Below are 53,456 nucleotides of genomic sequence, written 5' to 3'. Positions count from 1 at the left end.
CTGCCTCTGCACCCCCCGATCCTGCACCCCCGGGATCTGCCCCCTGCATCCCCGGGATCTGCCCCCTGCACCCCCGGGATCTGCCCCCTGCACCCCCGGATCCTGCACCCCCGGGATCTGCCTCTGCACCCCCCGATCCTGCACCCCCGCGGTCTGCCCCTGCATCCTCGGATCCTGCACCCCCGGGGTCTGCCCCTGCACCCCCCGATCCTGCACCCCCGGGATCTGCCCCTGCATCCTCGGATCCTGCATCCCCGGGGTCTGCCCCCTACACCCCCGGATCCTGCACCCCCAGGGTCTGCCCCTGCATCCCCAGGGTCTGCCCCCTGCACCCCCAGGATCTGCCTCTGCACCCCCGGGATCTGCCCCTGCATCCTCGGATCCTGCACCCCCGGGGTCTGCCCCTGCACCCCCGGGACCTGCCCCCTGCATCCCCAGATCCTGCCTCTGCACCCCCAGACCCTGCTCTTTGCCCCCTGCATCTCCGGATCCTGCACCCTGCACCCCTGGCATCTGTCATTGCACCCCCATACCCTGCTCTTTGCCCCCTGCACCTCAGATCCTTCCCTCTGCACCCCCAGGATCTGCCCCTGCACCCCCCGATCGTGCTCCATGCACCCCTGCCCCCCTAGACCCTGCTCTCTGCCCCCCCGACCCTGCCACTTTGCAACCAGCAGACAACTAAAAAGAACCCACAACACGCACACACACGTGTATATTTTTAAAGCAGTGCTACACCATTGTTGGGATTCCTTCAAGGCCTTAAGTTAACGGCAAAATGTCTCTCTCTGCAATACGTGTTCAGAAGCTGCCCCCATCACTCTTTCCCCCGACCAGAAAACACAGCCCCCTCCCATCCCCAGGAGCCCAGAGGACCCATCCTGTGCCTCAGCACCCTCATCTGCAGTGGCTGTGGGACACGACCCGGAGCCAGCGGAGAGGTTCGAGCCAAGCCTTGGTGGCAGCTCCCCAGCCCCCGGCATTGGGGGGCTCTGTTTCGGGGCTCTGTTTCAGGGCTCTCCAACACCACCCCTGTTTGGGCGAGCAGCCGGGAGACACGGCCCTGCAGGAAAACAGCCCCCAACAGCAAACCCCGCCGCTGGGGAGGACGGGAGTCCTTCCGCAGCCACGAATTCCTGCAGATTCAGGGGCTGCTCAGCCCCAAAAACGCGCAGAAGCCTTTTGTCCCACATACCTTCAGCAGCAGTCAGAGGCGGCGCGGCCCCGGGGCAGGGCTTCTGTACACAAAGAGGGCTGAGGACAAACACCCTCGGTCCCCGCGGCCACCTCCATCCACCGGGGCACGGCCCGAGCCAGGCCCGTGACCTGCCATTTGTCCCCATCACCCTCTGCTTCCTGCACAGCAATTGATTTGATTTTCTTAACTCTCAGCCCACTGAGAACCAAAAGAGTTTTCAACGCAAGATAAAATAAGCTGCAAAACGCGAAGAAAGACCTTTAACATAGAGAGGCGTGTGAAGGAAAGACACCACAGTCCACATAAATAAATGTCATCTTTATTTAACCAAATATAATTTATCAGTTGACACCTGTCAATTCAGTTATAGCAACTATAAATAATTAAAGACAGTCTTTTTCCTTTGATAAAAAGAGTAAACCGGTATTTTTTTTTCATTTGCAGTCAGCTGGGGAGTTGGCATGCGTTCGAGTGCAACTGGTGGGAAAGGTTTCTGACCATCAATATTCTTCAATTTTAAATTAGATTCTTCCCTGCCCTGTTCCCCACACACGGCTCAGACCTCACGGGAAGGAACGGACGCCACCAGCCCAGCAGCTCCCAGTCACCTCTGGGTCTCCTTGTTTTACAGGAGACCACAAAATGGTAGATCCTTCCTTTGGGGGAATCATTTCTTGGGGAACTAAATAGCGATGTGACACTTAAAAGACCAGGCAAGTTTCTCATATATATATATATATATATAGGTATCTCTATCTCTATAAAAGATTAAGTGTTAATGGAAGGAAGTCTCGTATCTACTCCTCAACATTAGGCAGAGAAACGGGGTGAGCAGCAGAGAACGCTCAGAAGTCCCCGGGCTGAGACTTCAGCAGGCTCCGAGAGTTGGTTTCTTGGGTTTTGTTGGTTCTTTCTGAACAGAGCTTTGGCCGAAGGAGGTCTGGGACAAGTCCCGTCACCAGGGTGGAGGGGAGGAGATTCAGAGCTACCGCCGCAACGGACGCCTTGCGAAGGCGGGGAAGGGGAGAGCAAGCCTGGCGTTCCGTTAGCAAGGCAGAAAGGGGAAAACCGTCTCAAAAAAATCTATCACCTGCCCTTCTGAGGGTCTGGGAGCGCAGCCTGACGGGGCAAGGAGCCCATCTCTGCCTCCTGAGCACGGCAAACAGCTTCGGCAGTAGAAGGAGGAGAACTCAGTGTACGCCCCTGGAGCAGGAAAGGATTTTTCTACAGCTTCAGAGAGGTCCTTGAGCACCATTTGGTTCGGATACAGCTGCTCCTGTGCCTTCCCAGAGCTGGTTCCCCCTCACTCATCCCGACCTTCCTCGTCTCCAGAGCAAGGACCAGCTCTGCGAGGAGATCCCGGGGCTGGGACTGCCCCAGCCCAGACTAACTTTGGTCTTGACCTGGACCATAAGGGGTCATTTCAGCTCTTCCTGGGGGGAGGCAGGGACTGTCCCTAATGAACCCCTCCTTGCCTAACGAGCAAAACTGCCTGTGCCTCGGCAGGGCTTTGTGGAGCTCAGCTGGTTCTGGCCTTGTCCGGGGTAACAAACAGAGCTTCCAACCTGCCCTTATTTCAGAGGAAAATCAGCATTTCCCAGCACCGCATCGCACCATTTTCCAGCTGAAAAATTTTTAGCCACTGAAATCAGGCTCCATGGGATATTTTCCCCATCCTTGAGAGATGTTAAGAGCTTTCCCCCCCTCTCATGTGCACTCATACACTCGGTTTATATTCACGCATTCGAGCGCGTTTGATAGCGCTGTCGGCTCCAGCACATCCTTTAAACTTGGTGTAACTGGGTGAAGTTCCCGAGTCCATAAGACCTGCTTACGTGAAACTGCACTCAGTTTACTGAACTGATTTATATCCAAATGGGAAAACTAAAAAAGCCCGGAGTGCCGACAGCGTTCAGGAAGATCATTTACAAACACCTTAGTCACACAGCCAGAGCAGGTTTTACTCCCGTAGACCGCACGGGAGCCCTTCCAGCACGCACCGGCAGGGGAAGGGAAGGCGTCTCGGCCACCGCCGAGCTGAGCAGCAAAAAAAGCAGCGGGGAAAGGAACAGAGCAGGGAACGCTGCGCTCGGTCAGCGCTTGCAAAAGGGGCTGCGACCCCGGTGCCCAATTTTACACGACTCCTCAAGGGCTAGCGGGCTCCATCCCATCCAGAAAGCGGCACTAAGGACCAGGGCTGCAGGAATCTGCCTGTGCCCACTGACCTGTTTTCCAGCTGGCGCCTGCACACACAGAGAAACCCAGTGGCTGAACATGGATGTCCTTTTCTAACAGACACCAACAGCCTAACACTCCCAACTTCAAAATGCCTCAGGCTCGACCGGGAGAGGCACTGGGTGCCCCTCTTCCCAGTCGCAATGGGCCCGTCAACAGCACTCGGTGACTGAAAGAAAATCTAAACACACAAAATAGCATCTATTTTTTCCAGGAAAGTCAACTGAACTGAGCAGGCTGCTGTGAAAACAGCGCTGTGCCCCCACCAGCACGAAGGAGAGGCACAAGGCACCCGGGATGGCTCCAGCAGATCCTCCAGCAGAGCACTGGGAAGCAGAAGGGGAGAAGGACGGATGGGGAGAGCTCACAGCCTCGTCAGACGAAGTGCAGAGCAAATCCCTTTGCAGGCAGCAGTAACCGAACTCTGCTCCTGACGGGAGGCAGAGCAAGGGGTCTGCAGTCTGAGACGCTGCCGGATGGTTGGCAAAAGGGAGCCTAAACCTGCCCGCAGAGACCCGCCTGCTCACAGCCAGGTTCAGGGCTCTGCACTCCTCAAATCCAGGATCACTCACGTTCCTCGTGGGCACACAGGAACGGGTGTTTCGGCACAGAGGACCCTTCCTCGCCATCCTCGCTAATCCCTCTACCAGAGACCCTCGTGCTTTGGATGCTGGAACAGGAGGGGGATTCAGAAGCGAACATGAGAGGAAGGCGACGGGGCAGAGACGACAGGAGACACCCCATGCCCTCATCCATGAGGTTGTACTTTGCCAGAAGGTGCCTGTTCAGTAAAATAAACCTGAACCTCACCTTCAGTAATAAAAACGCTTATGAAGCGAAAAAAAGCAGCCCTTCACCTCTAGTGACTGGGACAGGGTGAGCTCCCTGCGTGATCCGACTGCTCAGTGTCTTCACTGTAACCTTGGTTCAGACATAACTACTATGAAATTGCACTTGGTGATTGTCTCGTTACACTTCTTTTGTCCTTCCTAAAACTAGATTTATTTTCTGTACAAACTTGGCTTGAAATATAAACCACATAAAATCCCCATTGAAAATAATGAGAATCCAGTATCAAAGATGAAGTCTCAAGAGAGACAGGGTGGGGGGAGGAAGCAAAGGAGAGCAAGGGGGGAGGAAAAGAAACAGCAACAACAGAATGAAAGGAGGAAGAGAGCTGTGAGAAGCGGGGGCGCAGCAGGGAGAGCTAGTCTCCCACGTCAGTGTCCCGGTCACCGATGAGCCAGAGGACGTGAAAGCTGAGAGCGAGGAGACCTGTTCCAATCAGGTCCCCCAGCGCTGTCAAGTATGGGATGGAGAAGTTGTCGGGGTCGAGGTCCCTGCCCCACATCCAGTGGACCATCCAGTCAGCGATGTACAGTAGAATGAGGACCTGGGAGGCGGGAAGAAAAGAGCCACATCAGCCACAAATCCTGACCGCTGCAGTCCCGGTCCCCACGGAGCATCAGTCGGGCCGGAGGGCACATCCTCAGTGCGAGGAACGGAGCGGTGGGAGCTCAGAACCACCCCAGGCATTTAACGCAGGCTGCGTCCCCAAAGCAACAAACATGGCACAAAGAGGAACTCGGCAAGTTTCAGGGGGCCCCTGGGCATCCAAAGCCCCTCTGTCCTTAACAGCCTCTGCCCTATCCTTCTTCAGCTTCACGTCCCCATCAGAGTTAGGCTTAGAAGGGAGAACACTGGCACCCAAACACCAAAAAGCCAGAACTTAGTATCTCGGTTTTCAGATCTAACCAGAACAACCTTGAAGAGATGCGGGGTAAGGAGGGGACCCAGGATCACGCAGGATGCTCAGGAAGGGACAGCAGCACGTGGCTTCCAGAAATAAAAGAGCAACTGCCCGGCAGCTGAAACTACCAGAGGGTGAGGTTCTCCCCCATCTGCTTCAGCGAGAGGCTCCTATCAATACCTTAAGGTAGAAGAAGTCCACATTGGATGCTCTCAAGCCTTACGCCGGCTGCTCACAGCGGGGGGTCTGCAGAGCACCCGCGAGCGGAAGCCCCCTCCGAGCACCCGGCAGGAGTTCACAACCTAAATTTAGCCTCCGGGATGACAGCTCTGCTCTCGCCTCTGGTGGATGCTCTGACTCATTTCCTCACCCTGGCCGGGGCTGTTGATTTTTAGGGGACACTGAAACCAGACACAGCTTCCACGAGCGGAGGGGTGGAACAAGGGGCAACATAATTGGGTTTAGTAGGGAACTCCCCAACCGGAGCATCTCCCACTGCTCTCCCACGCAGGCAGCCAGACTCCTGCAAGGGGCCACTGGATTTCTGCAGCACAAATACCCTGCTCTGTGCACATCCCTGGGAACAGCCATCGTCGTGGGCTCACACAGCTCCGGCCAGGAGACCGGGAGCCCCCTCACCACAGGTCTCTGCCCTGCAGGGGAGGCAGGGAAAGGGCAGAAGCCACACAAGGCACGGGGTCCCTGCAAATTCCACATCCTGTTTTCTTCACCAGCAGTTTTAAAATTGCTAAAATTATATGCCAGATTAACACACGAGAGGTAAACACTTCTGCTGTCAGAAGGACTTAAAAGAGACAAAAGACAGATTCAAAACTTGCCAAGAATGGTAGGAAGGAAAAATTGTGTGTATAGGTATCAGCAAAGGAGGAGTTACTCAGTTTGATACCGGCTCATTTGACAAACACAATCTGCTTGGCATCCCTCTCCCCAGCACAAAAATCTCTTACCCAGGGGTAGGGTGTATCGCTGTGCCTTCAGCGCTGTATCTACAACTTAACTGGGTGAACAGGTCCCCTCTGCAGTGCCCCTTATTCCAGCCTGAGGGGTTACGGCCCCCAGGGGGGCAGAGCTTACCTGGAGAAGCGCAGCCGTCATGTAGAAGACGATGAAAATCAGGGTGAGCGTCGTGTGTCCACCTTGCATGGAGCTGATGGTGTACAGGAAAACCAAGTGTCCGGGCACCACCAGAAGAAAGAGCACACGAGCAGAGCGGGAATTCACATCTGCAAGGAAACAAGATGGGCCTCAACACACAGCAACTCTGCAGCCTCCCTGGGCTCCAGGGGACAAGGCAGCACAACTGTGGGAAAATCAGGAGTAGGGACCAGCGCACTGGACCCTCATCCCCACACTGCAGTGCCCTGAACGATGACCCAACTGCCAGGACACCCAAGGACTCTTTGCAGCAAGCTCGGTAGGAGACCTTAATCCTGTCCCCAGAGCAAGAGCTGTTCTCACACCTCAGCTGCCAAAAGGACTCATGTCCCACCTCTGAGAGTGCTCAGTACAGAGCTCTCAAGATTTTACCGTGAGCACTGAATTTCCTCAGAGCTCTGTCCGTACCGTGTCTGGTGATCAGTTCTAACAGATCACCACCACGCGGGAGACCTCTCCCCACTCCTTGCTCTTCAGGGCCAGCCTTGGCCCAGAAGGCCAGGACCCAGGCTGCAGGCTATCGAGCCTCTCTAGGAAGTTTGAAGAGCAACAACCTCTGCCCACGCTCTGTGCTGGAAATGCAAGTTTGGGCTGTGCCCACACAACTGCCACAAACACCAGAGCTGCAAGGAAGCCTCCCTAAGCAAGAAGCTTTCTCTAGCTGCAGCTCTACAAGCCCAGCGGAGCTGCACCACTCCAGCAGCCTCAGGGCAGGTTTCAGTATCCTGGACACATCTGGAAAAAAATTTAGAGGGTGGAGGATTTACAGAATTAGACAGTCAGGGCATGGGACTTGTGCACCATGGTGTGTCCTCATCCAGCAGGGCGGCTTTGCTGAAGGTCTGACGGTCTCTAGAGGGCAGGAGAGGCCAGAGGAGCAGCCACAGCCCCACAGCCCTGAGCTGAGAGTCGCCTCTGAGCAGACTTCAGCCACCACCTCCCGTGTGACAGTGCTCCAGTGACTGCCACAAATTCAGCCAGCGAACTGCTGCAGCTCCTGCCGGCACGAATCAATAGATTCCAACACCCGAGGCGGATACCTGGGCTGAAGAAAGTGCTGCAAGGGCTGGGACACTTGCGAGGGGCTGTTTCGGGGCTATCTCCGGGCATCCCACTCATGTGCAGGTAAGTGGAGATGCGACTGGCCTGCACTGCCACCAGGTTGCCACCCACACCTGCAGGGAAGGAGAGAGCAGTGAGATGATGTCTCAAACACTTTAAAGAGCTATTTTCGACAGCCAGCAGGTCTGGAATTGCCAGGTGCTGGAATAATGTAGGACAGTCTATTTTTGCCCCAAATTCCACTTTTGCAGGATGTAAAGGGCTGAGACAAAGCACACTGTTCTACGGTTTCCCCTCAGGCCCCTTAGTAAAACAGATGCAATTCTCTTACTGCAGCTTTGAGTGGAAGAAATACATGAAACAAAACAAAAAAAAAGAGACGAGTCAGCCACCAAAACAGACACAGGAAGTTTAAAGCTACTATTTTGTGCATGAGGCATAATGACACCCGGGAACCCACCAGCACAAGATGCACTGGCTCAGAATTAACTCCATTTATTGTAAAAAAAAAAAAAAAAAAAAAAAAAAAAAGTAATAAACAAAGGAGTTTCCCTCATTCGTTAGGTGGAAAGAAGGTCAAAGCTTCACACCAGAAGCAATTAGATTTCCTGATTCTGAGTTGCAAATCCAAATCTTTATGTCACCAGGTGCCACAAGGCACATATTTCAGAAGACGAGGGTCTTCCATCGAATCGAATGCCAGAAGGAATCAGGAAATGAAGACAGTTTTTGTTGGGCCCCTGGAAAATATGTCTTTTAGGCGACAGCCTCCAGGGCCAGTCACCCTCTGGGGACAGGCTGACACCAGAGGGAGCCACGCTGCTGCGAAGCTTGGCTCTAACCACTGCGTACCACTGGCATTTAGAAGGGAATTAGTCTCCTTAATCTGCCTGAAATAAAGCACACGGGACAATTCCACTGTCTGCCAAGAGCCTCCAACAGCTACAACAACAGACTGGAAAGGAACTCACCATTAATAACTGGCGTGAAGACAGCCATTCCAGCAAAGTTTGGATCCGAGACTGTTCTGTCCAAAATTAAACCCCCGACACTGTGGACGGGAGATTGAAAAGGTCAGTGCTGAAAGCTCATTAGGAAATACTCACACAGAGCACTGGGGGCTCTCCCTGCTGCAGTGCGTGCACCCAAGGGTGATACATACACCTACTGACATGCACCTATAGCTCTGGTTGTTGGACGTGATTTTAAGCCTCAATATTCGATAAGAGAGGACCAGTTTTAGCAGGATCTTTTCTCATTGCTGCCAAAAGCCATTAAAGACTAAATCCCTTAATGTACAGTTTACTGCAACACAATAATCAAAAGCAGGAAAAATCCAAGGGCAGAGAGGGCTCTTGTGCAGAAGACTGTTAAATAGATCGGTGTTTACTCTGTGGCCATGCCAGGGTCTCCCTGTGCAGCAGCTGGGACATGGCTAAGGCCCTGGATTCCAGCAGTCGGGAGCTTGATCACTCCTGTGCCTCGGGACCTAGAACCCCGTGTCTTTGTCTAAAACACAAAATGACCCATGGTCCAGACTGCCGAGAAACTGGGAAAGCAGAAGAGGTTTGGTTCTCTCTGGATCTGGTAGCTACCAAGGCTGGAAAAAGGCTGGACTTTCCACCTTTTCCAAGGTGGAAAGGGCTGGAGGAAAGGGTGTGCTGTCTGTCTGTGTTTGGGGAGAAGAACTCTTCCACACCTTCCTACCTGCTAATGGCCATTGCGATAATGACTGGCTCCCAGCCAGAGTACAGCACCTCCCGAGTGGCTGCGTTCTTCTTGGCAATGATGATCCAGATGGGCAGCAGAGCTATGAAGAAGGCGCATACCAAAGGATTCACGTAGGCTTTGCTCTCTGAGAGGGAAATAAGCAGGGGCAACAGATCAAGGACACATCCCGCTGCAGTGAGGTGCTAATTCAGCTGAGCTCATCGAGCTGCTGTCACCCCTGGAGTCAGAAACTCCAGCAAGGGCAGGCAAACTAGACCAGGCTAGCCCCAGCTCTGCAGGACACAGTATTTCCTTCTCCTGGTGTACTCTCAAGGGCTTTAATCAACAGATCCGGGTGAGATACCTTCAATTTCAACTGCTCATTCCCACTTCCCGCTCCTGGGCAAGACCTCCTGGTGTTGCTTCACCTTTGGCTGAACCTGGCTGAGTCACATCCCCTGCATCCCAGCCGCTGGGGAAGGAAGGTGGAGGGGAGGGAGGAGGAAGTCTAGAACCCACAGCTGCAGCTCAGCACTGAGGATTCCCAGCTGGGCTGACAGTACTCACGATGAAATCCCAAGCTGCCTTTTCCCACTGTTTTAGCCAGTCGAGCCCCCGGCCCTTGGAAGGGGACAACCTCTCCCTTACCACTTTACTTGGTGAGAAGGAAGCTTGCAGGTCACTGCCAAAGCTGTCTGCAGCTACAAGGCAGTAAGAAGGTTCTTCTCCTCCCCTTATCAGTTCTGACTAGGTCTCACTAACTGAGGTGGCTTCCAGGCCAGGATCCCATGTACCCCGAGATCGGGAAGGGTAAAGGAAGAGGGTGCATCGTGAGGGAGATGCTGCGTGCGTTGGAAGGACCAGGGGGAGACAGAGGCCTTTTGTTGCTCCTCACCCAGCTCTTTGTACAAGCCCCAGCTGATTCCTGAAAGCAGAGCCAGGGTGATGAGATCCCCCAGGCTGGCAGCAATCGGTGTGGCGACGTTATCAGGATTGATCCCCATCTTCCTGGATCCAATGATGACCCCAATCATAATCATGCCTAGAGCCAAAAAGAGGGAGAAAACAGGATGAGGCCAAGGGGAGCCCAGCATTTGAGGAAAAGGTGCCTGGAGGGTGCGCAGGGTCTGTCTCTCACCCAGAACAAGGGAAGCAATGAAAGCAGTAGCCACGCTGCTGGCACAGAGCAGGACAGCATGGTCAATGCTGAAGTGCCCGTCTGGGATCCATCCAAATATCACGGCTGCGATCGAGGCCAGGAAGCCAACCACAGTAGCCTGAACCTGAAAAAGAAAACTAGACGGTCACCAAGGGGACTGGAGAGCAAAATGCTCCCAGGGTGAGGGAGGAGGGAAACACCACCCTGGGTATCATTCCAGGTGGATTAGCATCCAGCAGGGAAACACCAAGTCTAATCTACAGGGCAAACCCCTATGGTAAGATGACCGTGGGGCAAAAAGGTGCCATTTGCCTCCCCATTAGACATACAATAATGACAGTCAATAGCAAACCCCAGGCATTTAAACCTTCTGACACTTGTCATAGCTGGGCTTGCATCAACTACCAATATTCCCACTTTCTTTTTTCTTTTCCTTACCTGTATCAGAGCCATGTTCCCTGTTATCATCCTCCAGAGCTCTTTGGGTGTATCCATTTGGCCAATATTAGCCTGCAAGAGGACATCACAACATCATTAAAGACTGACAGCATCTTGCATTTGCTAACAGTCAAATTCTTGCCTTCCAGCTATGCGAGTCTGTGCCAGGAGCAGGAGAGAATAACGACCTCAAGTCCTTAGCTCTTAGGGGAGAGCAATCCAGTGGAAAAGGCGTGTGTGTGTCCGTGTGTGCGCGTTCGACCCGCTGCAGAGGGGGTTTGGAAGGGAGGGTAAAGGGAACCGACGTCAATGGGACGCCTGATGGAAATCTTGCAAAAGCAACAAGATATACTTTGTCCTCGTGCAGAGTCACGCACTGCGGCTTATTTACTCATTGAATTCACTCCGCTGGCGACCCAGCCCAGCCTGGCTCGGGTCCAGCTGGGTCGCGCTGCCCCTCAGGTCAGGCAGGAGGGGAATGGGGGTACACCGACCCCTGGGGTCAGCTGTGTGCCCCAGCTCCGACAGGGACCGAGGCCGGGGCAGCACCACGTGGGCAGAGGAAGCTGGCAGCGAGAACGACTGCTTCAGTTAAAAGCTGAGTAAACAAGGCTAATGCCACGTGGAGACCTACTGAGTAGCGGGAAGCAGCCATGGCACAGGGGTCATCTGGCACCGCTACAGCTGCGGGAGATGCTAATCAGACTAACCAGAAGAGATGGAAAGTTGCTTTAATTCCCTGGCATACGATCCAAAATAAGCCAGCAGAATCACTGCAGGTTGCTGGTTACCGCAGAGCAGAAGGGTTCTGCTCTTCCCTTGGCCTTTATATGGAGAGTTGGAAGAACGGATAAGCAGGTATAATCTTATATCCAATCTTGTATTATTAGAAGCTGATGGACATGAAGAGGAAACGAGGGAGAGGCTCAAACAACCTGAAGTGATAAATGCACGTTGGAGTTACTGGCTGACGGCGTTGAACTCCAACTTCTGCACAACACCACGGCAGAAATTTCTTCCTCTTGGGTTTCCTTGCTGGTCTCCGCAAAAAAAACCCTAAGAAGTCAGTGATCAGCTAATCCTTCTGCTCTCCTTACCGCATGCATTTGAGGGAACTGCCAGCTCTTTTCAACCAGCACTGAGATGCGCCCACCTCTGGAGTGAATTATTCTGGTCAGTTTAGTGGAGAGGAGGAAGGAACGGGGGAAAAACTAACAAAAAGTTGACTGGAGGAACACTGAGCACATCCAGCACAGGAATTTGAGCTCCATATGAAGCCTGACCTTAAAATTCCAGCCACATGGCAATTAGGTTGGGATTAACATAACCTAGCTGTAGTCACTGGCAACAGGATTTTAATCCTTTAACTAATGGGAGAGTTTTGCTTCTTAATTGTGAAAGGAATTTCTGAGGTGCCTTAATGCAGCACTAATTAGAAACCCACAGGCTGAGAAACCACTGCAGGCTGCTTTCCTGCGGGGAGGGCACGAGACCCACACCGTGACGCCCTGGGCAGAGGGGAGCTCCCTCCGCACGTGGATCCCCCATGCCGAGGGAAGAATGGGGCAAGAAGGGAAAAAAAAGGAAAACCCAAGAGATGGCCCTATCCCACCACACACAGATACAAGGAGGCAGAGTGCACGGCAAGGGGATTTGTGTAGAGGCAGCAGAGCCTTCTTTCCTGCCAGGGCAAAGGAAAGCAGAGGACAAAGGCTGGTGTTGGCCCATGAGGCTAATGCCACCCCACGGTCACCAGCTCGGGGACAGAAGGAGGCATCAGGGGACCGAACTGGTGCAAGGGCAGCAGCCGCTGTGCACGGGTGAGCTGGATGGGTGCTCTCTGTGCCAGTTTCGTGACCCTGCTGCAGCCACCGGAGCAGATAGGGGAAAGTTTTGCATTCCTGTGACTTTCTGCACAGTCTCGTTTCCCTGCCAAGCCTGCCCCAACGCTGCTCCATGCCAGCCCCATCAGGGAAGGGGACGGAGAAGTGCCGGGCTGCCTTTGTCCCAGGAGAGCCAGGCACTCGCCCCGGTAAGTCTGTGCTCAGAAAGTGCGAGCTGGCCAAGGCCAGGAGGGAGAACAGCCTGTGTCCGGGACAGCAAGGGCCCTGACATGATCCCAACAATAGAGAGTGAATAAAACAAAGGGATTTGTTTCCCAGAATGAAGGGGCAAACAAAGCTCAGCCTGGGACACAAGCCACGGCGCTCAGCCTCCGTCCCTGCCAGCCCCGGCACCGGGGCACAGCTGGGCCAGGGGCTGCACGAAGCCTCCCAGCAGCTTTGTCCTCCCCAGAAGTGCCTGGGGAGAGGAGACCAGCACCGAGGGGAAGCCACCACAGCCCAGCTTTTGCCAAGTATCGCTGGCACGGCCATCCCCCAGGCAGCTCAGCACTCTGCTCCTTCAGAGAACCACGAGCGAGGGCTGGATCTGAGGAGGAGGTGGTCCCCACCATCAGCAGGGGCTGGGGGGCAGAGGCCAAGCCAAGGGCTAGTCCAGGGAAATGCTGTTTGCCTCCCTGCTCTCCAGGGGCCACAGGGACCTCTGCAGAACCTCAGGCTCTATAGAAAACGATGCTCATGTGCCACTGGGTCCAGTGGACGAGAGCAGCTTCCCGTAGGGTACACACAGGGAGCTACTGCACAAGGGACAGGAGGGACTGCCGGTGACAAAGGCTGGATGAGCAGCTCAAAGCCACCCAGGAATGCACCATGAACCTTGGACCTCAGAGGCCAAGGAGAATCTACTGAGGAGCAAAGAGTCAGAGCCAGCATCACCCCATGACTCAAGGTGGAAGAATAAGAGAGGACCCAGGAAAGCAGACACACAGAGACCCTTTCAAGACTCTTCTGTGCTTTCTCCTGCAGGAATCAGTAAGGGGGAGGCTGAGAGGAAGGGAGCAGGCTAAGAAGCAGCTCTCTGCTTGCTCTGCTCGCTGCCACCGCCCAGGCAGGCACTTCTCCATCCCTACACCTCAGCCAGCACCTCCCCAGCAGCTCTCTCAGGCCAAGGTGGGTCAGCTCCTCTGCATGGTCCCAGCCAAGACCAGGCTGCTCGCTGCGAGGGCTCTCCTCCAGCAATCCCAGCACAGAGCCGGTGGCATTAAAAGCCTGGCCGCAGGCAGCTACCACCTTGCAGATGTAAGACTCAAAGCTATACATTCTCCCACCATGGAAACACAGAAACATCAGGCAGTCACTCGCTGTCATGCTCAAGCAGAAGATGCTTTGCAGAAGGAAGGAGTATTATTGTCCCCGTTAGGAGAGGATTTCAGTCTCTCTCCAGCACTGCTCAGCTACAGAGACAGACTGCTGAGTTATAGAATCGTTTAAACACAAAGCAATTCATTTACAGCTGGACTAACACAGTATTCGGAGGAGCTAACAGAGCCTGCCGCCATCTCTCACAGGGAGCTCACTGTTTCACAGGAATTGGAGTGAATTCTAGTGAGAGAAACACCCAGCCGTGCCTCTCTATCAGCTTCGAGAGGCTGTCAATCCACCTCCCAGCTCTCACTGCAAGGTCCCCTCCACCCCAGCCTTTGCCGTACAGTTCTCTCCGGGCTCTCTCACATCTCTAGCCCTCCTGAACCCGGCTTGTTTTAGCCTGCTTTGATGGCACGCCTGCACCCAGCTTCCGCGTGAAGAGAACTGGATCCAAGCACTCCAGACATTACGCTGCCGAAGCCAGCTCACACACCGTGCCCCCAGGCCCACCAGCAGCCACCACAAGGAAGCAAACTGTCAGCAAAGCTTAAGGACTATTAAACCTTCAAATCTCATCAGTCCAGTGGGATGAAGACACCTTCCCAGCCTGCTAAAATCCATGCTCTGGTTTTCGTGGGTGCTGACTGAAGAGATTTTTGTCTGCCCAGCCATGCATGTGCCTTCCTCCCCTCTTCCCATCCCGGGTATCCCGCTCCCTCCCTCAACTCCCTGGATACTCACAGCCGTCGACAGGCGAGACGCCAGAGTCATCTCTAGGTTCCCCTTCAGGCCCAGTAACGCAGGCACTAAGATAAATACCTCCGTCACGTATTTGAAGACGTCCCAGTGCTGCGAAATGAAAACAAAACAAAACCAAAAATGACCATTAAAAATAATCCTGGCTGTTAGAAACCTTTGCTTTGGACCCAGTGTCACTTACTCATCCTCCTTCACGCCCTGTGGCCCTGAGCAGACCGACCAGCTCCCCTTCTGGTGCCACACTTTGCATTTTTGCAGTGATTTTACTGATTTTGACATTCCTGTAGTAGTGACCACATGTTCCCGCTGAGCTTAAGAACCGGATCTCAGCCTGCAACTTTCAGTTAAAAAAATTCCCCAAAGATTAACCACTGACAAAAAGTTTACGCACACAGGGGCCAAAATAGGGAAAGATGAAGAGATTTTGCCCAATACTTGCAGTTTTTGGCAGAATCGAGTATCGAAGTTGGGTCAGTCTCAGCTGAGAGCCATTCCCTACCACGTATGCCCTACAAATACACTTTGGAGCAAGGATGCTCCTTGATCCTGCCAGCTCCAAAAAGCCACCCACCGTGGTCTCTGTCCATCCCCCCCACCTCACCGAGGCGATGGGTGCCCTCCCTCAGCTGGCACCTGCATTACTCAGGAATTTCCTAACTATTCTGGCTCTACGGTCAGAGCTCTCTTGGGCACGAGGGAGAAGAGGCAGCCACAGCTATTTAGGAAACAAACAAAGAGTAATTGCAGGGTGAGCAGCCTTATAGGAGAGCAGCTGACTTCCATGAAAACACAAAAACACCCCAAAAAACCTCACAACCGCATTTAAAAACACCACCCCGCACGCTACACAGCCTTCATTGCCTGATTCTTTACTTTCATGACTCTTTTGCAAGCAGGCCCTGCGTCCAAAATAACTCCCACTCCCCGCACTGCCGGGCTGCCATAGCCCTTATGGGACACCGGGCACGGCTGGAATCGGACTCTCAGCAGCTGAAAACATTAAAAGCTTTGGATTTCACAGTTTTCTTCCTAAAAACCTTACCTGCAATGGGCTCCATCTCTTGCAGTGCTCTCCATGGAGGTGTCAGACCCTCAGGCTCACCAGACAACGGGACACACGGTTCTTTCTAGGACAAGGAGACCTATCGGCCAAGACCTTACAGCAAATACAAGTCACTCTACCTGCATGACTAATACCTTCCCGCGGGGAAGGACTTCAGGTATTTTTCTTTATTTTTCCACCCTTTATGCTGCTCGCCTTCACCACCGAGCCAACAAATCCCAGTTTCTTCCCAGGTCCTTTGCAATACCCACACTCAAGCTGCACTCACTTGAAAACCCATTTGAGAGAGAACTGTGGTTGCAGGAGGCAGGTGAATGCTTGAGATGGATGAACCAGGACCATTTTTCCCCAAGGGAAAAAAAAAAAAAAACAAAACAGTTTTCTAGTCAATAAAAATCTCCGTAACATTTCTGACAGGTCGGTAAGACAGGCTGACCACGCTCTCCAGCTCCCAGGCGCACGGATGAAAGCTGCTCAGCTATTTCAGGCACAGCCACAAGCCCTCTCTCTGCTCGAGGACGAGGCTCCTGAGGACACCCAGGTCCCAGACTCTCCTGATGCAACGAACAGCCCTTTCCAGCCACTCTGATGGGCAGCACCCGAGGAAACCACCGTGGTCCCTGCAGCCCTGGCTCCAGCCACCCCACACCCATCTAACCTGACTCGGGAGACCTTTCCACTGCAGCCAGAGGAGGGAGAACCAGTCTGAAATACTTCATCCCACACAGCGGCACATCAGCCTGCGCTTCCTTTAAGGTCACGTCTAGGAACAGGCGAGCTCAGCTCTCCTCAGCCTATTTTTAGGCAGGCATTTTGGGGAGACCTTATAGCAGCTTTCCAGTATCTGAAGGGGGCCTCCAGGAAAGCTGGGGAGGGACTTTTTACAAGGGCATGTAGTGAAAGGATGAGGGGTAATGGGGTAACGGCTTTAAACTGGAAAAGGGTAGATTTAGATGAAACATTAGGAAGAACTTCTTTGCTGTGAGGGTAGTGAGAGCCTGGCCCAGGTTGCCCAAAGAAGCTGTGGCTGCCCCATCCCTGGAGGGGTTCAAGGCCAGGTTGGAGGGGGCTTGGAGCAACCTGGTCTGGTGGGAGGTGTCCCTGCCCAGGGCAGGGGGTGGCACTGGATGGGCTTTAAGGTCCCTTCCAACCCAAACCATTCTAAGATTAAGATTATTTTGCTGCTTGTTGTACTGGTGAATCCCTTGCTAGGACTTCCCTGAGCAGTATCTAGAATTCCATCAGCAACGTGCTCCCGCTTCCCAGTGGGACGAGCTGGGTGTCACCAGAATCACTTAATGAAAGGAACATCGTCATTACTCAAGAGCGCAGGCTGGAAACGCTGCGCCAAAGTTTCCTGGCTCTTTCTGCCTCCAGAGAGCAGAGGCAGGATCGGGCAACAGCTCGCGCAAGTTCGCAGCCCTCCCTCACCTCGTCCCAACCCTGGCTTTGGAAATTAACCTTTAAAGGAGGCTGCGCTGCAAACTGGTGCCAGAAGCCGCTGTAACTGGAGCCTGCGAAAGCAGCTCCCTGAGCAGGACAGGGGTGTTCCTGGAGAAAGGAATAAAAGCCATCTTCGGGGAAGGAAAACAAGGAGATTTCTGCAGACATCAGCAGCTCGCTGGCTGCAAAGAGCAGGACCCGTGGGCTCCTGCCAACTTTCTTAATATAAGATGTTATACAACGCTGGTCTACGGGCATTTAGTGCATCTCGAAGGCCTCCCTGGCTCCTGCAGAGAGGAATGCTCCCTGCGGAGATGTGTGCCCACGATGGGGCTACAAGGGGAGGACCACAGCCCGACTGGTTGGGGAAGACAGAAAAAAAGGCAAAGAGAACAGAAAATATGGATTAAAGTTCAGGACACTGAGCTGTTAAATTCCCTTTCTCCCCTGCAACAGCCCCTCCGAGAAGCACAGAAATAAGCTGTTCTGGGGGGCGAGGAGGGACGCGAACACAGCACACGGGATCCTCCCAGGTTGGGCGGAGAATGGCTGGAGAGCAGCCCGGAGGAGAAGGACTTGGGGGTGTTGGTGGATGAGAAGCTCAACATGAGCTGGCAACGCGCGCTGGCAGCCCAGAAAGCCAACCCCATCCTGGGCTGCATCAAGAGAAGTGTGGCCAGCAGGGCACGGGAGGTGATTCTACCCCTCTACTCTGCGCTCGTGAGACCCCACCTGGAATACTGTGTCCAGCTCTGGAGTCCTCAACACAGGAAGGACGTGGACCTGTTGGAACGGGTCCAGCGGAGGGCCACAAAGATGATCAGAGGGATGGAGCACCTCCCCTGTGAAGACAGACTGAGAGAGCTGGGGTTGTTCAGCCTGGAGAAGAGAAGGCTCCGGGGAGACCTCACAGCAGCCTCCCAATATCTGAAGGGAGCTACAGGAGAGCCGGAGAGGGACTCTTTGTCAGGAGATGTAGTGACAGGACAAGGGGTAACGGTTTTAAATTGGAAGAGGGGAGATTCAGATTAGATATTAGGAGGAAGTTCCTTACTGTGAGGGTGGTGAGGCACTGGAACAGGTTGCCCAGGGAAGTTGTGGATGCCCCATCCCTGGAGGGGTTCAAGGCCAGGCTGGATGGGGCTTTGAGCAACCTGCTCTAGTGGAGGTGTCCCTGCCCAGGGCAGGGGGGTTGGAACTCAATGATCTTTAAGGTCCCTTCCAACTCTAACCATTCTGTGATTCTATGATCCAGTCTGCTCCAGGCAAAGGCGAACACACTGCACTGGGAGCAAGGGGGCTCCCGGCCACCCTTCAGCAGAGAATTACAGGGAGAGGGAATTCATCTCCAGCGCTTCCTCCCTGCCCCCTGGGAAGGGGGAGCAGAGAGGCTATAAAGCAATCCAGGTTTAACTTATTTCAGCTTAATTTTCTACTAAGCCTGTGGTCCCTGTGAACACAAATCTACCCAGGCACCAGAGCTCGGTCTCTCCCACACAGCACCAGAGGGGTGAGATCGGACCCCGTCCTGCCAAAGGTTCTGGGAGAAACATCAAACCCCAGGTGGTGTTTTGCAGTTTCCTCCAGGCTCGCTGCCTTTCCGAAGCTTTGCACCTGCAGACAGCAGATATTTCCTGGGTAACAGCTGCCTCTCAGCCGCTGTCATTTTTAGTCACCGGGTGCAGAGTTAAGGCTTACCCGAGTCATGAGTAACAGCGTGGTTCCGCTCGGATTATAGCAGGGTGGTGATTCATGACGGCTCAGAGGGGAGGGACGTGCTGCAGGTTGGAGCCATGACTCCAAAATGCCAAGGAACAAGCGGCCTTAACAGCAGAGCTCAAGGGCTGGGAGTCCCCGCTGGCCCCAGTAAGAGCCACCCCAGAGGGATGCTAACACCAGAGGGGGTCAAGCAGGAGAAAGGAGCAGACTCCCTCCTCTGTACGAAATACTGTCCATCCCATCCAAAGAACCTCCAGGGAGCAGACAAGTCTGGAAAACAACAATCGGAGCTCTGCTGGGAGAGGGGACTGTGCCAACAGTCCTCTACTGTACACACAAAAGCAGCTGGAATGTTCACATGTCACCTGGCCCAAAGGTCTCTCCGATCCCAAAGGGAGCAGAGGCAAATTCTCCTCCTGAGATGCAAATTCACAGGGACACATTAATGGGCCAGCGTGGCCAAAGGCCAGGGCTGCTTGTTTTCACAGTGGGGAGACCAATTACAGCTGGCAGATTAGTCTGTTTATCCAAACCGGAGGAAATTGAGTGTATGGAGCCCTCCATCTATCACAAACCATGGCTGCATCCAAAGCAATGGGACTCCAGTCTGTCCCACTGCCTCAGCTACCCACTCCGCATGCCTCCCTCCTTTCATCCAAGGGATGAGTCTCCGGGAAGCCAGTTCTCAAGATCAGCTCCCCAGACCCTGCAGGCAAGAAAGCCCAGACCACACGCTTCCCATCCCCCTTTTCCACCCTATGGCATTTAGACGCCTCATTTAATCCCAAGGCTACAAGGAGTTAGAGGAGTTGGCAGGACAAGCTGCGTAGCCACATGCTGAGCTGCTGTGGGACAGAGGAATTACGAAGCTTTATTTTTAATGGCTGTAAAAAAAAAAAAAAAAAAAAAAATAAAGCAGGAGAACACAGCACTGTGCCGCAGTGTCCCACCCCTGCCCTGCTCCTCCCTGGCCAGAAGAGCTGCTCCTTCTGCAGGAAAGGCTTTAGGTTGGATTCAAATCCCTGGCTCTGGGAAATTGCCAGAAGAGCCACGCAGGAGTTTACAGGGACCTTACAAAGGGAAGCATTCTTAAAAATGTCTTTCTTTTTAAGAAAATCATTCCGGTAAATCTCTCCTGGCTTAATTTAGCGCAGCCAGCCTTTCCTGTTTTGAGTCACTTCTCAGCTCATCTCTCAACAGGTTGCATCAAGAGAAACCATAAGGATGACTGGCGCGCAAAGGCACGCAGGGAAATAGCCATCAGGGCAAGAGAAGTGTCTGCTCGACCACCCACAGACACAAAAAAGCCCGACTTACCCTGCTGGCACACAGCGTGGGTGGAGATGATCGGAACTGCCAGCAATACAGACAACCAACTGACATTCCTGGCTTTCTATGCCAACACCGTGACGGCTTATTTACCCCACTAAAGCAAACAGAGGAGCTTCAAGCAGAGCATTTTTGGTTGGCCACAACTCCAAAATGGCTGCCTCCTCCATCCAAATAGTTTCATAGACCTACACTGCAGGGATGATCAAGTTTTGTGCCTCAGTCACTGTTTTGGGCTGGGCACCAAGATCAATCTGCGCAGCCTGTCTATCAGAGCACAGGAGAAGGGGTTCAGCAGCTGATCCACTCCCAGAGTCACAAACTCTTGGAAAACCTCTGCTCGAGACCAGTGCGGGAGCCGCAGTCTGTGACAGTCACATTTCCCACATAAAACCCCAGCAAGCTGCATGGCTGTCGGGTTCTCACAGTGTCACCCATCGCAGGAGACCTAACGAGATACCATGTCTGGTAACACATCAGTTCGCATCCGGAGGAACAGCCAGCTCTCTGGCTGGCCTTTCCTAAGGATCACCTCCACCCTGTTAGCCCAGTCGCCTCTGGCCACTTCCAGAGTGTGAGAAGGCAGCCTAAGGGCCACTCAGCCAGCCTTCGACCTTCAGAGCAAGCCACCGTGTCCCGCACACACTGCCACAGGCGAATCATTAACCTGCCTGGCACGAGCCTGGCGTGCTGGAACAGTGCAGCACACATCCAAGATGGAAAAGGGACACGGGACCTGTGGAACCAGCGACTGGAGCTGGGATGAGCTCAGCTATGCGTGATGCATAGAGTGGTCTCTGTTCCCAGGCACGTGGCTTTGGCTGCCCACGTGCCAGCTCCAACCTCCTCCTCCAAGCTGGAGCAGAGGTGCCCATAGCTTCTCCTTCCCTCACTCCAGACATCACCAAGGCCTCCTCTTGTCTTTCCCTACCACAAGTGGCACGCAAGGTCTCCTCCCCTCAGCATTGCTATCTGCTGAACAAGCCTTGGCATTCCAGTCCCTGCTGGCTTAGGGTCAAGCCATGGTCTACAGAGACAGGATTCCCAGCCCAGTGCCACGCCAGGGAAGCATCAGTCCTACCTGCACGATGTCCAGCACCATTCCAGCAGCAACTGTCCCAAAGCCTGCCAGGAGGAACGGAAAGAGAACTTGCAGTCCGATGGAGAAGGAGGTCTCCTTGAGGGGCGAGGCTGGCTCAGGACCTCGGTCTGTGCTGGTGTCATCACTTTCATTGCTCTGGCTGCCGTTTTCCAGCAGGGCATCTTCTTCTCGCACCCCTTTAGCATTGGCACGGGACTCCAACACCACCACTTCTACCCCGTCACTATCAGGTCCCAGGAAATCTGAGGGCTCCACCAGCTGCCCCCGGTCTGGACTGGTGAGACAGTCCATGGGCACAATGGGCAGCACAGCCCCATTGGCCTGGTGGGTCTCCTTCTGCTCTGGCTTGGAAGTCATGCTGCAGAGAGGCTATCCTGACCCTTGGCTTGGTGGGCCTACAGCCAGCAGCTGTTCCAGAAGAGATCTTCTGCCAGGAGCTTATACAAATGGCCTTTCCGGCATCTAGAGCCGACCTCTCCTATCCCTGCTCGCCTGCCTTTGAGCGCAGAGACTGCTCCTGCAGCAGAGATCCCCATCAAGCAAAGTCCAGAAACGGAGGACACCAACCACTGAGCGAGCAGGGAAACACTGCAGGAACCAGGAACTACAGCAAATTCACTCTAGTCCTCCTCCTCCTCCCTGATGCTGTGCGGTTCCGCAGCCACCAAGACAGGATCCAAGTTTTTCTTCTTTGATGTATGACAGTTTAGTGCATCTTTCTCCAGGTCGTCTTCCAGCAGCACGACTGCAGCGACGGGGCACACAATGCAGAGAGAAAAACAGATGAAGACCTCCAAATAACACAGAAGTTTAAAGGGACGGGGAAGCAGAGAGTAGATACGAGGAGGACTGGCTTTTAGAGATGATACAATCCTGACAAGCTCTTCTTACTAACAGGGCTTTGTCACTTTCTCCAGTGGCACTGTCCCTCGGCAGAATTTGAGTCTGGAGGCTCCTGTGGGCTTTTGCTCTGTTTCAGCTCCCTGACAAAATGGCCAGCAACACCAGCAAGCTCCAAGTGTCACTGTCGTCCTCCTCTTCCAGAAGAATTTCTCACCTTACAGCACGAGGCAAGGAGAGTTCTTATTTAAAGTAACAGCAAGTTCCCAGCTAAGGTTACTTACTGAGCTGAGCAGGCTGCAGGGCGGGAGCTGGCATTTGGGCAGCCTTGGATTTAACGTCACTCCCCAAGAACTCGTCTTTCGCCTGAAATATACGGAAGGAAAACAGATATTCTATTGGGTCTCGCAGCGGCCAGCGTAACGGCTCATTCATTCAACAATATTTTCCTCTAAAACACCTCGAGGGCACAGCCATTGGCCGTGCTGTCCCCTTGACACCTTCAGCCTTTCACAACCCTGCCGCACGCTTCAGGGGGGGACGTGTCATGGGACCTGGGGGGGAAGAGCAGCTCTCTGCCCCAAAAGCGAGCACCCAGGAGGGTGCCGCAGGACACGGGCACCCCTCCCGGAGGCCAAAGCCCCGCACGGAGCCACCGGGCACAACCGCGGCGGCCGGCGCTGCCTCCCGTCAGCCCAGCGCGGGGCCGCAGGAGGCCTGCGGACGGAGAGCGGGGCTCTCCCCCTTCTCCGGGTACCGCAGAACCCGGCAAACCACCACCTCTTTAAGCGGCCGAGGCCCAGCCCCGCCGGCGGGGACAGCGGCCACGGGAAAGCGCTGCCCCGAGCGGAACGGAGCCTCCCCGGCCGTCGGACCGACCCAGCGGCCCCCCCCTCCCTGCGGCACGGTGCCGCCGCGGCCCATCCGTTGGTCTTGCTGGGGCCCCAACCCCGGTCTCGACCCGGTCCCCGGTCCCGGTGCGGTACTCCCCGGTCCCGCCGCGCATCTCACCGCCGCGCTGCCTCCGCTCCGCTCCGCGGGCTGCCCCGCGCCGCCCTGACATCACCGCCCGCCAATGGTGGCCCTGCCCCACCGCGCCGCGCGGCCCGACCATTGGCCGCCCGGGAGTGGCGTCACGCCTGGCCCCGCCCCACCAGCGCACCGCCCACGCAGCCGGGGAAAAGAGGGCGGGCGGGCGGTACAGGCGGGAGACCACGCCCCCTTGGCGGCGCGGGGGCGTGGCCTGCGGCGGTCACGTGCCGCCGAGCCCACATGGAGCCGGATCAGCTTAAAAATAAGCGTGGAATAGGAACGGGCATTAAAAGGCTGTGAGGTATTAATTAAGCACAGCTTTGGCGCGCTGTCCCGCATTCCGCACCGAGGTCCAGCAGCACCCAAGGCGGTTCCGGCGGCAGGCACTGCCTGTCAGCCCTCTCTGCCGGGCTCAGGGGCTTCACTGATGTCGTTCAGCAAACAAAATAAGGAATTTCGTCACAATTATTAACATCTGCTCACACCAAACTGTCCCACAACAAACACACACATAAAAAGCTGTAACTCCTGCCACAGAGGTCAGAGCCTCATTGCTCTGTAGAACCCTTCATTCTTGAATGAAACCAGCTCTTCTGATTCATCTTTTCCTTTTATTTCCTTTTTTTTTTTTTCTTTTTTTTTTTGCAAGAGTGGAACTTTTGACCAGTTGTTGTTTTTCCTTCCTGCCTTTCCTTTCCTTTCCTCCCAGGAAACAGTCAACAGCGAGTCATTACCCGGAGCGATGACGTGATCCCCAGCTCCATGCCTCGGAGAGGGCTCCGGAGCCAGCGGCGGGACAGGGGGGTGCGTGCCAGGAACTGCACTCCCCCCCAGACACACGGAGGCCAGCGTGACCACGGCTGGTGACATCACTTCTTAAAATAAGGAAACGAAGGCAGTCGCCATCAATGGCAGCGAGAAATCCATTGTGATCCAGACGCCTTTAAAGCTGTGGGCTGGGCTACTTCATTTCTTACCGCTCATCTCAAAATCCAGCTTTCTTTCCTGTTGCTTTGGAAGAAAAGGGTGACCAGCACACTTGAAGCGGAGCAGGATACGTAATTATATGAAGTAGCAAGATAGAATCATAGAATTGTCTAGGTTGGAAGGGACCTTTAAGATCATCTAGTCCAACCATCAACCTGATAAACAAACCAAAAAAAACCCCACATCACTAAACCTTGTCTCCAAGCTCTATGTCAACCCGTCTTTTAAATCCCTCCAGGGATGGTGCCTCAACCACTTCCCTGGGCAGCCCATTCCAAGGCTTGATAACCCTTTCTGTGTAAACATTTTTCCTAATATCCAATCTGAACCTCCCCTGGCGCAACTTGAGGCTGCTTCCTCTTGTCCCATCGCCTGTGACTTGGGAGAAGAGACCAACCCCCCCTGGCTACACCCTCCTTTCAGGGAGTTGTAGAGAGCGAGGAGGTCTCCCCTCAGCCTCCTTTTCTCCAGGCTGAACACCCCCAGCTCCCTCAGCTGCTCCTCACAAGACTTGTTCTCCAGACCCCTCACCAGCTTCGTCGCTCAGATAAACCCACTTAGGTCTTTTAACTTCCTCAGGCCCAAAAACCTTTTGCAAACGTGTCTCTTAAGAAAGCTGAATTTCCGGAGCAGGTGAGCAGAGTTCTGCTTTCACCGTGGGACAGTAACCGGTGTGAAGTACCCAACTGCTGCCACACAGTCTGCTTGAACCCCCTATTTCAAGGGGTGACGAGCATCTGCAGCCATTTCACTAATTCTCAGGACCTCCTGCTGTGACACTGGCAAAGGGACATCAGGGAAAACTCGAGACACACAGAGATGATGTCTTAACTAAAGCCGTAGCGCAGTTCCACACTCAGGCTGGAACTGGAGTTCCAAATCCTGCCTCCAAGCTTGGCCTCCCTTTTCCTTTGTCCAAATAAACCTGCTCCGTAGGGCTCTCTTTCCGCCTTCATCTTTCCTTCCTGGCTTGGAAAATCTGTATCTTCCCCCACCACCCTAAAAACAACGCGCACCAAAACGTGACCTTGTTGATTACCAGCCCGACCAGCTGCAGGCTCAGGAAGTGGAAATGCAGAGACAAAAGCCGCCCAAGACAAGAAAACAGAAATAGATAAAATCCCCACCAGCGACGCTGACGCGCAGAGATCAGAAAGGCAGAGGATGAAAGGGCAGGAAACGGGTTTCCAGTTGCAGGGCAGCAGGTACCAGAGGCAACAAAATGCTTGGAAAGGAAAGAGTTGACCATCGAGATACACGAGATCACGGAACGTTGTGCCCATGTGTTTTACAGCAGCCGCGTAAACAGCCATCCAGCTCTGGGCAAGCTCTCAGTGATGGCCTAGGTAGGAGGACCATCCCCTTTTCACAGAAGAATCCAGCAAAATAAAGTGGTTTGGCCAAAGTCATTCAAAAAACCTGCCTAACATAGAATGTGACAGTGTCCTGTCAAACTCTTTGCTCCCTGTTCCAGCTCCACCACTGTCACATCTAAACGCTGATTCGAATGGAGTCCCAGCTGCCTTTGACCAAGGATTCTGAGGAAACATAACTCTTAAATTTCTTGTAACCCGGAATCTCAACAGAAAAACTCAAAGACTGAATAGGTTACGGATAATGACTTACCCCTCCAGGTGTCAGTCTGGAGCAAAAGCAGTTCACGAGGGCAGGCAACAACATCAGCAGCTGACCCTAATCTGGTCCTGATATGGGAGAAGAAACACAGACCACGAAAGTTGCATTTTACCAGCCTGGAAGCAAACAAAACCATCACCACCCTTTTTCCAAGGTCCAAATGACTACTGCTCCCAACTGTGTTCAGGTGTGACCCACGTGCTGTGCCTGCTGTGACAAACACAGGTCAACCTCAGTCAGGTACATCCCGAGGGCTTTCTGCCACGTGAGAGCATCTGGCAGAGAGGAGCTGAAAGGTCCTCGCTTCCTGCGTTCCACGAGGCCACTGGTTCCTGTGTCAGCAGCTGATGACCCAGTGATAGCGCGGACACCTGTCACGGAGGGACACAGGACATGCCTCACATTTCTGCTTTGTTCCGGATATAAACTGAAAATTCATTTATATTCAGAAATCAGGCCGAAGAAAGCACGAATACCAAAAGGCTGAACAGAGCAGAGGCTAGTATCAAAAAAAAGTGATGATCAAAAATAAATGAAAATCATCTCTTAACTGCCCCCTATTTCCTCCTCCATGAAGATCCTCTCACTTCGCAAAAATCCCAAGGAGGACATTGGATTGACCTTTCTGATGTCTACATACAACTAGACGGTACTGTAGTAATGATTAAAAATCCAAGTGGACTTGGAAGGATAAAAGTGCTCCAGGGCAAATCGTAATTATTCTTCCTGAGTACTTATGGAGCTTCTCAGATCTCAGACCTATGCTGAAGCTGGACTAAGCTGAGCAAGTGAGCTACTAAGTTTAAAGGTAGTTTAGATACGCACACACCAGATGTAGTGGCTGCATTACAGTTAGAATTTGGAAAAAAAAACATTCAGGTTCTCTCCTACGGGCTTTCTGGAGAAGTTCATACCCCTTACTCTGGCCACTGGATCAATGCATGACGGTAATCCACTGCTGCCTTTCTCTAATCATCCTCAGCATTCAGAAAACATGAAAAGAACCTGCTGTAGCTGTGGAAACTGGACAGGGAGCACGTGGAGAGCCTCAGCACTGACACACAGTCAGCACAGTCACCAAGCAGGGGGTTCCTGCCATGAACTAGAAGGAGCTTTTTTGGTTACTTGGTTAAATGACTGAACTGCAGCCAGGCCCCTCCATGTGGTTGCCTTTCTAGTGGAAGATCAGCCGCAGTGTTAAAGTGATCCGAGTATTTACAGGGCTACATTAAGCCATACAATCGTGTTGGATTAAAAATGTAAGTTAAAAGATGTGTGAAAAGCCTCCTGGGATATGCTACACGACTTGCACATTGCTTCTTATACCCCACTGCCCGGACCGTGACCAACCCATAGGTAAATCCATCAGTGACAAAGAGCATTTACCCTTTGTCCCCTACCCCCTGCATTAACCACCCTTCCATGTGGTCATTTTCCTTCCTGCTGAGAAGTGACTGCAGCTTCCTCTGGGGCCCACCATCACAGCTCTGAAATCAGCCGGAGCGATCTCTACTGAGTGAAGCCGGGTCCCTCCCTTCCCCACCACGCTGAGCTCTTTTATCTCCGCCGCCCCTGCTGCCCTGGCAAGCTGGGGAACCGGAAAGCGGAGCCAAGCCCCCTTCACAGCAACTCAGGCGACACACGACCAACACTGTTGTTCAGTTAAGGAAAATAATTCCCTGGGCAGCACTTCTGCATGCCTCTTGGCCTTGCTATGGGTACTGAGAGATGCTGGCATCCAACTAGCAATGCTGTATTGCAGACCTCACAGGTCACAGCAGCACAGTTTCTATAAAGGGTTATTGCAAGAGCCTGAATTTGGGGACTAAAGTGACAAATATGGCTGTAAAAGTTTCAGCTCCTCTGCATAGGAGCTGCGATGAGGACTGAATGCGTTGGCAAGAACCCGTGCAGGGTTCAACCTGGCAGCAGCAGGCAGTGCTGAAGACCACCGAAGGTCAGGATTAAGGGCGACAGGCTGAGCTAGAGCTGAGGGCTGCTTTTCTCTAACAGCAAAGGATACCACATACTGAGCAGCCTTCAAATTCCTCAGTGGATGTCTTGCTCTACAGCACTGGTACGGCTCAGGCTCGGTGGCACGGGCTGAGCTCAGTGGGGAAGCTTCTACAGCACCTGCTTGAGAAACTGGATTTCACCAGCTCCAAACAAAACGGCAAAAGAGGAGCCAAGAACGCAAGTGTCAAATGCAAGGCTGGAGGAAACAACTTCGTAAACACCTTGTTCCTGCATTCTCCTCCAGCTCGGTGCCTGAACTCTCAGTGGTCACTTGGCGCTGAAAATAATCCAAGTCCTTTTAAATAGAGGCCAGCAACAGAGCTTTCTTTAGAAAATGCAGGTGTGGAATGTGACCTTTTCTCCATCATGCAGCAGGCCCGCATGACCCCAGATCAGCCGCTCTGCCAGCCAGCAGGCTGGACAACTACAGACAGGTTACTTTGAGTAACAGCTGTCAGAAGAACAGCAGCTTTGTAGACTTGGCTACAAAGGAGGAAGAAAAAAGGACGTTGCTATGGATATAACACAGAACCACGTTAACACATCCGAATTGGACTAATACAAACAGCATTCAAAACCCCATTAGGTGTGACACCAAGTTATGTGTCTTCAGAGCAGAAAACCAGGCTTTTCCTTCTCTGATGAATCAGAGGTAATTGCTCTACGTGCTCAGAGCACAGTGACTCATTAAAAAATAAAAAAAGAATAGCTCACAGAACTATTAATCTGTGTTTTCATGATGTACTTGGCATTATCAAGTAACTATTCACACAATGCGAAGTTGTATACCATCTTAGCAGAAAAGGCCAGCGCATCATCCTGACACTATTATTTACAGGATGACACCGAGATTTCAAATACCACTCAAGATGAGAGACATTCTCTGAAAACATATCACGGGAGCAGTAAAACAGGGTGGAAAGCAAGCTGTTCTGTCAGGAGAGGTTGTGCACATACCAAACCATTGCGTGACCCTTCAGAACTGTGCCAGATAAGCGTGACACGGCAGCTAACGTGATAAAGTAAGGAGGCTTAGGAATACTAAGGGCAAAGCTGCTGAACAAAAAAAAGCACAGACGATTATCAGAAGTGACTGGGAAAAATGGGGAGAAGTGGGGAATGTGCTTTTTCACCAACGGATCCTACAAGACAGATCTGCTTCAAGCACTTCAACTCAGTGGCTTCAGGTTGCAGTAAAGCTCTGTTGAACGTTTACTCAATGCAGAGGCACTGCATGATTTCAGCATTGGCTGACGAGCAGCACTTAACGAGGCTCCCAACAAGGTGCATTAGCAAAGCCTCATGGCACACATTTGCACGGTACCTGCCAAAACCAACCCTGTCTCCCCAGCGCTGTTTGCCCTTCACTTTTCCTTCAGCAGCAAAAGGAATCTTCAGATGAATGTCCTCTAAAGAAAACAATCCTCACCAAAACACAGAGATGAGTGATTTTTGGTTGGGGGCAGATTACAAAATATAGAGGATGCTTTATGTCTTTAGGACCCATTTGCTATTATGACAGGCAACAAACCACCTTCACCACCACAACACGGCCTCCACTGCACAACAGCATGACCCCAGTTAGAATTTTTGCAGCCTGTGCCCTACAACAGGTTCACAGAATGGCTGAGATTGGAAGGCACCTTGAGACATCACCTAATCTTCACTCCCAGGACACTGTTGGCCTCCTTTGCCTCCAGAGCACGTTACTGGCTCATGTTCAACCTGTCCACCAGGACCCTGTGGTACTTCTCTGCAAAGCTGCTTTCCAGCCAGCCAGTCCCCAGCATGGGATTATTCCTCCCCGGGCGCAGGACTTCGCACTTCCCATTGCTGAATTTCATGAGAGTCCTGTTTTCCCATTTCTCCAACCTATCGACGTCCCTCCGAATGGCAGCACAACCATCGGGTGAGTCAACCATTCCTCCCAGTTTCACATCATCTGCAAACTTGCCGAGGATGGGTAATGGGACAGCACAGGTCATTAATGAGATGTTAAACAATATTGATCCCATACTGCCATAGTCAAAGTGAAGGCTTTCGACTCAATTGTCTAAAAACCCAAACAATTTTCCTCTACCTCCCACTCCCAGGGACGTATTTCATTCTGTGCTGTACCCTGACACATCACTTTTGCTGTGTCTGCAACGGGAGTTTGCAAGATGAATGACACCTTCACAAAAGAGCCACAGACGTGTGGCTAAACAAATGAATGACGCTAGGGCACACACACAAAATGCAATAAACCGTAAAAGATGCAAGCTACTTACTACCTAATAATGCATAAACAGAGTTAGCTAATTTTGTACAGAAAGGGGAGCACCAGGGAGGGTGCTGAGATTAAAGCAGGCTGGAAAATATGTGGATTTGTTTTGATGGAAACTTTACGACTTGATCTAGTGTAGAATCAGGTGTGGAAATGACTTCATTGCAATTATACGGTTACATAAAAAGATGAAATAATTATCAGAAAAGAATCCACATTCCTCGTTTTATTAGATAAAAATGCCGATCTGGTTTCAATTATTTAGTAGATTGATACAGTTTTACCCCGTTGGCCATACTGATAAGATCAGACTGCAAATAAATAGAGAACGGTGAATGGAAAGAATAGGAATCCCAGTTCCATCACTGTTTTTCAGGATACGTTTCAGGGTATTTCCTGTACATTCCAGTGCATTTTACAATATGAATCTGGAGCAGAACAACCGCCCATTCCAGTGTGCATTTCAAACTCTGAAAAAGAGAGACACAGCTCTGCAACAGTGCAACAGGAGGAACTGCACTAGAACCCACAGCACAAAGTGTGCGTGTCAGCATAACAAAGCATTCTTCACCCAGTCTCTACTTTGGCTACATCTGGGTCTTAATTCTTTAATTAATATCGGTAACTCCAACTAAAGAGACTATCAAGGCCAAAAGAATGCTTAACCCTTTAGTGCTAACAAAGGCATGCTAGTGCAAGAAGTGCAAGATGAAACAGAGTCAACATCAATGGCCTGCTTACACCAGGATTCCCAAAGAGCCGAGTCAATAGAAGCGCTGTGTAAAGTGAAAACCACTCGCACGGGCAGCAAAGGCACACTCTCTGCTCCCACGAACTGGAAGAAACTGAAGGGCTTCACCATCTTTCCCAATCAAGTTCTCAGAGGAGCAAAAGAGAAACACACACTACAGAAACCAATTCAGTGACAAGAGAATACGCATGAGCAGACAACACTGATTTAGTTTCTTATTTAAAATTGCAATTCCTTATTCTGACACCCCGCTGCACAACAGACCCTGGGTCATACCGAAGAGTGAGACAGAAAAAAAAACCAAGACACTGAAAAGACAGGAAGAAAAGTTTTTAGCACCTCTGAGATGAGGGGAACATCAGTTAAAGCAACATAGCTAGAACTTCCAGAGCTCAGTATTTTAAAAGAGTCAGAAATCAGTGCGTGCATGGGAGAACTCAGCAGTACCAAGTTATCACCAACCCTGGTTGAGAGCCCTGTTGATGCTGGTTGAGACCATCACCCAGAGAGACGCCCAGACCGAGCAGCAGCGTCACAAACTCTTAGTGTAATTCTACCAATTACATGAAACCTACACCACGCCACTAATCTTTCACGTGGGCTTTTGACAGACACATCATTTATGAAAAATCAATCAACTGTATAAAATGAGTTTGTCAAAAGCACACACAGGACGATTCACCTCTTTTACTGATAGGCAAGTGACTGCTGATTATAGCTTAGAATTTTTAAGTGACTACCAATTTCAGACACTTAAAGAAAGCACTGAAAAAATTAATACCATCAGACTAATGGCTGCATGTCAGACCAGGGAGGAACAGAAATCAGCATTATTCATTGTATTTTGTCCAGGTTCCTATCACTTTCCAGCAAACCGTACATTTGTCTAAAGCAGCAACTATCAGTTTTTCCATCTGTATGTAAACCACAATATACAAAAGCCAAATTCCAGACGTAGGTAATAGGCAACACACAACTGGACCTTACGGCCCATCCCCTGCCATCCCAGAGTCCACCTGAGTAGCCGCTCTTCTCAAGTGTGTTTCTCATAGCTCGTGGGAGTTTGCGTGAGGCTCCGGCAGCTTCTCAGTATCACAGTTCTTAATCAGCTGGAAGAGGAACTCGACCTGTTTCTCATAATTCTCAATCGAGATTCTCTCATTCAACCCATGGATCCTGGGAGAAAAAGAAGAATGTTTTTCATTCCAGTGTGCATTTGTGACCCACCTGCATACACCCACCACTTGCCTGTCACTTCACAAAGCAATGCACAATATAAAAATACAGCAATGTACACCAAATACTGCGCTGTCGGCAACATCTGTTCCTCAGGCCAGCCAAATTTACTGATTCTAAGACTCAGAGCACAACAACTAAGTTCATGGTGTTATGTGGAAAAGAAAAAACAGTATTCCAGCTCTCTGCCCATTTCTTGGCCATTTATGTCACTGTCCTGTACACTCTACTCCTGTACCATCTCCACCTCAATAAAATGACAAATCTAGTACTAAACAATCCCTCACACGATGGCATTCTCTGTTATCACTTTACTGCAGGAAACCTAGCTTCCAGCTTTAAGGAGCAAATAAATTCAGAGTGGCATGTGTCCATACATACAGATAAATCTCTGAAACAATGCCAATTACCAGAACACCACTTTTCCCACTGCTGGGGTATTTAAAGGCTCCAATCAGCTTCCCAGCATTGCTGTACTACTGAATGGGACACCTAAACAAGGTCTTGTCTGTGCTTCAAGTAAAGAAGAGTAAAGCCTAACACTCTCCCAGTGTAATTACCACCCCCTAATTTGTGCAGCACCCAAATCTGCAGGAAATGGGTGGCCTAGCAGAACGTGAGGCACCACCACCACCACGCCAAGGTATACAAGGCTGGGTTTCCTTCTTCTGCCTAATGCAGATCGATTTTCTCTTGCACTAGTCCCTACCTCAAACAGCTGCGCACACTCAGACAGAACACAGTACCTGGGAAGATCGTCTGATTTCAAGAGCAGTGGGTTAAATCGATAAACGGCATTTGTGACGTTAGTGAAATGCCTGCTGTCTGTGTTTCCAATACACGTGCCTGGAAAACAAACCTCAGGATTATTATGCATGAGAGCAGCAATTTTAATGACCACCACTTTTTCCAGGAGAAAGGAAAGGCATCTGATAAGACTTCTATGTAACCCCCAGCTACACCAAAAGCAAAATCACTGGAAACAGTTTATTGGTACATCCTGGAAGAACATTCTCTCCTTCACGAACAGGAGGAGCTGAACATACAATTCAATCATTCTAAGAACAGTCATGCTACTCAGCCTCCACTAAAGTTTAAGCTTCCAATTGCAGTCCAACAAACAGTACAGCACTAGGAAGGAGCTGCGAGAAAGGGAAGGGGCTGGGAAGGAACAATACAAAAAAGCAGGAATGGCTTTGCCAGCCATGGAAACAATAAAAGAAGAGCTAAAGCAAGAAGACCTCCTACTCTCCCTCACAATTCCTTTCTTCCCTGAAGAGATTCCTTTGTATGTGCAGAGAGCCAAATTCAAGGCTCATTGTTTCTGTCAGTTTCCTGTTTGCTTTTTTACTTCCACTACTAAAAAACAACATTAAAACTTTTAAAACATAAGGAGGGAACGGAATAAAAAGAGGAAAAACCAGCTGTTTCCAGTAGTTAACAGCTGGGGTGGAGAAGTACACAGAAAATGGAAACAAGTCAATATTGGAGGATGGGGGAGAGAAAAGCAGGGTGGAAGCTGGAGAGGAAACAATAATCATCATGTGTTTGCTGTTACCTGGGACTACACTGTCAACATCTGGGAACGTATCCAGAATGGTTCTTTGAAAAATATGGACTCCAAATGTCTGGTCATCCCAAGGACTGATGGGGAGCGGGTCAAAGGCATCTACTACATCAATCTTCACTCTGTCATCAGCAACAGTGTTTCTAACTGCCTCCAGCACCTATGGGTAAAACACAGAGATTAAATAAGTAAAAGAAACGAGAGAGCATCCCTTCTAGGGATGTCAGCAAACGTTCCACTTTCCAGTAAACATTTGTCCATGAACTGCCGATTATGGCTGAAATACAGATGCATAGTTAGGACTGGAACTGTGTGGCAGCCTCTCTTCCTCTTACTCGGTCGATGGCTGATACTTAAGCTAATTTTTTTAACCCCCGTGCAATCAGATGCAAATCACTGTCTCAAGGTATTCCTGAACTGCTCTGGTCCTGAAAGGCAGGTTGTCAGCCTGCTCCTACTTGGTAGTTAGGTCATCCGAGTAAATAATCCAGAAGAAGCTTCCAGAGAGGTGAACCTTCAGCAAAGTCTCGGGAAGGGAAGATACTACTTACTGACAATGTCTCACAGCTGTCCTTGGCTGGACAGGCACGTCACACCTACTGAAGTGTGCAAGATGGCCATATTCTCACAGCTCACAAACCTTAACGCTTCCATTCCACAATCACATACGATCCATGTGCCCTTTGGCACAAAAAGACCTGAAATCTGCTCAATGAACTGCAAGGCATGCTTCCAAGTCTGGTCTGCCTCCTTCTCTGCCCCACATTCAGAAGCCATAGAAAACAAGGCACTTTGTAATCCATCTCAAAGGAGGAGAAAAGGAGTAAGATAAGCTGTGTTTCTGACAGTCTCCGTGAAGGAGCAACTCCCAAACCTTCCCCTTCTACTGCTTGTATGAACCCAGGGAGTGATGAAGACTATTCTTATAAACCACAACGGCCAAGTGCTGCTCTGCTCAGAAAGGGATGGAGAACACCCCGCGCCCGGGGGTACAGCCAGTACCTCAGCGGCCGTCTCTGCAGAGTGGATCCGGAAGTTCGCGGTGGCTTTTGCAGAAGATGGGACAACATTTATCTAGAAAAAACGCAGGACAAAGACTTAAAAGGAAGTTAAAAACTGACTGAAATGCCAAATGCAAACCCAGAAACTGCTCAAGCAACTCCAGGCCTCAGAGTAACGTTTCACTGTTTCTACTAACAGCAAGTGTGGTATCTCTTTCCACACTGTTAAAATGCTGTAAATCTCATCTATAATGCAGGTAACTACACAAAGAAATGTTCACCAATTCAACAAAAATGAAGTTAACTGTTATCTATAAGTTCTCCTCTTGAGATAAGACCTCTCCCTTCAGAAACTTTATATTGAGAAATTCTGAAAGTTTATGTTGGCTTTGTTAAGCAATATTTTTACCTCATTGTCATATTATCTTTCCCCAAGTATGAGATACGTAAATCGCTTAATAAGTCATCTTACCGAAGACACGTAACTCTTCTACGGAATGAATATTTGTAATTTTGTTAAACAAAAAAAGTGTAATCTTCAGAAAAAACCCCAAGAAACCAGGGTGTCACTTCTTTCCTGGCCACTCAGTGTCACTGTTCAGCCACTCAGTGTCACTGTTCAGCCACTGTATCTTGTTTTTTTTGTCCAGTGATGCTTTCCAGTAGCAGATTTTTTTCAGGGACACACCAAACAGCCTGTTTATTTTCCAGGGCTACAGTATTTTTGGGTAACTACACCTCCTTATCAGGACAAGATCTGGCTGTATCAGCCAGAACCGGTTATCTCTCAGTCCAAGGTGCACACTAACCCTACCCAAATGAAGGCAAATGCCAGACCTCTGCTCATAAACACAAGACCCCACCTGGGCGAGGGAAGTGTTTACCACATCCAACAGCTTCAAATACTGTCATTGGTACTTTGTGCGATTACACAGAAAACACTCTTTCTTGTCCATCCTGAAATGTAAACAATCTTAACAGTGGTTTACAGAGATCAGGCACTGCTGAAAGGAAGTGATTTTCAACTGTAGCTACATCCAAGCCACATGTAAAGTAGAAATGAGACTGGTGGTGACACCACACAGTGTCCAAGACCAGGGCTGGTACGGATCTTACAGCTGGATATACACAGGTGGAAACCAAATGTCCTAATTGTCTCATTGTACTACACAGACAAAAATCAAAATGAAGCCACCTTGATTCCTGCGTTAAACATCGTGACTGCTGTTGTAGTTCGGATCAAGGCATTGGTGGATGGTTTCCAGGCAAGAACTCTGACAAAAAAAGAAAAAAACACACACCAAAATAAAAATTTTTCAAAGTTTAATATCGATAAAACATAAGTGCCACAATTACAGAGGCAATAAGGTGAATGATGGCCTATTCAATTAACAATGTGGTTATGATCAGTAAAGTCCTGACATTATCTAAACTATAAGACCAGAAATGGCTTGTGGTCTTCATCTTTTAGGAATGACAGGCTGGGAACGGTCATCAAGGATATATTTTCTTACCTGCTGACAATAGGTGAGAACAGCCATAGATTGCTCATGATGAGATTGAGAGGAAACCTGAACTAAGTGGAAGAAATAAAACCACAAATCAGAGAGTTTCTAGTCTTCAAGAAGACAGCATAGGCACTTGGCTACGGCTGAACTAATTCCAGCAGAAAGAATTCCCTGGGAGAAGGGCCAGAGAACTACATCACTATGCTCTAAATTCATATGTTGAGTTACTCTTTACTTATTAATATGAAAATCTGAGAATGAAATTACAGTTCTTTCCTCACCTCTGATGCAAGGTGCTCCATTGTCATGAGTTCTGGCCCGTGGCCAAACAGATTGCGCAAGGGATTCTGCTCCAGTCTACAGCAAAGCAAATCAAAATTGGAAATTTAAAAAAAATCTCTAGCTATTAGTGCTCCAAATTCCATCGTATCTGTACATACTAAGTTTTTCTAAAATATGTATATATTAGCCAATTTGATATCTACACAGACATGTAATGAGACGATTTACCCAGTCACATTCTGACTTTACACCATGTTTTGTGGCTGGGATTAGTTACCAGCCAGAGGTAGCAGGAATGTGCAAGAATAAATGCCAGAGAAATTCTGCAACCCAAAGTAAGCAATCTCTATCGCTACAGAGTAAACGATGATAGACACCATGATGCACCAATTGTCTTGGTTTCAAGGAATCAACTGACACTAGAACAGTTGAAGTGAAAAGACGCTCCAGACTTTTGGCAATTGTCCCTTTGCTGGGGATTGCATTTCTGCCCTTCAAAGCGAGCTACAAACTTCCATTTCAAACAAATAAGGGGAATTTGCAAAATACTCCAAATACAAATATTAAAAAAAGGAAGTCACGCATCAGTGACTTAGGAGTCTGCGTGACTGTCTTGGGTGTTAAGACAACAGGGAAGCTCTCACCTGGACATTGCTGCTGCAAGAATGCCAATACTTGTCTCCTTAGGAGGAAAGGATGAATGTCCTGGCTCTTTTTCCACAGTGAAGTTCAGTGTCATTGAACCCTTTTCTGTGATAGCAATTCTGGTCAATGATAAATAAATAAATGATTAATGCAACTCCAAATACACATGCACAGAGTATAGGTGAAAAAAACAACTGCATATTCTGCATATGCAAATATGCATAAAAAACACCAAAGCAGCAGCAACGACAAATCCTCAACACAATTTCTAAGTGTTTGGAGGACTGATGTCTTTGGCTGCTTCGCCGGCAAGCAGACTCTACAGCAGACAATTAACATGCCTGCACTAAGTGGGACATTCTGCTTTTGTCAGCAGAGCCGTGATGGACAGCAAGCAACTCCAGAGGTCCTTGGCTTGCACTTTGTGCCACTGCTGTAGCTTTAGCAATGTCAACACTGCCACATGCCTTGAAAACATATTTCACTGACATTAGTAAGGTCATTTCTCACAGATTAATTATCGAAAATGGATCGCTTCCATCACAGTGAATTGTGTTCTCTCTTACTTACACAGCTACTGGCTTCTGCACTCCTGTAATGATGCCATCTAGTATCGCACTTCCCTCATCTAGTAAGAAGGAGAGTTTCACTCCTCTCGCTTCCAAGAGAGCTGCAATCTTCATTGCTCCCTTCCAACCAGACACCTATGAGAAACCAGTCAGAGGAACTGGTCAGATTATGCCATGCCATCGGGAAGACTACTGGAAAACATTTTGCTGTTGAGAGTGACCAGTGCTACAATGCAAAGAATGCAAGAAATCCACTAGTGAACAGCTCTAGGGCAACCCATCAATGAGATTCTTCCTGGCAAAACTCACTGGAGGTTGTTAGTGGCCTAGTAGCTGATGAATTTGTATCCATGCTGAGGGACGCTCCCATTCACGAGTCACTGAATGTTGTTTTGAATCTTACTAGTTCTTGGATGCAATGACACGTCAGAGCTATAAGCTCCACAGGTTAATTAGTCATTTTAAAGAGGTATTCGTTTTAACTATTAACAATTCTTTGTCTTTATATTTTGAAAATGAGTAAACACAACCACCTCAACTGTCTCTTTGTACTGTTTACTGATCAACTAGAACAACCATGTAAATCTTAAGCCAGCTTTTCATGTGCTATACATAGTCCAAAACGTGACTCCTGCTGCACCTTCCATGCAGAAAAGAATTTGAAATAACACTCTGCTGTGTTCTTTCCCCTTTGCTCATCACACCAAACCCTTTGTCAATGTCACTTAAAGCCAAACAATCAATATGTAACTATGACCACGTGTCTGACACAGCATCTACTCACATAACCAAGAAAAAGAGGAAAGACTTTCTAGCTAAACAATGTTTAAAAATTAAGCCTTGCTACATACATGAACAATGCAAACAACTAGGTGTTTTGATAAAATGAAAGAAAATACCTCTTCATCATGTCCAATGCCAACATAGAAAGATCTGCGGGGTCTGTAATTTCTTCTCAGCAAAAATTCTAGGGCTTGCAGAATAGCCTGCAGAAAAAAAAAAAAAAGCATAATGTGTTGTACTATTCCTGTGTGTTAGTGAGGAGAATAAATGTAAAAGAATGCAATGCAGTGTAAAAGAAATCGGACGCATTCACAGCCCTTAAGGAGACTTTGTCCTGTTCACAGTCGAGCTTTTATTTCTCCAACTCCTACTGATGATATTCATATTCTCTGGAAAACACACTGCAATATTTTTGATCAATAATGCTTAAGACTAAGTGTGCTGCACAGTGTCAGTGTACAGACACAAAACACAGTGTAGGCTTGTTCTGCTGCTGCTGAAGTCAGTGACAAACTGCACAGGAAGCACCACAGAGCTACAATTATCCAAGGAATTCACTGTTCCTTTAAACCGCCTATCCTACACACAGTTTGGCTCTGACTTGAGCTACCAAATCCATTTATTTTAATAAGCAGTATGTTTTGTACAAAAAGTGCTAAGAAGACAGAAACAGAAGAATGAGAAATTTAATCTGAAGAACAAGAAATGAAATCTACCATTTGCTGTATTTTTTCATCTCACCTTTCCTTTTATTTCAATTTAAGCTAGTTAATTTTCTACACTTCAGCAGAAATTACATCACCTCTACCTTGTCAGCACCCATTTTGCCTTGTTCATTGAAATCGTTGATTTTTATTGTCCGTTTGTGGAGTTAATTGTGCAGATCACAGTAGAAGGGAGCACCAAAGCAAAGTTTTAAATTGCCAGGCTTTGAAACTGATGATTAAACAACTGGAAGAAACTTTCTAGGAGTACAGCCTACGCCGCAACAAGCACCCACAGCATCCGTGACGCTGGTTCGCAAACATCTGTTTAAATTTCAACAGAGGGCTGCCATGGAAGAAATCCCTGCAAGTCACAAAGGACTATTCTCCTTACTAATTTTTCCATCAACCTTTTCCCAAATGAGAAATCCTCCACAGATCAACCTTTTTTGTACTTTATTCCTCCCAAATGTACTTCGTACAACAGCTCTGCCACAGACTAGATAATAAACAATACAAGGTTATTTGACTGTAATAAATAAACAGTTTATTTTGAAAATCAAGCCTGTTCAAAGGGCCAAGTTTTGCTTTGAATGTCCGTATGACACCTGAGAAAAACTAAAAGGTCTATCCCAGATTTCAAACACAGCATTTGACATAAAATTTAAATATGGCATTTAACCAAATACATGTGCAGCTGTGAATATGTTTTTCTGTATCTTCTAAGAGCTTTAACTCTGCTTTCTTCCCTAGTAAAAGACCACCCCATCTCTAGGAAAAGCTAGGAGAAAACTGCAGGGCTTAGGAATTTATCAGTAACATCCTGCATTTGAAGAGGGGCAAGGGTGATAATACAGTAAATCTGAAGAGAACAGATTCCTCCAATCTGCCTTTTTCAGGTTTTGCATCTCTCTGAAACGGTATTACCAAGACGACGTACTATGGCAGAGTTTTTGTTATCCAGCGTTCCTCGTCCATAGATGAAACCTTCGTGCTCTGCAGCTGAGAAAGGAGGGAAATCCCAGCCCTCTGGGGGAGCAGGCACAACATCCATGTGTGCAAGCAGCATATAGGGCATCAGTTCAGGGTTAGAACCCTGAACAGTAAAGAGATGGCTGTATTTCCCAACAATTTCATGTTGAATGAACTTTGAAGAAAATACAGCCGGGAAGACTGTTAAGAAAAAAATTAAAAACACATGAAAAAGAAACGTTAACAATAACGCCCAATTTTATCATTATATACTCCATAGAGTAGTCATCTATTTAGCCTCAAGGAGAGCACTGTAAATAAGACTGACCACAACAAATTTGCTTCAGGAAGCAGATGCGCAGCTTCCTTCTCACACTTCTACCAATCCACCTCACTCTGTATTTAAGGCTTTCCTAAGCAAACCCAGGAACTGTTGTTCACCAGAGCTGCGGCTGCGTTCCAGGTAGCAACGACGGGACTGCCAAAAAGCAGGCTGAAACAGGGGTAGTCTTCCTATTTTTTTTTTTTTTTTTTTCCTCAAATAGCAAGGTCATTTAACCATCTCAGGGACCAAAACCCACCATTGCAAAAGGACATTTGAACCTCCTCTGTTGTAGCTTTGGCCATTGCTACACCAAAGTACCCTGTTGCAGAGATAACTTATGCGTGCCATTTTTGCCAGTCTTTTCTTGAGGAAAAACAAAATAAAAATCTCTTTCATTATATTCAAGAACCAAATATACTCTCTTCAATTTAGTTATAAAACCAAAACTGAGCAGCAGAGATTGCCAAGAATGAAAGTTTAGTACCTTTCTGAATGTAATTCCCAAATTCTGCCATGGCAGTTGTATTCAAGTCCTCTGGAGATACGGAAACAGTTGGGATTTTAATAGCACCTTCAACGAAATACAGAATAGAAATAATTCGACACACAAATCAGTCTAACAATACTTGAACTGCATTTCAACAGGAAAAGTAATATTTATGTTCCTGAATCTTTTCCAGGCTTTAAAGACTATTTCCAAGGACAGTAAGAGCTGCCACTATCAAAAAAGACTGCTGTAGTTCAACTGAGCTCTGCATGTGCAGCACACCAGTATTTCCTTCCAGTTTCAGCCAAGGTATTTCTCTAGATACTTCAACCCCATTTTTCATCCTGAAGTGCTGAAGGATTTTATTAGAAATGCTACTGTTCAGAAGCAGCTGCATTTTGCTAAGCTGAACTGATTCCTCATAGTAATAAACTATTCTGGCAGCTAAGCAGGCAGCTTAATTGGCAATTCAAAGTTCTTTTTCAATAGTAAGTCAGGTTGTGATTGCAAGACTGTTACAGCACCTTCTTTTGTTGTGCTCCAACCCCTAAAGATATACAAACGGACAGGTCTTCTGTTGCTCCTTCTACTCTGCTCTGTCATTTGAACAGGGTCTGACAAGGCTGCTCCTCAGCACTGAGTCACTGTCATGCAAAACATGGGTATAACACAGGCCCAACCACAGCTGCCTTTCCTAAGAGCATCTGTCAAGTGAGGTTACAGATTCTTTTAAAGGCTGCGTATTATTCAAGAATCATAGAATCGTCTGGGTTGGAAGGGACCTTTAAGATCATCTAGTCCAACCATCAACCTAACTCTGATAAAAAAACTTCACTAAACGACATCACTAAGCACTATGTCAACCCATCTTTTAAATCCCTCCAGGGATGGTGCCTCAACCACTTCCCTGGTCAGCCTATTCCAAGGCTTAATAACCCTTTCAATGTAAAAATTTTTCCTAATATCCAATCTGAACCTCCCCTGGTGCAACTTGAGCCCATTTCCGCTTGTCCCATCGCCTGTGAATTGGGAAAAGAGACTGACACCCCCTGGCTACACCCTCCTTTCAAGGAGTTGTAGAGAGCGAGGAGGTCTCCCCTCAGCCTCCTTTTCTCCAGGCTGAACAAACACAAAAGAAACACAGAAATAAGTATCTCGTATATCCCTCCATTTTCCCATTAAAAAGTATTTCAACAGAATTTGCTAGGCAATGAATCTTCCAAACCAACAACGTGAGATTTACAGACCCCACCCCCTACTTGAACGCTCAAGGGCCACTGCTTCATGCCAGAGTGGTTTCCTGCAAACTGCCAACCCTCATGAGATCTAAACGTCCTCCAAGTTTTGTGCAGAACACTGTGTCAGAGAGCACAAACACACCATGACTTGTTAGGGACAGGCTGCCTGCAGCGAGATGGTGTGCGAGGCTCCAGCCAGCAAGAAAGGAACAAAACCCAACAGTGATTTATCCAGCAGACACAGAGATGCCAAGCAATGCAGTGACAGGCTGCCTGGAACATTCTGCATGTAGGAGATGGAAACATTTTAGAAAATCAACACGGGAAGAAAGCTGGCTTCAGGAGAACAAACAATTCATTTCCTCCAAGGGGAAAGTACCTGAGGAAGTGTCCTCCTTCACTGCTGCCCCGTTCCCACCCATACCCACCGCCAGCCCTTGATGCCAACCTCTCTCCCTGCAGAGAAGGCCGCGGCGGCCCCAAAGGCGAACTCGGGACGCCCCAGCCCGCTACACCGGGGAAACAATCCCCGACAGGGAGGTGGAGGGGGGGCACACAGGCTACAGGCCCCCGGTGAGGCCTGGTGGGCCTGGAGAGTGGGACCAGCCAGGGCGGCCCGCCGGGCCCCCTCACCTCGCAGCGCCTCCTTGAGCTCCAGCCTCTCGCCGGCACTGAAGGCGGCGGTGCTACCGCGCCGCGCCCACAGCCGGGGGATGGCCGGGGCGCGCAGCAGGTAGGCGCGAAGCAGCACGGCGGCCACCAGCGCCAGCAGCCCCGCGCAGAGCCCCAGGCCCACGGCCCAGGCCGCTGCCCGCCGCCGCCCGCAACCGCCCGCCATCCCCAGCGGACTCTGCCCGCCGCTGCCCTGCGCCCCGCCCAGGCGCGGACGGGCGTGGCCGAACGCCAATAGACACCCACCCGCCCGAGGAGATGGCCAATGGGCGGCTTGGATCCGCCCCCTCCGCGAGGTCTCCTGGGAGTTGTAGTTCTGCGCCGCGGCAGAGTTGAAATGGCGGCTGGCGGGTGGTTAGGGTGGGCTCGTTTTTTTTCTCTTCCGTGAAATTTCCTGCTTCTTGTCTCGAGGGGACGTTGAGAAGCCGTGGCGAACCGTGTCTGGCCCCCATGAGGGGCTTCCAGCACACAGGAGCAAGCAATAATGGGAATGCCCCCTCACCCTGGCTTGGGCCATGCCTGGAGCCTGCTGCAGGCTGAAGCGCTGGGGCTCAGGACGCTGTTCCCAAAATGCTGGGGCGTTTGAGGGGGAAAAGGGGTACCCGTGGGGAATAAATATCCCCGGGTTCAGTGTCGGGCCACAAGTTGGGCAAGGGGATGCTGGTGAGGACCAGGCCGAGGGTCAGGCCTGAGTAGGACACAGTGCTGTGTCCCGGCCTGTGCCAGCCCCGCTCCTGACAGGGTTTGCACCCGCCTGGTGTTCAAAACACGTTACTTCTTGCCTGGCTTCACCAGGGAGCATGATGGAAAAATTGTTGTTCCCTTCTTTACATCAGTCTTGTACTGTATTTGTTGATTTATCCTATCTTTCCATGGCATAAGCTGTTCTGTGGTGCTTAATACCAGGTGGGAGCAGCTCTCGAATCAGCAGAAGAAGCAGATGATTGTTCACACATTCTTTATTATCAAAAAAGAATGAAACCAATATTAAATTAAATAAATTACAAACATTTCTGAGCTGGTTATACATCATGCGTTTACCAAGTAAGGCTTCAGAGCCATTACACATCCACATTGCAGTTACTTTTAAAGCAATAACGGGACACTGGAAATCAAAGTTTTTCTACCCCAGCGTGAATTTGAGCTTCCCTAATTCTCTTGCCTGGGCACTTGGAAATTAAGACTTTGAACCAGCCACATCGTGCTTCCAAGCGATGCCATTTGCCCACTGGCGTTACATTTATTGCCAGAATTGGCTACAGAAATGAGGTATCCTTCTTCCCGGGTCATCGGAATCGCAGAGCAGAGTCACTGCAGCTACTTTCAACCCTCTCTCTTGACATCCTGTCCATTACGCTTGTAGGAACTTCAAGAAATACAATCTATTTTTTATACATGGTCTGTTGCCCTGAGGCTTCCTGCGTTTATCCTGTCAGGCCTCGAGATGGTGAAATCAGCCTCCTGTACTTAACCTTGAATGAAGAACTGGAAATTGGAATTTTCCTCATTTTATGTGATGCCACCTCAGAGATGCAGAAATATTGATTAGCTACTGTAGGACAGTTTCTCGTTCCATTGCACCAATTTTCTTGTTGCTTTTTTTCAAATGAGCAAGTAAAAGGAGCTCTCAGGCAGTAACAAAAGACCGTGAGTAATCACCCTCAAAGATAATTTAAGAGAATTAATCTCTTGATTTTACCTTATAGAACAAGCTATACATGGTTATGGAAAAATCACTGCTGTCTGAGATTAAAATAAGTAGTAACCATTAGGTAGTGGGGTTTTCCTTTTGGAAACTAACCTCCTTTGGTTTTATTACTCTCTCCTGCACCACATAATCAGAAACTGAGGTAGAGAAATCGTGACTTAGTTAATGAGGTGTTACATAAAACCAAACTGGCAGGGTCCTGATGTTTCCTTTAATGGCTGTCTAGCTATGATGGTTCATGAAGCTCTATTTTCCTTAAAAATGGGACATCTGGGAGCTGTAGGAAAGCCCCACTTTCTCTCCTTCTAGCAATTTGCTAGTGAATCAGCTCAATAATGTATATGTACTTCAAAACTGTACATTAAAGCTTGTTAATATTTTCAATATCTTAGAGTAATAAAATAGAAATAACCTTTAAAAATATAATTTACTTTTATTATTAAGGCCGCTCTTTATTTTTTGCATTCATGGAAAGATAACAGACTCTCCAGTATTACTTCCATTTCTATTCGGTTTTTCTTGTAGATTCTTGCATTTTATCCGAGTGCTGGAAATACCTGGTAGGAAGATTTGAAATTCCAACAAAAGAAATTGTTCTCATTGCAGTTGAAGACATACCAGTACATGTCTTTATCTTAAATTTTTTATAACCTTATTTTCATAAAAGTCATATTTGAGGTTGAAATGCACTGAAGAAGGGTCTCTAACCCTTGGCTTATGCTTAGATTTTTCAGGCTTTATATTGTCATCTTGTCATTACTGTCACAACATCAGCACTGGGTGAGAAGGGAAGGCATCAGCGAGGGAAACTAAAATAGCAGTTGTTATTAGCATCACTCAAATATAAAAGAACGTCAGGTTTTTAGAAATGATTAAGATCTCAGCTGTCTGTCTCTGGGTTAGTGAGGCAGGCATGTGTGCCTGAGAGGTAGATGGTCCTGGTAGCATCAGTCTGTGGTGAATTTTAATGAAAATCATCAAACATGTAGTAGGGAATTGTTATGGAAATCCACATACTATACAAGAGTTGTCTCTTGCTGCACAAGTGACCATTTGAGAGCTTGTCACCAGAAGCCCTGCATAGCTGTGTGTCACTTGGGCTGTCCCCTAGTTGCAGGCATAAAATACACTCAAATTTCAGTTTTACTGCTCTGAATCTAAGGCATTACGAGAAGTGTTCAGAAGGAGCTTCCTTCCCTGTCCCTGAATTTACTACTTGTGATCAAAATGATTTGGGAAAAAGATACCTCCCCAAAGCACTCATCCGTGCTCTGGACTAGATCTTTTAGTTGTTCCAGTCAAGAGGAGGATGGGAAGAGTCGGAATACCCTTGGGGTGAATGCTTTCATGCCACTCACAGTCTGAGAACCTTATCTGAAACGCCGTTCAGTCCAAGGAAATATCCCTAAAAGACTTCAGAGGGGATTTGAACCGGACCCTGGGTCTTTTGAACACGGACTCAACCCGCCGGGCAGGCAGGGCAGTGTGTGCGTGTAACACACAGTAACAAGGAATCCTTATTTCTGATTACAAACTCGTCCTATTTGTAAGAAAAAAATAGATGTAATCCAGAAAGTAGCCCGACTGAGATAGAGTACGGGGGTCTTTGGGGGATGAGAGGGCAGAGGTTTGAGGCAGCGGTTTGGGGGATGGTGGTCACAGAGGGAGCAGTGGAGGGGTCCGAGAAGGGGGACCCACGGAAGAGGCAGGGCTGGTGCCATGCGGGGAAACTCAAGGTTTGCACTTGCTGTGCAGACCCCCCGCAGGACAGTGCACGCTTCAGAACAGCATTACCTTACAAAGCTGCGTCCCCCCACCTTGCAAGAGTTGCTTTTGGTCGTGAGACAAAGCTGTGAAAGGCTCTTAATGTTTCCTTGTGTCGGGAAAAGAGGAAGAGGGAAAGGCAGGAAGGGGGATGCCCAAATTACATCATGTCAGTGTGGGCAGAGGAGTGTGGTTATGGGAGACAAAGGAGAGCACTTGGCAATAATGACTAATCGTCCCATGTGTTAAGGCACCTGCCTTCAGATGAACTCGCTTCTCTTCTGTAATTAATGAGATGGCATTTCCTGAGTTCCTGCTTCCATAGATCTCTGTTGCCTGCTCCAGAGTCCATTGCTCTGAATGCCAGAAGCAGAGCAGAAAGGAGGGAGGAATTTTTCAGTTCAAGAGGTGTGACGGCCTCTTGCCTTGCAAACTTATTGTATCCCCAGGTAGAAGCGCAGCTCTTCACCAAGGGAAGGGAGAGAGGAGTCTGTTCGGGAGGGTTTGCCCGCACGCTGAGGCTCCCTGTGCGCTCACAGAGCTGTCTGTGTCTCTGAGTGGAACATGCTTCCAAACATCTCCTAAAGGGCACACAAGGCAGGCTGGGTTAGGGCTGACGCTGTGGCACAAACCCAGCCATGCAGCTCAGCAGACATTTGGTCACACAGAGAAACGCCACCAGAAACCCCAACCCTTCACAGCCCTCCTCCACGAGGAAAGTAGGGAGAGTGCTCAGCCTCCAGCTCTGCACGGACAGGATGGGGAAGGTCACCCTTGGAAGGTATCTCCTCCCAGGGACCTGGGTTCAGCGGGTGCAGATCTCTTCAGCAGTAACAAAGTCCGTGCTGAAAACTTCACCGCTGACCCTTCTTTTGGGCTTGAGCTGAACCTGGTTCTCCAAGTCCATGCCAGTGTGTGGAGACCACGGGTCTGACTGTGAGCCTGGGCTCTGTGGCCCAGACGGATGAAAGGATTCCCCCGTGGGGCTGGCCCAGCTGCTCCTTCAGCCAGATGCCTGCCAGAGCTCCCCATGGAAGGGATTTTAAATTACTTTTGCAGCTAGCTTTTCAAAGTGTTACTCTTGTTAGCAGTTTGCCTGGCAATGGCACAGGGGAGTCCCCACCTAATCACTCCCAACCACAATTTCTGATTTCCACCTTATTCCACAGCTGGAGAAGTGACCCCTGGCACTAGGACTAACCTCCTCCAAGTTCTTGAACTCCGCACCGCTTTCGTCCACAGACTCGTCGTAGATGGAGAGCTCTGTCTGATTCGGCCTCTGTGTGGGAAAGAATCAAATCCACAAATTAACAGAGTGTGGGGTTGAAAGGAACAGAAAAAATGGCTAACCCAGGCTGAAGACATCACACGTGCCCAAAGGGAAGTGCCCGGGAAGAAGGGGCACAGAAGGAATCCTGTTTTGGTTGTTTATCTCCTCTGACTGAGCTGGCATTTACGTATCTCTCTGCCAAGATACGAGATACCTTAACTTACTCTTACGAGATAACTGGCCACCACTGCCCTGGTTCCAACTCTAATTATCATGCAATAAACCAGCCCGTATTTGGGGAAATGGCCTGTCTCACCCTGTGTTGTCAGCATGTGCCACATTCCTTTTTCTCCTCCCACCAAGGGAAGCACTCATGGATGTTAGGGCTGATCAAGGACAGGGGCACGTGCTTTGTCTTCATTTCCCAGGGCCAAATTCTGTCTCTGTGTGCAGCTGCATGTTCCAGCCAACACCAAACTGGGGCCGTAGTGCTGGAACTGCTGTTTTGGCTTCTCCAGGCTGGGACAACACCCCTGTCCCAGGTAGGGGTGTGCAGATTTTCCATTGAAGTCAATTCAGTCAGTAGGCAATTGGCCCATACGCGAGAATTAGAAGATGAAATATTTTGTTGGATTTAGACCTTTACCACTTGAGATAAACGAGAAACTTTATTAGGTGCAGTATTAAGTTGTTATTCTTCCTTTGTGCTGACGCAGCACGTAAATCTAATAATACCGCACTGTGAGCTGGGGAAAGACTGGGGAGAAAATGTACCTCCTCTAAGATGGGCGGGTGGACAACTTCTCTGATATTTGCCAGTGCAAACAAAACAGCATCGTGGATCGTCAGGAAGATGTGATTTCGGTCCAGGCCTCCTTCCTCAAAGACTCCACCTGTGCTAATGTCATTATACACCTGGGCTGAAGAAAGGAAAAGCACATGAACAAGAAGGAGACCAAAGAAGGAAGCCTTTGAAAGTGCACATGGCTGACAGTAGCCCCCGGAGCTAAAGCAGGGCTGGGATGCACAGGGAAGAAGCAGGTTTGCTGCAGAAATTAGAGTGTGGGGATCTAGTTTTCTACATGCTGAATGTGGAGATGTTCCAATAATATCACTCCCCAAATGAAAGAACCCATTTCACACAGAGAGAACAGCGTTTCTGCTTCCTTTTTTCTGTTCTCTTCTTTCATCTGTTCTGGCTCGGTCTAACAAAAGGCTGACAGCTCGCACAGTTTGCATAAAGAACACAAAAAGATCTCTCAGGAGCACATAAATGGGGGAAAATCACATGGAAAACTGTTCTTCGTGGATTCTTACCATGCACGTTTGCCAAGAACACTTTAATCCCAATCTTCTGGTAACTGGAACACAACTAGAAGGGATGAGAGGGGAGAGAGAGGATTAATAACACTGCTGCTCCAGCCTTGTGTTTATAGATAAAGTCTTTTATCCAGGGCTTTACATGTGTCCTGGGGATGCTGAAGGAGAAAGCCACACAGAAGGAAGGTAAACATCTTTATCTGAGCTGCCCAAGAGAGTAGAAAGTACCTGGGTGACATTGCTTGGCTGTTTGTTGTACAGAACTAACCTTGCCCAGTGCTTTTGTGCCCATGAGGTCAACAAAACAGACTCCACTCATATCCAAGATGATGGTGTGAAAGCTGACATAGGGAGGTGCTGTCATCATAGGGTCAGCATCTGCTCTTGGCAGGATGCTCAGAGTGCTTCCTTGCAGGGTCGTGGTGCTGCCCAGCTCGCCGGAGGCGTGCGCTTGCCCAGCACCGTTGGCGGGTGGACGGAACGTGATGTAGGAGATGCTGGCGCCGTTAGCGGTCGTCTGGTTGTTATTGGTATCGGTGGGAGAGGTGCTTTCAAAGTCTTTCTGGAGCTCTTGCAAAGACAAGGTCTGCAGCAAAGCAGAAATGCACGGTCAGGGCAGGGCACAAGCTGAGATCCTGACGTGCGAAGGCACCTAAAGTATTCAGTGGCATGTGGTGTTTTGATCTGGACTAATTCCAGCCTGGTGCTGGGCTGAACGTCCCTTAGGGCTGGAGTTAAATTGTTCCTGTTCGCATGCTTCAAGACTGCTCAGCAATGCAAACAAAACGAAGCTGGAATGACTGGGAAACATGCTTAAAAAGGGCACTTTTGAACTGAAATGCTGACATAGATGCTTCCTTAGAGAAAGAGGGCGAGCCCAGTTTCTAGCAAATTGTTCACCGTGTTTCCGTTCTAGTCATCTCTACGGCTTTCTTGCTCCCAGCCATTTCCAGTTCTCCTGTATCTTATGGTTTTGGCTATTGGGAGGAATGGAGCTGTGGGTGGGAAGGAAAGAAGGCAAAGGTGGTAGATGTGGCTGGAAAGACAGGGCAGAAAATTCTATGTCAAGAGGAGCTGTTTGGTGGGAACTTGGGGTCTCATTCATCCGCACCCAAACCCAAACTGAGTTACCTTGTTCTGCCTCAATAAGAATTTTGGTAGTTTTGTTGGTGGTTGTGCTGTCCCCTTCTCCTGCTGTTTCACGTATTTCTTTCTGGCTAAGTACACTTTGCCAGGATCCACCCCGGTCTGTGGAAAAGAGAGAGAGTTTTCTTTGAAAAAGTCTGTTCTGCCCCAAAATTGGGGGCTGCTATTTCTTTCCTGCCATTTCCCAGCCTGTGGCACATGGCACAGGAGGACAGCACCAGCTGTACACCCGAGTGAGGTGATCCTGATGGCAACCAAACAACATCTTCAGCAACTCAGGGTACCTGCACCTGCAGGGAGGAGAGATTACAGTAGCAGGATGACTGCTTTTGGCAGAGCTGGGAGGAGGATACCTGCCAGGAATCAGATATAACATCTAAAATGAGGTGTAAAAACAGTCCTGAAGTTCAGGGAGGAGAGGATGGAAGAGGAGAGGATGGATGTGACCATCTTTTGTGATCATCCTAAGCTTAATTGTCTCCACGTAGCAATAGAGGAGACAGCAAGGGCCATTGGGGATTGGCTGCAAGTGGAAATTTCTTAGAAAGTTGCTCACCTTGGCTATAATCTTCTCGCGGAATATCTCTGAGTTGGCAAAATACAGTGGCGAGCAGTAGGTCACAATTTTAATCCCATTAAGTTCGTGTACCTGCAACAGAGACGAGAGCTCGAAGCAGACCTGACAGGTTGTGTGGGGGGTACAGGGTGGGTTTGGGCAGCAGGTAGCTGGGAAGGTCAAACAGAACAGCAGCTGTTCTGCTACCCCTGAAACAACCAGCAAACAGCCTCGCCGAGACAGAAACGTGGACCGGAGTGTCCTGATCACACTGGGGACCAGTGGCAAAGAGCAGTATTTTCTCTGATTATGCTTTAGCTTCTCCTTACCTTGTTGTAGGCTTTGGGGTTCTTGTAGATGTCGGTGGAAGTTACTTGGCCCAAGGCAGAGCCGTTACGGCTGAGGAGAAAAGAGGTGACCAGAATTAAACGTTGCAGGGGAAGAAAACTGCTTCACTTCACATTCCATACCAGGATTTGAAAATTTGCTTTATGAAAATACTTAGATTTCATCCCTGCAGAGTCTACGGGGCAAAAAAAGACTCAGCGCTTTGAGATCCCAGACTGGGAAATATTAATAAAGGGCTTTAATGGATTAAAAATGGTGTGCAAACATCACACCAGACCCTGCACTTATCCGAGCCTCGCTCTTTTCATGAGCGGGACTTTCTGCTGGGAACTATGCAGGTAGCTTTTCTTGCTCGAAGTAAATACCTTCAGACTTCCCCCTGCCTTGGGATGTGCACATCACTAGCTGCACGCGGGAGCGGGAATGCAGGCAGTAAATTAGCGCCTGCCATTCCTGTTTGCACATTCCAGGGGCCGGGGAGGACACCTGCACTCCCCCAGGCTCCTGCCACACGTTCCTTCGAAACATGGGCCAGAGGTCGGTTATAAGAATAATCTGTTGTTTATTCTGCAACTGGGAGATTTTCCTTCTCTTTAGGTTTTTGTAGCTACCCCGGTACTTACAACTGGGTATGGAAAACCACGACCAGTGCGGAAAATCCCACGCCCACAGCGACTCCGTAGGGAAGGCTCAGGAAGAAAGCAGACAAGAAGCTCACCAGCCAGACCAGCTGCAGAAAGAGAAGAGCATGAAAGATTATTTCGCTCTGCCATGGGCTGGAGCACAGTGATGGATGAAAAATGGCTCCGTGCTGATATTCTGGACCCAAAGAACTACACAGCTGAGGATCAAAAGACCTGAATTCTGCAGCTATTCTAATGATACAGTTTATTGCACACTTTCGTGTGAAACATCATTGCTGGGAAACTTGCCAGAAGCCCCAGTTTTTCAGCCGTAAAAGCAGCCAGTGCGTTTCTTCACAGCTGCATGAACACCCGCACCGCTCAGTCAGTTCAAAAAGCATCAGCCTCACGAGTCGAGAAAGGGCTCATGCAGATCAGACCATCTGCTGCTCCGTAACTGCTCCCAGCCCCAAGGAAGCTCCCGCTGTCAGTCAGAGCATTTCAAAAGGAATGAGCATCTATCTGAAAACCGTCTGAGCACCTACTATAAATGACCTGAGCACAGAGCGGATTCCATGACAAAGTATGACAGAGCACAGCAAAACCTGCTCCACCTCTCAGCTCAGAGCTCTGTCATCTGTCATTTTTATATATTAGCACTCGAGCATCTCCCTCCACATGAAATTAGTCCTGCCTGAGCATATAAACATGCCCTCTGAGAATCATTATCGGGTTATTATAATCCCATCCTCAAGACTGATAAAACCTAACTTTGACCTTGGACAAATCAGCGTAATTTTGATGACTTCAGCATCTTTGTTTATATTCATGGTGCATATAAATGGCAAGTAAGGGCTTCCCTCCATCCAGACTTCACGCTGGGCTGTATCTGTGGAGTAATCCCTGCAGTTAGGACTGAAACACAACCAGACTTGAGGTAGTGAACACCGATGGTCTGACATCACCCAGAAGCGCTGTTCCCCATTTGGGGACAGGACACTGAATCTAGTTCAAATTCCAGGGAGATTAAGGTCAGGGGAATGCAGTTCACTCCATTGGCATCTGCCTGGTCCCCAGGCTCCCTGCACCTGTAGGTTGTCTGTGGTTGCTGGTAGCAAGAGCGTTGTTCCAACAGCTCAGTGGAAACAGCACCATCGGGGCAGTGGGTCTGGCTGTGCCATGGACATGTGATTTACATGGGGCACACTAAAGAGGTTTCTGACCACGTCTGGCAGAGACAACCTGGCAGGGTGTTCCAGGCATCACCACACATCTCTGCTCAGTCCCTGTCCTCTCAGGTGCTTGCCCAGACTTTGGGCTGGGGGCTGAGGACCCCACAAGGTGGGTCTGTGCTCCTGATATTAGGAAGAAATTCTTTACTGTGAGGGTGGTGAGACACTGGAACAGGTTGCCCAGGGAAGTTGTGGATGCCCCATCCCTGGAAGTGTTTAAGGCCAGGTCGGATGGGGCTTTGAGCAACCTGCTCTAGTGGAGGTGTCCCTGCCCATGGCAGGAGGGTTGGAACTGGATGATCTTTAAGGTCCCTTCCAACTCTAACCATTCTGTGATTCTATGATTCTATGATTCTGTGAGCTCTGATAAAGGGTAGTAACTTCACCTGCCCTCACTTGAACGGCCAGAGCCAACCCAGACCTTCCATCCTACCCAGCAGGCACCCCATTCAGAGATGTGCTTAAATTGCCATAAACAATTCCTGATTGAGAATCACATCTTCCCATCAGCGACTTTCCCTCTCTGACGGTTCTTGCCTGAACTGCATCAGCTCAGACCTTGCACGTCCTATCCCTGGTCCGGTCAGTCTGAAGGGCTCAATCCTCAGCATGGACCATTTTTTT

At 49.6% G+C, this 53,456-nt stretch overlaps 3 protein-coding genes across 3 annotated transcripts in view; all 3 read right to left on the bottom strand.

The window, feature by feature from the left end:
- Nucleotides 1–3,619: 3,619 nt before the first annotated feature.
- SLC41A1 (solute carrier family 41 member 1) lies at nucleotides 3,620–23,247 on the bottom strand. The gene is made up of 11 exons (XM_074163211.1): nucleotides 23,201–23,247; nucleotides 21,329–22,555; nucleotides 14,676–14,783; nucleotides 10,729–10,800; nucleotides 10,270–10,414; nucleotides 10,027–10,173; nucleotides 9,129–9,276; nucleotides 8,393–8,472; nucleotides 7,400–7,534; nucleotides 6,279–6,427; nucleotides 3,620–4,826 (listed from the first exon to the last, which is right to left on the bottom strand). Exons 2-11 carry the CDS (start codon nucleotides 21,704–21,706, stop codon nucleotides 4,641–4,643), a joined length of 1,548 nt encoding a protein of 515 aa, XP_074019312.1. The 5' UTR covers nucleotides 21,707–22,555; nucleotides 23,201–23,247; the 3' UTR covers nucleotides 3,620–4,640.
- Nucleotides 23,248–31,548: 8,301 nt separating this feature from the next.
- Nucleotides 31,549–43,031, bottom strand: PM20D1 (peptidase M20 domain containing 1). The gene is made up of 13 exons (XM_074163420.1): nucleotides 42,827–43,031; nucleotides 40,953–41,039; nucleotides 40,112–40,344; nucleotides 38,584–38,670; nucleotides 37,686–37,819; nucleotides 37,115–37,234; nucleotides 36,470–36,545; nucleotides 36,195–36,256; nucleotides 35,876–35,954; nucleotides 34,682–34,753; nucleotides 33,671–33,839; nucleotides 32,859–32,958; nucleotides 31,549–32,052 (listed from the first exon to the last, which is right to left on the bottom strand). Exons 1-13 carry the CDS (start codon nucleotides 43,029–43,031, stop codon nucleotides 31,923–31,925), a joined length of 1,554 nt encoding a protein of 517 aa, XP_074019521.1. The 3' UTR covers nucleotides 31,549–31,922.
- Nucleotides 43,032–46,870: 3,839 nt separating this feature from the next.
- SLC26A9 (solute carrier family 26 member 9) overlaps nucleotides 46,871–53,456 on the bottom strand; it is a 13,438-nt gene continuing 6,852 nt past the window's right edge. Inside the window, exons 12-20 of the mRNA XM_074163352.1 lie at nucleotides 51,601–51,707; nucleotides 50,959–51,028; nucleotides 50,630–50,722; nucleotides 50,059–50,175; nucleotides 49,196–49,513; nucleotides 48,925–48,979; nucleotides 48,382–48,527; nucleotides 47,539–47,616; nucleotides 46,871–46,918 (exon numbers count right to left, since the gene is read on the bottom strand). Of these exons, the coding sequence (XP_074019453.1) occupies nucleotides 46,871–46,918; nucleotides 47,539–47,616; nucleotides 48,382–48,527; nucleotides 48,925–48,979; nucleotides 49,196–49,513; nucleotides 50,059–50,175; nucleotides 50,630–50,722; nucleotides 50,959–51,028; nucleotides 51,601–51,707 (1,032 nt within the window). The remainder of the gene's footprint in view (nucleotides 46,919–47,538; nucleotides 47,617–48,381; nucleotides 48,528–48,924; nucleotides 48,980–49,195; nucleotides 49,514–50,058; nucleotides 50,176–50,629; nucleotides 50,723–50,958; nucleotides 51,029–51,600; nucleotides 51,708–53,456) is intronic.

The sequence above is a fragment of the Numenius arquata genome, chromosome 24 (genome assembly GCF_964106895.1).
Source record: "Numenius arquata chromosome 24, bNumArq3.hap1.1, whole genome shotgun sequence".
Lineage (NCBI taxonomy): Eukaryota > Metazoa > Chordata > Aves > Charadriiformes > Scolopacidae > Numenius > Numenius arquata.
This window is presented reverse-complemented; position numbering and strand designations above follow the sequence as displayed.

Excerpts from the sequence above, each read along its gene's own strand:
- PM20D1 (XM_074163420.1), bottom strand. The coding sequence starts at position 43,031 with ATGGCGGGCGGTTGCGGGCGGCGGCGGGCAGCGGCCTGGGCCGTGGGC. Across the intron at positions 41,040-42,826 it reads GCTCAAGGAGGCGCTGCGAG|GTGCTATTAAAATCCCAACT; the intron begins GTGAGGGGGCCC and ends ATTTCGTTGAAG. Across the intron at positions 32,959-33,670 it reads TGTTGACAGTGTAGTCCCAG|GCACGTGTATTGGAAACACA; the intron begins GTAACAGCAAAC and ends TTTGTTTTCCAG.
- SLC41A1 (XM_074163211.1), bottom strand. The coding sequence starts at position 21,706 with ATGACTTCCAAGCCAGAGCAGAAGGAGACCCACCAGGCCAATGGGGCT. Across the intron at positions 10,174-10,269 it reads CATTGCTTCCCTTGTTCTGG|GCATGATTATGATTGGGGTC; the intron begins GTGAGAGACAGA and ends TTTTGGCTCTAG. Across the intron at positions 6,428-7,399 it reads CAGCACTTTCTTCAGCCCAG|ATGTGAATTCCCGCTCTGCT; the intron begins GTATCCGCCTCG and ends GTTTCCTTGCAG.